This window comes from Oncorhynchus clarkii, chromosome 5, assembly GCF_045791955.1.
Source record: "Oncorhynchus clarkii lewisi isolate Uvic-CL-2024 chromosome 5, UVic_Ocla_1.0, whole genome shotgun sequence".
Classification (NCBI taxonomy): domain Eukaryota; kingdom Metazoa; phylum Chordata; class Actinopteri; order Salmoniformes; family Salmonidae; genus Oncorhynchus; species Oncorhynchus clarkii.
In genome coordinates this window covers 71,783,503-71,855,591 of record NC_092151.1, presented here as the reverse complement: position 1 = coordinate 71,855,591, position 72,089 = coordinate 71,783,503, and the positions used below count along the sequence as shown (strand labels likewise).

General features: G+C 43.8%; 2 protein-coding genes across 8 annotated transcripts; one reads left to right on the top strand and one right to left on the bottom strand.

Annotated features, from left to right (window-relative positions):
• Positions 1-17,246: 17,246 nt before the first annotated feature.
• On the bottom strand, positions 17,247-60,529 carry LOC139409339 (ubiquitin carboxyl-terminal hydrolase 24-like). Of its 6 annotated transcripts, none has more exons than XR_011634395.1 (57): positions 60,139-60,529; positions 51,017-51,185; positions 50,809-50,876; positions 50,449-50,592; positions 50,229-50,351; positions 50,114-50,149; positions 49,930-49,995; positions 49,565-49,630; positions 49,399-49,473; positions 49,016-49,174; positions 48,789-48,903; positions 47,496-47,707; positions 47,147-47,404; positions 44,276-44,383; positions 39,969-40,118; positions 39,648-39,779; positions 39,454-39,565; positions 39,069-39,145; positions 38,755-38,895; positions 38,607-38,660; positions 38,291-38,473; positions 37,913-38,122; positions 37,613-37,786; positions 37,436-37,521; positions 37,239-37,347; positions 36,969-37,124; positions 36,688-36,881; positions 36,152-36,374; positions 33,620-33,782; positions 33,326-33,487; positions 33,177-33,247; positions 32,935-33,095; positions 32,617-32,678; positions 32,336-32,527; positions 31,929-32,188; positions 30,040-30,285; positions 29,827-29,925; positions 28,719-28,801; positions 28,488-28,629; positions 28,073-28,401; positions 27,823-27,944; positions 27,178-27,319; positions 26,945-27,095; positions 26,671-26,766; positions 26,339-26,556; positions 26,001-26,208; positions 25,828-25,917; positions 25,579-25,681; positions 25,370-25,488; positions 25,173-25,286; positions 25,010-25,075; positions 24,846-24,912; positions 20,742-20,820; positions 20,472-20,547; positions 19,979-20,176; positions 19,401-19,750; positions 17,247-19,245 (listed from the first exon to the last, which is right to left on the bottom strand). XR_011634395.1 is itself a non-coding variant. In XM_071154337.1 (57 exons), exons 1-57 carry the CDS (start codon positions 60,409-60,411, stop codon positions 19,688-19,690), a joined length of 7,857 nt encoding a protein of 2,618 aa, XP_071010438.1. In that variant the 5' UTR covers positions 60,412-60,529; the 3' UTR covers positions 17,247-19,687. The 6 variants fall into 6 exon arrangements, 5 of the variants coding, with proteins under 5 accessions (XP_071010438.1, XP_071010440.1, XP_071010441.1 ...); XM_071154337.1 differs by adding an exon at positions 46,928-47,026 and having other exon boundaries at positions 17,247-19,750; positions 39,969-40,121; XM_071154339.1 differs by adding an exon at positions 46,928-47,026 and having other exon boundaries at positions 17,247-19,750.
• LOC139409340 (biogenesis of lysosome-related organelles complex 1 subunit 2-like) lies at positions 60,529-65,102 on the top strand. 2 transcript variants are annotated; one of them, XM_071154344.1, is made up of 6 exons: positions 60,529-60,626; positions 60,948-61,132; positions 61,685-61,801; positions 61,964-62,083; positions 62,207-62,311; positions 62,752-65,102. In XM_071154344.1, the coding sequence occupies exons 2-6, from the start codon at positions 60,958-60,960 to the stop codon at positions 62,781-62,783; spliced, it is 549 nt and encodes a 182-aa protein (XP_071010445.1). In that variant the 5' UTR covers positions 60,529-60,626; positions 60,948-60,957; the 3' UTR covers positions 62,784-65,102. The 2 variants fall into 2 exon arrangements, with proteins under 2 accessions (XP_071010445.1, XP_071010444.1); XM_071154343.1 differs by lacking the exon at positions 60,529-60,626 and having other exon boundaries at positions 61,685-61,813.
• Positions 65,103-72,089: the final 6,987 nt, after the last annotated feature.

The following is a 72,089-nucleotide window of genomic DNA, read 5'->3' as shown; positions in this document are numbered from 1 at the left end:
AAAAGGCACAGACGCACCCCCTGATTTTCAACTGGCACCGTTGAACTGTATGTATTCTCTCCTGATTGGCTCTGTGGTGCACAGTCTGGCAGTATGACTAAAGTGCCAGAGGTATGAGGAGAGACATCCTCCTTTGTATTTATGGGAACAAATATTTCCTAACACTTTGGATCCTATTCTTGGACAGTTAGAAGACAAAATGCATCAATGCAAAAAAAAAGTATTACTAATTACTGTCCATGAGTAACCTCAACCTTGTGGGTCTATGGGTGTTTTGGCCAATAAAGTGCCAACTCAATTCTACCAGTGACGAGTCTCTCATGCCCCTATGAACGGGGACACAGGGCAATAGTTTTTCATCTAAACCAGACCTTTTTTACTGGACTACACTAACCCCTAATTGGGGCTCTTTTCTTTTCTACATAGTAGCAGTTTACTAGATAACAAGTCAAGAAGATCAAAAAGTAGATTGTTGTAAGGGTGTATTACATCCTGTGCTGGCCCCATTGTCATATCCATTCTGGATTCTGAGAGGTAAAATCAGAGCTGAATAATGCCTTTATGTATGTGAATACATTTTCCGCCAAGACAGAACTGCCAAAGGGGGTGGAGTTGCAATCTACTGCAGAAACAGCCTGCAGAGTTCTGTCATGCTATCCAGGTCTGTGCCCAAACAGTTCGAGCTTCTACTTTTAAAAATCCACCTTTCCATAAATAAGTATCTCACTGTTGCCGCTTGTTACAGACCCCCCTCAGCCCCCAGCTGCACCCTGGACACCATTTGTGAATTAATTGCCCCCCATTTATCTTCAGAGTTTGTAATGTAAGGTGACCTAAACTGGGACATGCTTAACACCCCAGCCGTCCTACAATCTAAGCTATATGCCCTCAATCTCACCCAAATTATCATGGAACCTACCAGGCACAACCCCAAATCCGTAAACTTGGGCACCCTCATAGATATCATCCTGACCAACCTGTCCTCTAAATACACCTCTGCTGTCTTCAACCAGGATCTCAGCGATCACTGCCTCATTGCCTGCGTCAGTAATGGGTCCGCGTTCAAACAACCACCCCTCATCACAGTCAAATGCTCCCTAAAACACTTCAGCGAGCAGGCCTTTCTAATCGACCTGGCCCGGGTATCCTGGAAAGATATTGACCTCATTCCGTCAGTAGAGGATGCCTGGTTATTCTTTAAAAGTGCTTTCCTCACCATCTTAAATAGGAATGCCCCATTCAAAAAATGTAGAACCAGGAACAGATATAGCCCTTGGTTCACTCCAGACCTGACTGCCCTTGACCAGCACAAAAACATCCTGTGGCGTACTGCATTAGCATCAAATAGCCCCCGCCATAAGCAACTTTTCAGGGAAGTTAGGAACCAATTTACACAGGCAGTTAGGAATGCAAAGGCTAGCTTTTTCAAACAGAAATTTACATCCTGTATCACAAACACAAAAAAGTTCTGGGACACTGTAAAGTCCATGGAGAATAAGAGCACCTCCTCCCAGCTGCCCACTGCACTGAGGCTAGGAAACACTGTCACCATCGATAAATCTACAATTTTTTGAGAATTTCAATAAACATTTTTCTAAGGCTGGGCTTGGTTTCCACCTGGCTACCCCTACCCCGGTCAACAGCTCTGAACCCCCCACAGCAACTTTCCCAAACCTCCCCCATTTCTCCTTCACCCAAATCCAGATAGCTGATGTTCTGAAAGAGCTGCAAAATCTGGACCCCTACAAATCAGCTGGGCTAGACAATCTGGACCCTCTCTTTCTAAAATGATCCGCCGCAATTGTTGCAACCCCTTTTACTAGCATGTTCAACATCTTTCGTATCGTCTGAGATCCCCAAAGATTGGAAAGCTGCCGCGGTCATGAAGAGGGAGACACTCTAGACCCAAACTGTTACAGACCTATATCTATCCTACCCTGCCTTTCTAAGGTCTTCGAAAGCCAAGTTAACAAACAGATCACCGACCATTTCGAATCCCACCGTACCTTCTCCGCTATGCAATCTGGTTTCCAAGCTGGTCATGCGTGCACCTCAGCCACGCTCAAGGTCTAAAACGATATTGTAATGGCTGTTGGAAGGAGTGGAGGACCAAGGTGCAGTGTGGTACGTGTTCATCTTTATTATTTGAACTGAACACTGATTAACAAAAATAACAAAGAGAATGAATGAAAACCGAAACAGTTCTGTCTGGTGCAGAAAGACACAAAACAGAAAACAACTACCCACAAAAACCCTGTGGGGAAAAGCAAATCACACCCTGACCAACCCAAAAATAGAGACATAAAAAGCTCTCTACGGTCAGGGCGTGACAGCATCCCCCCCCCCCCCCCAAAGGTGCGGACTCCGGCCGGAAAACCTGAACCTATAAGGGAAGGTCTGGATGGGCATTACTCCGCGGCTCTGGCTCGGCCCACTTAGGTAACGCCTCTAGAGCGGCGACCCTCACCGCCGACCCCAGACTGAAGGCCCTCGTAGAGAGCCCCGGACTGGAGGGCGCCACTGGAACGAAGGGCGCCTCTGGAACAAAGGGCGCCTCTGGAACAAAGGGCGCCTCTGGAACAAAGGGCGCCTCTGGAACGAAGGGCGCCTCTGGAACGAAGGGCGCTTCTGGAACGAAGGGCGCTTCTGGAACGAAGGGCGCTTCTGGAACGAAGGGCGCTTCTGGAACGAAGGGCGCCTCTGGAACGAAGGGCGCCTCTGGAACGAAGGGCGCCTCTGGAACGAAGGGCGCCTCTGGAACGAAGGGTTGGACTGCAGGCTCCAGACAGGAGGGCGACTCTGGCAGCTCTCGGGGGCTTCCATGCCAGCCGTGTTCGTGTTGCCAACTCCATTCTCCGGTATCCCTCCTCGCACTGTTCCAGAGAATCCCAGGCGGGCTCCGGCACTCTCCCTGGGTCGACCAACCACCTCTCTATCTCCTCCCAGGTTGTCTCATACTCCAGATAGCTCTGCTCACCTGTCCAGGAGTCCCTTTCACCACGCTGCTGGTCCATTGGTGGTGGGTAGTTCTGTAATGGGTATCATCGGAAGGAGGATGAGACCAAGGCGCAGCATTCCTTGAGTTCCACATAATCTTTATTACTGAAGTGAAACTTTAGACAAAACAAAACAAGAAAGAAAACAACGACCAAACAGCTTCCTTGTGCAAACTATCTGCACACAAACGAAGAACAAGATCCCAAAGTATGGTTCTCAATCAGAGACAACGATCGACAGCTGTCCCTGATTGAGAACCATACCCTGCCAAAACAAAGAAATACAAACACATAGAAAAAGAACATAGAATGCCCACCCAAATCACACCCTGACCAACTCAAAAATAGAGACATAAAAAGCTCTCTACGGTCAGGGCGTGACAGATATCATAATCGCCATCGACAAAAGACAATACTGTGCAGCCGTATCCATCGACCTGGCCAAGGCTTTCAACTCTGTCAATCACAGCATTCTTATTGGCAGACTGAACAGCCGTGGTTTCTCAAATGACTGTCTCACCTGGTTCATCAACTACTTCTGAGATAGAGTTCAGTGTGTCAAATGGGAGGGCCTGTTGTCCGGACCTCTGGCAGTCTCTATATGGGGATGCCACAGGGTTCAATTCTCGGGCCGACTCTCTTCTCTGTATACATCAATGATGTAGCTCTTGCGGCTGGTGATTCTCTGATCCACCTCTACGCAAACGACACCATTCTGTATACTTCTGGCCCTTCTTTGGACACTGTGTTAACTAACCTCCAAACAAGCTTCAATGCCATACAACTCTCCTTCCGTGGCCTCCAACTGCAAGTAAAACTAAATGCATGCTCTTCAACCGATCGCTGCCCGCATCTGCCCACCCGCATAGCATCACTACTCTGGACGGTTCTGACTTAGAATATGTGGACAACTACAAATACCTAGGGGTTAGACTGTTAACTCTCCTTCCAGACTCATATTAAGCATATCCAATCCAAAATTAAATCTAGAATCAGATTCCTACTTCGCAACTCCTTCACTAATGCTGCCAAACATACCCTCGCAAAACTGACGATCCTTGACTTTGGCGATGTCATTTACAAAATAGCCTCCAACACTCTACTCAGCAAATTGGATGCAGTCTATCACAGTGCCACCCGTTTCATCAACAAAGCCCCATATACTACCCACAACCTGTATGCTCTTGTTGCCTGGCCTTCGTTTCATATTCGTCGTCAAACCCACTGGCTCCAGGTCATCTACGTATAAGTCCTTGCTAGGTAAAGCCCCACCTTATCTCAGCTCACTGGTCACCATAGCAGCACCCACCCATAGCAGCAGGGGTATATTTCACTGGTCACCCCCAAAGCCAATTCCTCCTTTTGCTGCCATTCCTTCCAGTTCTCTGCTGCCAATGACTGGAATGAATTGCAAAAATCACTGAAGCTGGAGACTCATGTCTCCCTCACTCTCTTTAAGCATCAGCTGTCAGAGCAGCTTACAGATCATTGCACCTGTACGTAGCCCATCTGTAAATAGCACATCCAACTACCTCATCCCCATATGGTTATTTATTTGATTTATATATATTTTTCTTCCCCTTTGCACCACAGTATATCTACTTGCACATTCGTCTTCTGCACATCTCACTCTAGCGTTTATTGGCGAAATTGTAATTATTTCGCCACTACGGCCTATTTATTGCCTTACTACCCTAATCTTACTTCATTTGCACACACTGTATGTACATTTGTTTATTCCATGTGTAACTCTGTGTTGTTGTTTATTCCATGTGTAACTGTGTTGTTGTTTATTCCATGTGTAACTCTGTGTTGTTGTTTATTCCATGTGTAACTCTGTGTTGTTGTTTGTGTCACACTGCTTTATTTATCTTGGCCAGGTCGCAGTTGTAAATGAGAACTTGTTCTCAACTGGCCTACCTGGTTGAATAAAGGTGAAATAAAAAACTTTTAAAAATACTGTACGTGGGAATGTCTTATGTCCCTCCTACATGTAGTGATGGTACATGGAATATTCCTCAACTGCATATATCATAAATTGCTATTGCAAATAGAAGTATTATGTTCAACAACTGACATTTTCAGATATTATTTTGACAAACACACTTTGGTGCTTACAATTCATTCTCTATTGTCATAGATTTGGTGGGCACTGTCATCTGTGATCTTTGTGATATGACTTTCTTTAAGCACGTACTGATGAAACTGTCACTTAATATTTCTTTCTTAAAGTCTACAAACGCTCTACAGTCGTGGCCAAACGTTTTGAGAATGACACAAATATTAATTTCTACAAAGTTTGCTGCTTCAGTGTCTTTAGATATTTTTGTCAGATGTTACTATGGAATACTGAAGTATAATTACAAGCATTTCATAAGTGGCAAAGGCTTTTTATTGACAATTACATGAAGTTGATGCAAAGAGTCAATATTTGCAGTGTTGACCCTTTTTCAAGACCTCTGCAATCCACCCTGGCATGCTGTCAATTAACTTCTGGGCCACATCCTGACTGATAGCAGCTCATTCTTGCATAATCAATGCTTGGAGTTTGTCAGAATTTGTGGGTTTTTGTTTGTCCACCAGCCTCTTGAGGATTGACCACAAATTCTCAATGGGATTAAGGTCTGGGGAGTTTCCTGGCCATGGACCCAAAATGTCGCTGTTTTGTTCCCCGAGCCACTTAGTTATCACTTTTGCCTTTCAGGCAAGGTGCTCCATCATGCTGGAAAAGACATTGTTCATCACCAAACTGTTCCTGGATGGTTGGGAGAAGTTGCTCTCAGAGGATGTGTTGGTACCATTCTTTATTCATGGCTGTGTTCTTAGGCAAAATTGTGAGTGAGCCCACTCCCTTGGCTGAGAAGCAACCCCACACATGAATGGTCTCAGGTCTCTTGGCATGACACAGGACTGATGGTAGCACTCACCTTGTCTTCTCCGGACAAGCTTTATTCCGGATGCCCCAAACAATTGGAAAGGGGATTCATCAGAGAAAATGACAGTACCCCTGTCCTCAATATTAGTCTGTCCCTGATGTTTTTCCTGGAGAGAAGTGGCTTCTTTGCTGCCCTTCTAGACACCAGGCCATCCTCCAAAAGTCTTCGCCTCACTGTGCGTGCAGATGCACTCACACCTTGCCTGCTGCCATTCCTGAGCAAGCTCTGTACTGGTGGTGCCCCGATCCCACAGCTGAATCAACTTTAGGAGACGGTCCTGGCGCTTGCTGGACTTTCTTGGGCGCCCTGAAGCCTTCTTCACAACAATTGAACTGCTCTCCTTGAAGTTCTTGATGATCAGATAAATGGTTGATTTCGGTGCAATCTTGCTGGCAGCAATATCCTTGCCTGTGAAGCCCTTTTTGTGAAAAGCAATGATGATGACACGTGTTTCCTTGCAGGTAACCAAGATTGACAGAGGAAGAACAATGATTCCAAGCACCACCCTCCTTTTGAAGCTTCCAGTCTGTTATTCAAACTCAATCAGCATGACAGAGTGATCTCCAGCCTTGTCCTCGTCAACACTCACACCTGTGTTAACGAGAGAATCACTGACATGATGTCAGCTGGTCCTTTTGTGGCAGGGCTGAAATGCAGTAGAAATGTTTTGGGGGGATTCAGTTAATTTGCATGGCAAAGAGGGACTTTGCAATTAATTGCAATTAAATCTGATCACTCTTCATAACATTCTGGAGTATATGCAAATTGCCATCATACAAACTGAGGCAGCAGACTTTGTGAAAATGTATATTTGTGTAATTCTCAAAACTGGCCATTACATTTATTCACTCTGTGATAGGGTTGGATCCTATATGTTACTTTTATTGTCCTGTAAATAGTTCAGTGCCTATAATTTAGGCTGTTTGTAGAATGGGGCATAAAGGAAATTACCTCTACTAATAAATGACTACTAGATTATAGTGACAAGGAAAACAGCATACAACTTTGGCCCGTGTATTCATTTGCCTCTAACTAATCATAATTACATTATTTTTACATAAAAAAAGAGAATACTTCAAAATGAGAAGATCCTGCCTTGGAAAAGATGACTGGCAGGACATAAAGTGGAAAGGAGGGGAAATAACTCACCATGCAGCAGGACACCTTCAGCTGTGGGGTCTTTGTAATGCAGGTTTGATAGTTATATTTTCAATAATGAATGGTTAGCTGTTATGTGACAATTAGCTAAAAAAGCTCTATTTTATTTTTCGGTGTAGATGGCCAAGGAAGTTGCACAGAACTTCCCCAACATCCCCTCCCAAATTGATATAGAAACTTCAAAAACACATGGAGCAACTGGGAAAAGAAATGACTGAGGATATACTAAACATGTCTGGTAATGACATTTAATTCAAAGTAAATGTAAATTCTTTATTTTGATGTAGCTGTGTGGGACAGCCATATGTTCAGTTCATGCCTCTGATTTCAGAGTTCAACAAAGCCAACAACTGCTTCATGTGTGCCACTGATAAAGAACCTGGATGTGGCCCAAAGACTGACTGGGTTAGTAACTTTATTTAACATGTTTATAATCTTTTGACAACAGTGACGGCATGTAAGACAATTTATGATATAACACAATGGATGGCTAATTCGTCATACTACATTGATATTTTACATGATTTATGCTACACTTTGTTTTGTTTTGATTTAATGTTTTGCATGCCAACTGAGGCTCCATGTGCTGTGCCTAGGAACGAAGACAAAAGAGCTCAACAGAGTAAAGAACACAAACGAGAAGTGCAGTCTTTGTTGTTGAAAATGTATGCTATACCCCATCCACACTGAAGAGGCTCTGACATGTACATCAACCAGGGATAAAGAGAAAGTTAACACGGTGAAATGTTTCATACTTAATTGAAGTTAAGTGTCTGTTGACATGTTGGAAAAGATTAAAGGTCTACAATTTGTTTAATTTGTCAATATTATATTTTTATTCATTGATTTACTGGCCACCATTACTGTGGTTACATGTTCAGTATATGTATTGACCAACAAACCCACTGCAGCCTACCTCACTAGCTCACTCTCCATCCCTGCTTTGGACAAGTAATAGCATGACTCTCGTACTTTGCCCTTTTCCTTTATGGTTGATATTAACAACAAAAGGAGATCTGTCTCTCTCCTATTGTGTACCACTGTTAAATACTGTGGGGGGAAACAAACTGGGAAAATAAGTACTGAGAACTACCAATTATTATAGATAAATATGAAAGAAAAGGGTAAACACAACACTGGACTGAACCCCCTAATTGTCAAACTAATAATAATGTACAACAATATAGAAGATACCTGACTCGAGGTTATGCAATATGGGTGTATATCCACTGTATGCTTCTTAGGTGTGTAATTGACATGACCAAGGAGCTATTGCAAATTTGTAACTATGAAAAATGTATGTTACACCGCATGATTTTACAGTACACAAACAAGAGTGTGCAATATAGAAGGGTAGTCAGCGGACATTAGGAGCTATTGAAATTCTACATTTTGAAAAATTATTTTAAAATCTTATGAGATGAAAATGGACAAACTAAAGGGTGTGCAATATAGAAGGGTAGTCAGTGGACATTCTGAACCTTGTTTGAAGTCACTAAGTCACATGACCAAGGAGCGATTGAAATTCAACATTTTGAAAAATTAATGGAAAACCATGAGATGAAAATGGACAAACTAAAGGGTGTGCAATATGTAGGCCCACTGTGTTGGACATTCTGAACCTTGTTTGAAGTCACCAGGTCACATGACCAAGGAGCTATTGAAATTCTACATTTTGAAAAATTTGTGTAAAACCATGTGAGATAAAAAAATGGACAAACTAAAGGGTGTGCAATGTGTGTCTATGCCATCGGGTTAGCAACAACCAAATTCGAAAGTGTTTGGAGTAATGGTTAAAGAGCTATTGACATTTGAAAAATGTGATTTGTCACTATGTTGACGGTCCCTAACTGCTGTTGGTGGACGTAAGGAAAACTACAGGCGAATATTCGTCGAATATCCAACTTGAAACTGTCTTTACATCGGTGCTGAAAACTGTCCCTAAAACAACAGTTTATGTTGATTACTTTTTTCAAATCCAATGTATTTTCCACGTGTATTCCACTACACAATAAACTGTAAAATTATGTTGAAACAACATTGATTTAATCCGTTTGTGCCTGTGGGATGACACAGCCAGCGTCATCTGGGTTCTTTGCAGCGTCCTCTAGTTCAGACAACATCCAAACATATTTCTGACAAACACTGACGACATTCAGATCCTTCTCTTCTCTTCTCCGCCACTGCCCTGCCCTGCCCTGCCTACCCCTTCCTCTCTCTGTTCCCTCCTTTCCTCCTCCTGAATAACTGTCAGAAACTGACTTCCTCTGACCACGCGCAGAACGGGGCTGTGTGACTACCCTGCCCACACAGCAAAACAAATTCAATATGTCGACCGCGATGTTCCGTTATAACGGATTTAACGGCTCTCTGGCAAAGCCAGCGGGATGAGTTTTAAGTTGTAGCTTGCTCGGTTGTTTGAAACATTTTGATTCTTGAGATTCTTCATTTTTGTTTAGATAATCAGATCCCCGCACGCCACATGGAAAGCAAAAAGGAAGTGCAACAAGCTGAGGAAAAATTGAGTAAAAAGAACACGGAGAGGTTTAGAAACTAAATAATCACCTTTATCCCTGGCTCGGCACTGGAGAAGCCTCTTCAGAAGGTACAGTAGTGAGATTGTATTTGCCCTCTGACAGTTCAGTCAACACGTGATCATCTGATAACTCTCAACCCTTTGTCTTTGAACTCTCTTTCCTGCAGATTGTGAATAATGGTGTGATGGTGTTGGAGGAGGAGTGTGGAGGTGTGTGTGAGCCAAGCCAGGGGGTAGCACCATGCAGGCAGGAGGAGAGAAAGCGGCCATCTCCCCAGGGTGTGCTTCTATCTCTAGGCCCGGTGATGATGGTAGGAGGGGGCCTCATTCTAGATGTGTGTGTGTGTGTTTACTACCAAAATAATATGTTAACTAAATTGTAGATGGTGTCCTGACTTACTGTGTGTGTGTGTGTGTGTGTGTGTGTGTGTAGGTAGTAGGGGGTTTCCTGACTTTCCTGACTCTGCAAGGTCCAGGGCTCTGGATGGGGGTGCTGATGGCTGTTACCGGGGCAACACTGACCATCGCTGGGCTCTGTATTTTAATGACAACGCTACAGGTGTCGGATGTACCTGGACACTTCCTGTTACACCCCCGCACAGGAACGCGCTATAGTCCACACCAGGCCCTAGCCATCCAGAGGTACAAACACACCAGGGTTTCTGTTAGCCTGTAATAGCAGGCTTTTGGACGATAGAAAAATAGAAACGCTGATTAATAAAATTTGCACCGGCCAACTGTCTGGGAGAAGAAGAAAAATATCCCATTGCGAAATAATGCCTTTTAGCCTATTCATTTATGTAAATACCAGTCGATGTAAATACATTTGACTTATCAAGCTTATCGGTCAATAGGTCCATTTGCATTATAAATTGGGTGGTTTGAGCCCTGAATGCTGATTGGCTGATACCATGGGTATGACAAAAAATTACTTTTTACTGTTCTAATTAAGTTGGTAACCAGTTTATAATAGCAATAAGGAGTGTGATAAATGGCCGATATACCACAGCTAAGGGCTGTATCTAGGCACTCTGTGTTGCATCCTGCATAAGAACAGCCCTTAGCCGTGGTATATTGGCCATATACTACACGCCTCTGGCCTTATTGCTTAATTATACCATGGCATTGTTGAATACTTGTTTTTGATTGGCTTGAAGGGCATTCTAGAGTGTATTATTTCCCTATAAGGCACAGTATAATTACACCTTACAGTTCATGTAATTCATACATGTTCTATGCATGTTCTACTAGGGTAGCCTAGTGGTTAGAGCGTTGGACTAGTAACTGGAAGGTTGCAAGTTCAAACCCCTGACAAGGTACAAATCTGTCGTTCTGCCCCTGAACAGGCAGTTAACCCACTGTTCCTAGGCCTTCATTGAAAATAATAATTTGTTCTTAAACTGACTTGCCTAGTTAAATAAAGGTAAAAATAATAATAATGTTTGAGCTGCTTTTTAAAGCAAAAGTCGAATTGAAAACATTGTCATTATTGAATTCAATTTTCATAATGGCAAGCTAGGACTGATGGTTTGGTTAGCTAAACTAACAAGTCTGGTTGTTTAGTTACCACAGCAACTACTGTAGCGATCTAGTAAACTTGACAGCTACTTCAGTGGATGATGAACACATTTCTACCAGCAAATGAACACGTTTTTAGCGGCAAATGTGTTAAACTATAGCCAGGGATAATCAACTCGGGGCTTTATGCGTTCTCTGGAAAATAATGCAACTCCGTGAAAGGTTAGTTTCTATAGAACGCATAGACACTTGTTGATTATCCCGTACTAATTTAGTGGAATTAAATTATCGCGTCTGTACAGTATATTCGTTATGTATTTTATGTATCACACGCTTACTTAAGCTAGAGGCAGTATGCATTATGAAAACATATACTTAATTGTTTGAAACCTGAACGTTTTACTACATATTATGAGGTATGTCTTACCTTGCTTCAAAGTAGCCTAGCAAAAAGCAGACCATATACGTGGAGGCAATTATTTAAACATTCTTTCATTGTCCAATAGCCAAAGGCACAATCCTAGTAATATAGCCACCCATGCTAGTTGTTGCATATTAGATCTCCCCAATTTAAACATTTGAAACTGATATTTTAATCTGTCACATTAAACCGCTCGTATGTGCGGTGCGCTTTTGACAATGGTGTTGTTCCGCTAATTGAATTATGGAACAAACATTCGCACATAGCCTACCGCCTTGTGCGCACTCCTGCGGTTTTAATGTGAATAAATAATAGTTTATCAACGTTTTAAGCTAAATGTTCTAATAGGTTGCATCAGACTCATTGGTCACTTATTCTAATATCGTCAAAGTGCGCATCATAATTCGGTAAGAAGGTCCACACACAATTGCATCCTGGAATTATGAATTAGCATAATATAGATGTTATTTTTGTCATTCTGAGCACCGTGGGTGGACACCCTAATCAGGTTATGTACACAATGCATATAGGTCTGGTAAATGTCTCAAATGTCTGGAAAAGTAAAATGCTGCCCGTCAAATGTCAGGCATCACATTTTCCTTACGGAAATCCTGACACACACACTCCCCTAGCCTCGCCTGCTCTGCTCTGTTGTAACTGTCAGTACGTTTAAACAAGGTTAGTTCTGCTCAGTGTCCAACCTTAGGGAAATCCTGACACACACACTCCCCTAGCCTCGCCTGCTCTGCTCTGTTGTAACTGTCAGTACGTTTAAACAAGGCTAGTTCTGCTCAGTGTCCAACTTTAGGGAAATCCTGACACACACACTCCCCTAGCCTCGCCTGCTCTGCTCTGTTGTAACTGTCAGTACGTTTAAACAAGGTTAGTTCTGCTCAGTGTCCAACCTTAGGGAAATCCTGACACACACACTCCCCTAGCCTCGCCTGCTCTGCTCTGTTGTAACTGTCAGTACGTTTAAACAAGGTTAGTTCTGATCAGTGTCCAACCTTAGGGAAATCCTGACACACACACTCCGCTAGTCTCGCCTGCTCTGCTCTGTTGTAACTGTCAGTACGTTTAAACAAGGTTAGTTCTGCTCAGTGTCCAACCTTAGGGAAATCCTGACACACACACTCCCCTAGTCTCGCCTGCTCTGCTCTGTTGTAACTGTCAGTACGTTTAAACAAGGTTAGTTCTGCTCAGTGTCCAACCTTAGGGAAATCCTGACACACACACTCCCCTAGTCTCGCCTGCTCTGCTCTGTTGTAACTGTCAGTACGTTTAAACAAGGTTAGTTCTGCTCAGTGTCCAACCTTAGGGAAATCCTGACACACACACTCCCCTAGTCTCGCCTGCTCTGCTCTGTTGTAACTGTCAGTATGTTTAAACAAGGTTAGTTCTGCTCAGTGTCCAACTCAGACACGAACACATACATGCATGACCGCTCACACACACATACACACAGAGAGAGATAAAGAGAGCAGAGTAGCAGCCAGGAACACTGAGCCATCCGGTTATTATTACTGAAGCAGATGTTGACCAGAGGAGCTTAACACTAATAAACTGTATCTTTCAAGCTATTCAGTGGGTACATAGAGGGGTTAGCTGACAATTTCCCGAAAACAATGCGCATGCCTTAAAGGGGCAGAAGAGGTGTTGTGATTCTGGGTGGCCAGATGGCTAGCAACAATGACAAGAAACTATCATGTGGGGAATCGTGGCTTGTTTCATCTAGTTTCATCTTGTTCTTGATTCCATGTCTTGTTTTGAGGTGTTTTGATTGATTTCATGCCAATACTAATATGGCTAAAATTCGCTATCTAGCTAACCAACAACTGTAACGATGTATTTGAGAGACAACAAGTGGTCATTGTACACATTTATTGCAAAATATAATTTCCAAAATATCGTTTACATGTTGTCAACATTCTAAGCCAACCCCTTCTGTTTTGCCCCATAGTTTTGCACGCGTGGTTCTTTTTGCTAAACAACCAACCTGTCTATACGATGGCTCAGTCACTCACATTGCTTTTTTCAGCCTGGTTAGTTCAGAGATAACATAAAAACTAACTAGATAATCCCACCGTTTGGCTTCAGCCTCAAGCTTTATTACATCACTGAGCAGGATGGACAGGAGACAATAAAATGAATCCGGGAGACAAGGAATGGTTGCTATTAAAGCGCAGTATGGATTTGGTTGACTCCCTGTACAGTAAATGGAGATCTGCTATACAGTGCATTCGGGAAGTATTCAGACCCCTTGACTTTTTCCACATGTTGTTGTTACAGCCTTATTCTGAAATGGATTAAATAGGTTTTTTCCTCATCAATCTACACACAATACGCCATAATGACAAAGTGAAAACAGGTTTTTAGACATTTTTGCAAATGTATTAAAAATCAAAAACAGAAATACCTTATTTACATAAATATTCAGACCTTTTGCTCTGAGACTCGAAATTGAGCTCAGGTGCATCCTGTTTCCATTGGTCATCCTTGACATGTTTCTACAACTTGATTGGAGTCCACCTGTGGTAAATTCAATTGATTGGACATGATTTGGAAAGGCACACACCTATCTATATAAGGTCCCACAGTTGACAGTGCATGTCAGAGCAAAAACCAAGTTAGGAGGTTGAAGGAATTGTCCATAGAGCTCCGAGACATGATTGTGTCGATGCACAGATCTGGGGAAGGGTACCAAAACATTTCTGCAGCATTGAAGGTCCCCAAGAACACAGTTGCCGCCATCATTCCTAAATGGAAGAGTGACTTTAGAGTGATGAATCTTGCGACGGACGAATCTGGGTTTGGCGGACGCCAGGAGAGTGTCACCTGCTCGAATGCATAGTGCCAACTGTAAAGTTTGGTGGAGGAGGAATAACGGTCTGGGGCTGTTTTTCATTGTTCGGGCCAGGCCCCTTAGTTCCCGTGAAGGGAAACCTTAACGCTACAGGATACAATGATATTCTAGACGATTCTGTGATTCCAACTTTGTGGAAACAGTTTTGGGACGACCCTTTCCTGTTTCAGCATTACAATGCCCCCATGCACAAAGCGAGGTACTTACATAAATGGTTTGTCAAGATCGGTGTGGAAGAACTGCACAGAGCCCTGACATCAACCTCATCAAACACCTTTGGGATGAATTGGAATGCCAACATGCGAGCCAGGCCTAATCGCCCAACATCGGTGTCCGACCTCACTAATGCTCGTGCAAGCAAGTCCCCGCAGCAATGTTCCAACATCTAGTAGAAAGCCTTCCGAGAAGAGTGGAGGCTGTTATAGCAGCAAAGGGGGACCATCTCCATATTAATGCCCATGATTTTGGAATGAGATGTTCGTCGAGCATGTGTCTACATACTTTTGGTCATGTAGTGTACTTTGTCCAAATAATCCTTCCCTCTCTCTCACTCTAGGAGGTTGGACCGGATACGCAGAGAGATGTCTGAGGACTCTGTGCAAGTGCCCCCCTCTCCACCCCTCCCCTTGCCCCCCACCCCGCCTCCCTGGGACCTGGAGGCACCCCCCTCCTACGATTCTGTCATGAAGAGCCGGGGTCCCTCTGACCTCTGAGGGCTGAGGAGACTACTGTACTGTTCTGTAACTTTGGACAATTCCCTTTGTGCCATTACAGTGAACTAAATCAAGCACACCCGTGCTGGGAGAGACGTTGTTCTGGAATGGAGGGGCTGTAAGGGGTTGGTGGCCTCAGCGTTGTTTACATGTTAACATGACAGGTTTACATATTTGTTTGAAGAATGAGGAGTGTGTTTATAATGCTACTATTAAGACTACTATAGTGTGATACACTGCACTCCTATAAAGACATATATAACAAATATATATATATATTTTTTTACTTTCCACCACCTGAAGTTGTTGATGTCACTTTTCAAGTCCGCTCGACGCCCATATATTTGTAGTGGAACACTGAGCTACACCAGGCAGCGAGGCCAGCTGCCAGCATCTTCCCAGCACTAAGCATTCACTATCCAGAAGCACTCAGCCTTTATTACCAGTCCAAATGGATAACCCAGCCTTTAAAACCACTGTCTGACTTTTTTGCTGCTTTGGACTCCATTAGCTGTTTGTGCTGTGACTGCTTGGGGAGGTTGTGTCATTCTCCAGTGTGTGAGTGCGGGTGTGTCTCTGTGGTCATGCATGCACCACGGATTCTTTCTATTCACACAGCTGACATCAGGATAGACAGATGATCTCAACTAGAAGTGCCTTGTTGTCACAGCACACGGTTATCCACAGCATTATTCTCGCTCTCTCTGCCCCACTGCTGCAGGGTTCCATTCTATCCACTGTTGCACTTCCTGTTTGACTGGGATGTCATGATCAACTTTAGTAAATTAATAGCCAAAGATCTCAGAGTGGTTCTTGTCTCAGTTGGACTAAGAACAGTGTGTTATTACTCCGTTTCTTTGTTCTGTTCTAACCTCACTTACACTTGAAGTAAATGCTTTCTCAAGGAGAGAGAGATGAAGATGTGCAGGAGAAGAGAGGAAAATAGGACAGAGAGTTGAGGAGCTGAGCTGTGGGCACGGTGACACACTTGCCAACATACACACACAAAACCCCCTGCTCTACAGTCGTCTGCAGGCTGTGAGAACCAGCAGAGTGGAACTCAGTCTACCCTCTCTCCCCCTCTTCCTTTTCTCCTCTCCCTCACCTTCAGTGTTTGACCCAGAGACAACAGTCTAACTTAGAACTAACACATACATTAGTATAGCTTAGCTAACTCTAATAGATCAAATCTTAGCTAATACAGCACCTGTGTTTAACCCTGGGTTAACTAAGCTGCATCTTAAGGCTGTCCCTGATAGTGGGTTACGGTTAGATGTCAGGTTTAGGGTAGCAGTATGGCGGAAGGGAAGCCATACCAGTATGGCGGGGCTGTGTGTCATTAGTTGGTCTGTTTGTTATGACTCAGGATTGAGCCTATTCCAGTGCTACCCTAAGGTAAGGACATACAGGTGTGCGTTTAGGCAAAGGTAAAACAATAACTTACCTCGAGGAGGCAGCAAACACAAGTTTTCAAGTCTCAGGTAAGGTTACCCATCAAGCAAACACTGATAAAAGAGAGAAAGTGTTGAATAGGATGGAGGTTTGTACAACTGTGATGTAGTAGCAGCGTGTGTGGTCTTTGTCTCCACTGTCTTTTCCAGAGACATAACAAACACAAAATGAGTGTGCACAGGGTAAACAAATCGCATAATCAAATCTTAGCGTGTGTTTCTGTGTCAGGTGGTGTTGATCTCTCAGAGCCCAGAGGAGAGGAACTGAAGACAGCATTGATGCTGCTGCAGGGGAGAACACCATGTACTGTATACACACTCGTAATATACTAATATGTAGTATTACTAGGAAGTAATGTGATCATGACTGTATATTGACGATGTGATGGAGCTTCAGGGAGAGATAATCTTCTAGACTGATTTTTCTCCCTTTTCTCAGCCTTCACTCTGTGTTCCACTGATGACAAGGTCAGCATCCGTGGCCCTGCCCTCTCTGAGTGCCTGACCAACCAGATTACTGACTTTTCTGTGCTTCTGGTCCTCCATTCCTCCCACAACTATTCCATACTGCAACTAGCTGGACCTGAAATAAAGTGATTTTATATTTTACTGTGATCACTCCTGCTACACACAAAGACCACAAAGTGTACAAAAGGCTGTGCATTCCAGTTTATTTTATATCAAATTTCCCCATAATCAAACTCTGATGTACAAATGAAAACTGGGATTCAACATGCAGGGTTCTGCCTCAGCAGACTGGCCTTCAGCCGGAGTAATGCTCAAAGCAGACAAACTGACATAATAAAATCCTGGATCCATGTCATTCCTTCCCTCCTTCCTCACCCCTCCCTTATCACGCAGATAAAAATAAATTATTGATTAGTTGGTACTGTTGAGAAGGACAACAGGCGCTGCTGAGGGTCAAACAACATTCTGCACTGTGAGTGGGGAGTGCTGTGTCACTGGCACACCTGACCACTCTGACATCTGACACAGTCTTCTGAGACCAGGACAATACGCAGCATGGTCACACATTCACACACAGTTCATTATAGCAAGTCATCTGTGGACAGGTATGGGATTGGGGTGAGAGGAGGGACAAGGGCCCGAGGTGTGAGGAGGGATGAGAGGTGAGGGGAGTTGGGAGATGAAGGCACTTGAATTCTCCCAGGGGTTGGGTTAGGTCAAGAGGTTAGTGGTCAGAGTGGGGTTGTTTGATGTCAGAGCAATGACTATATATGTATGTGAATGGACAAAGCAATCGATCACATGACACTATTCATTCCTATGTGAAGATTCAATAGTGCATTTGAAGCCAAGGAAGTCGTTAAGATGGTGTCTCATGTGGGAGATTTATGTAGACATAACATGTGCAGTTTGAGTTACATTGCAGGCTAGCTCAGTGCTGCCCCCTCTCATTGACTCAAATTGAAGGCAGAACAGGGTATTGCAGGCTACTATACAATTTTTAAATAAATCGGTTCAAGGACATACATCTAGTGTAATAGAAGCAATTATTGGTACTATGATTGTCTTCCATTTTTTATTACATGAAGATTGCCATATTCCCATTCACTATAATGGGGATCCTGTTTTCAGCTAACAATGCCTGCAGTACCGTGGTCAGCCTTGAACTTTGTGGTGTCAATAAGAGGGGTTTAGGTGTCAGAGGTCATGCGCCCCAATGGCAAAGATAAACAAAGGCAAAGAGAAACCCAGTTTGCAAACAAGCTCCTGAATAATGATAATGTAATGATCAAGCACAGAGGGTACGCTGTGTGTGTGTGTGTGTATAAGAGGGAGAGTGTATTTCATTGGCACCCAAAATTAAACTTGCTTCTGATCTCTCCTCTGGTTGGCACGTTGACCCTCTGCTGTCTTGTGTGTGTCTGTGTCAAAGGGCAGCTGTGGTGGCATAAGGCATGAGTACAGTGATGTCAACTGATAAACAAATGGAAAAAATATTTAAAAAATAAAATCCAGCACTGTGAGTCACTGTTCATCAGCTGGACGGGGAGGAGAGCACAGATTGGTTCCTTGGCTTGGTTCCGTTTGTGTTCTAGAACCCTCCATAGACTGCATTACCATAAATATCACTGTGGTTAGTGGAGTAACAGACACAGCCATAGGAGCATGTGTTCTCTATGGAGGAGGTATCAGCTGTGTCTGTGTGTGTAAAGCACTGACAACTCAGTTTGATGTGATAAAAAGAGGTGTGAGGAGGGTGGTTAAGCTGGTCTAGCAGACCTAATCACTGCTTCTCTACTTCACTATAGACTGGGGTGGACTATAAAGTGCATACTTAAAAACCCCGGTTAGACGTGTGTGTCTGAGTTCCTCCAGAGCAGGTTATACCTTATACCACAGCCTCACACATACACAACTCTACAGAGTGGAGCACAGGACACTTTAAAATATCTTACATTTGAAATTACAGCTATGGAACAGCTCTTTACAATAATGAATGTCTATTTAGTTACGTAGGCAAATATGAGCAACAACTTAAAAAACAAACAACCCCGTCCCTTCCTTGTGAGACAACACTGGCTACATCTGAAGACACCCTACTGCCTATATATAGTGCACTATATATGTCACTGAACCTTTGGTCAAAAGTAGTGGACTATAAGCAACAGGGTGACGTCAGTGGAGGCTGGTGGGAGGAGCTATAGGAGGACCGGCTCATTGTAATGGCTGGAAAGGAATCTATGGAACGGTATCAAACATATGGAAATCACGTTTGACTCCGTTCCATTTCAGCAATTACAATAAGCCTGTCCTCCTATAGCTCCTCCCACCAGTCTCCACTAGGTGATATTTCAGACTCCCAGTAAGAGAACAAACTGCTTTGTAATCCATTAGTCAGGTCTCAACTCTCCTCCAGCTCTGATTCCATTAGTCTGGTCTGGCAGAAAGACACATGATTATTCACGCATCTTTTGCTGCCCCAGCAACCAGGAGAATAAGTGTTCTGATTGGCTGTAGCGGGCCCCTCCCTCCATATTCTGACCAATCAGAGGTGAAAAGCAGTCTTTGATTGGCTGTATGGAGCCGTGCGGTCTTGCCATTATAGGGATTGTGTCTTATAGGAGGATCTAAGGGTCAACATCCTCCAGATCACTCTTTGAATCACCAAGCATCATGGGAGACTCAGAACCCTGAGATAAAGAGAGAGGGGAGAGAAGGATTACATGAGTCGTGGCATTTCAGAGTAAAGAGATATGTAGATATAGTTTTTTTGAAATCGATTCATAGGAAACTCTCCAGCCTAGATTTAAAGCCCCGTTCTGAGAAGTGGTAATATCTCTATTCTTGGGCTGTTACTGTTCTCTTTATACATTCTACCTCTGAAGTTTTCCATAAACACACTGTCAGACTGTGTGTACCTGTCGAAGGCTGCGGTCGGCGTTCTCGTTGGCTGGACTACCGTCAGAGCCGTTGCTGCTGCCAGATGGCTCCTTCTCGTTGAGCAGTGCTGTGGCGTAGGCCAGCGTGTCCTGGGCTGAGATGGTGCGCTGGAATGTTTTGGCTGTGGACGTCTCATTGGACACGTTGCTCTGAGGAGTCCAGTAGTGTTCTGACATCTGACAGAGAAACACACTGTTACTCTAACGCATACTCTACTTTCCCACACACACACAAACGTGCCTCACGCATGTACACTCACACCACAGGAGGTTGGTGGCACCTTAATTGGGGAGGACGAGCTCGTGGTTATGACTGAAGTAAGTGCAATGGTATCCTATACATCACTCATAGTTCAGGTGTTTGATGCCATTCCATTTGCTCTGTTCCAGGCATTATGATCTGTCCTCCCCTCAGCAGCCTCCTGTGACTCACACTGCTGGATTGTGTGTGTTATTTGTGCTTGCTGCTTACCTTTTTCTGCAGCCATTGCACTGCCCAGCTCCAGTGACCAGACAGATCTTTAAAATAGTCCTTCGCAGGAACACACCTGGAGACACACACGTACACGTTATGTGAAACCAGGAAGTGTGAAATGAGAGGTTTTCACAGAACTGAAAAATGTGCAATACTTTGATGTATTTGCCACAACGGTCAAATCTACCCCCATTCAATATGTTCAGCCTGAGACACAATTGTGGCGACATGAACATATTTCTCAAAACGGTCTCTGGAGAAACTCACTTCTGTGCCAGGGTAACCAGGAACTTGACACACTGATAGCAGCGGCTGCTGTCCACATTGTTACTCTGGTGCATCAATGCTGCAAACAAGAGAACAGAGTCACACATGTTAACTGGAAATGACACCACAACAAGGTTCCAGTTTAACAAAGTTTACTATACTTTATGAACACACTATAAGGTAGCCATTCCGCTCAAGGCTAGGTCCATCAACAACAAGACTCCCTGCGCAGGCGCACTCTTAACTGAGTGATAGCCCTGTAATAACAGAAATATAGGCATACTTAAAACATGAACTTAACAATCTCCCCCTTTTCTTTAAAGACAAATAAAAAACATCAACAACATAATTAAATGTCCAAGTATTATTCAAGCTGCCACGTTCCATTACTGAGAGCCTGTAAGACCGGATGCTCCTTTTTTAGTCAGACAGTCAGCCAGCTGTTCCTTTGTGGTCGACCACAGAATCCACTGGATTCTCTGTGCTTGAATAAGTTCCTTGATGCTGCTAATCCCAAGACGAAGTCTTTTCTCTGTGACAGACTTGGTTGACTTCACAGCATCCACTAAAGAGTAGTTGTCAGTGACACAAACTACAGGTAGAATGTGCCGTTTTGTCTCACCAGTGGAAAGCTCTGAGAACAGAATTGCAAGAAAGATAGCATTGTCAATTCCATCCGCAAGAGTAAGTGTTTCTCCAGCAAGTGTGTTTCAGACAGCCCTTCTGATCCTTTTTGACTGCCGACAGATAGGTGAGAATCTTCCTCCTTCACCCATTAACACGATTAGATGTCCACCTTGTGTGCCTCCATCTGTAAGGTTCCCTAGCGAAGCATCACTGAAGACAACTAGTTTCAGAGAGTCATCTTTTCCAACATGCTGAAACTTTAAAGTCACTTGTTGTGATTTCAGTTTACAAACAACTTTGTTTGCCTCATGAATGGTTTGTACAGTGGCGTGTTTTGTGATAGATGCCAAGTTGCAACCATCAAACATTACATCAGGTCTACTATGTCTAGCAACCCATAAAATTTGTCCTATCTTTGACCTCAATTGATCAGCTTCAATTCCACAGAGGGGAATTCCTTTGTACGGCTCTTGAAGAATCCAGGTGAATGGGTTGAAGATTCTTGATATAGCTCTCCTGTTGCATCAGTATTTTTCCATCAACTGTAATAAACTCTATGCCAACATAACAAAAATGATCATGCTCCTCACGGCCGACCTAGAAAACAGCTCTGAGGTGTGGAATCACAGTTGAAGCAAAGGTCTGTGAGCCACCCCAGATAAAGTCATCAACATGACAGGCAAGTACTCCAGTCACATTGCAGTCTTGATCAAGCCAATAGAAGACTGCAGGATCCACTTGTGAAATGTTTCCACCTGTATTCAGCATTGTTGCCTTGACTTTGTTGTACCAGTAGAGTGATGCATCTGCCAGTCCATACACACACTTTAGTTTCCACAGTGTTCCTTCACTTTTAGCTTCAGGTGGAGGTCGGATATGAATGTGAATGTCCCTTGACAGGTCTGTTCCCTGCAAAAATGCAGATTTGATGTCTATGGAATTAAGTTTCCATTTTTTTCTGGCAGATCACTGACATCAGCAATCTGAGTGAGTGAGGAGCATGTCGGTGAATCTTTTGGGAGTTCTTTAGCAGCCAGCTCCTCAAAACCTCTAGCCACTAGACGTGCTTTAGGCACTATTCCAGTTAAGGATTCTTTAAGGGTACACACCCACCTTGTTGAGACGCATTTTTGGCCAATGTCTTGGACTTCCTCAAACACTCAATTTTTCCTCCAATTACTGAGCTCATCTAGCTTAGCGGAGTCAAATGACACATCCTTTGTTTGAAGTACATCATCATTTTGAATGTCATTCTGTTTCTCGATTTTCCATTGGTTCAATTCTGATATTATCTACAAGTGACAGGTCAGCTGACCCTGCTATACCAGAAAGTGTAGCTGGTTCAGATTACTGCAAGTTGTACCAGTTCTGGTGTTTTCCTTTGGCGTTTTCTGCTCGTCCAATGACGGTTGCTGTATGTGGAATACCACTTTCTCTGTCCATGTATTTAACAGTTTGTCCAGTTTTCAGATTGGAACAACCATGTTCTCTTAACACATGTGGCTGTTGTTGAATGTTTTCCTCATTTGAACGCTCAACAGTATTATATGTGGCATGGTTGAAGGTCTCTGCTCCATTTCCTGTGTCAGTTTCAGTGTCCATATCATTGGATGCGACATCTGGTAGGTTTGTGTCTGTTACGGTGTCCTTTTTGTCATTTTCATTAGGAGACTGATTCTCAGCAACAGCCCCTCTATCTTGTTGATCATTTACTTTCCACAATCTTGAGTGATGCACCCTGACAATGATGCCTCCGTGCCTCACAAATACCATCACACCATCTTGGCCAATGACTACTCCCGGTCCTTTCCACTCTTGACAGTCAACTCGTTTGTAGTACACTTTGTTTCCAGTTTCGTCCTTCTCATCATCATCATTATTCGCTGAACTGCTGAGTAACTTCTGAAGTCTGACAACTGTAGCATGTCCAAACTGTTTGTGAAGCTTGAACAATACTTTGTGTTTTTCTTTTGTGTTCATGTGCTCTGTGTCCATCAGAATCTCATTTTTACATGGACATGTGTGATGTCTTCGTCTAAAATGTTTACACAATAGTGGCCTGAGGTAGTAATAAGTTCAAGAGTCACTGGTTGTTTAAACACCACTGCCTTTTTTTATGTCTAGTACAGCCTCTGCCTTCTTGAGGGAAGCTTTGCTTAATAGTAAGGGGATATCTGTAGGACCACCTCTGTTTCAATGTGACACTTTGTCTGACCAATTTTTGCTGGTATCTTAACTCTCTTGGTAGAATGGACAATTCTCCCATCTCCAAATTTGAAAGCTCTGTTGCTTGGTGTGTCAATCATATTGTGTACTTCTTTCATATTTAGTTCACTGACATCGCTATCAAGCCATTTTGCACCACACACTGTCCGTGTACATGCAGTATCAATCACAGCAGATCCTAAGGATTCAACTATACAAATCTCTGTATCAGAAGCAGATTAATTTGAAAACAGTGTAATGTTACACTGATCTATCTTTGTGTTTACATTTTCCTATGTTAGTTTAACTTGTTCATTTTTATGAGGACAGTCTTTAACCCAATGGTAAGTGCTTTGACAAATAGCACATTTTGATCTCCTTCCATATTTGTCCAGTGGATTTGTGCCGGGAAATGGCGCCCTCTTCTGGTTGTCTTGAGAACGTGACTTGTTGGCGCCTTTTCTCTGCTGCTCAGTGTAATATGCTGCGTCACTCACTTGCATTCCATCTGTTATTGGCGCACAGACGTCTTTTCACCAAAAATAATTTTAAGTGCTGACTTCATTGACGCAAAAGTCAGCACAGTTTCTCCCTACCATCTAGACAGGCAGTATCTAGCCAACTTGAAAGCTAACACTGCATCCGGGAGAACCATGTCGTACTTGCGCATCATATTGTACCTCTGTTCGAAATCAATGATGTAGTCCGTCATTGCAACCGAAATATCTCTCGTAACACTGTCAAAGTTTGAATATGCGTCGTAGGCACGGTCTTTCTCTTCTTTAAGAAATACAGAATCCAGTGCTCTGATCAAAGTTCCCATACCGTCATCCTTGTTCAAATCCTCAACGGATATTTCCAGTACTGTATCTCTCGCTCTTCCCTCGAGCGATAATACCACCGCAAGTGCTTGCTTTTTCACGTCAGATGAGTAACCCGTGTCGATTCCAAGTTCATTTTACCAACTTTCGTACGACCTCGTCGAAGTGAGGTGGCACATTGTAGTTATTAGCCATCGTCTGCTACCAATGTTAACTCGAAATGACACCACGACAAGGTTCCAGTTTAACAAAGTTTACTATACTTTATGAACACACTATATATAAGGTAGCCATTCCGCTCAAGGCTAGGTCCATCAACAACAAGACTCCCTGCGCAGGCGCACTCTTGACTGAGTGATAGCCCCATAATAACAGAAATATAGGCATACTTAAAACATGAACTTAACACACACACACACAAACGCCCAGTGAAGAGTGGAAGGTAGCCTACCTAGCAGACCTTTCTCTGACTCAAAGGCGTACTTCAGTCTCTGAGTCTGAAGAGGATCCTCCACCACCTGAGAACACATACACATTACACATGCAGTCTGGAGCTGGCATTATTCACTGTTTCCAAGGACACGCAGAAAGGTTTGATTGCCAGCTGTCACTCACCAGCAGCTCCTGCAGTAGCTGGAACACGTTCTTCAGCTCATGGGGTGGAGCGGTCTCCAACTGAGTCTACACACACATGAATGGTATTGGATGCATTTTGTGCTGGGATTTTTTGTTATCTGTGATAATGGATTTGTTTAGTGCTGGGAGTTGTAGTTCTTACCTTGAGCAGCTGTAGTACTCCCAGGGAGAAGGGTTCATTACAGAAGGAGCAGTACGTCACCATCTCTATCAGCACAGTCAGAGGGCCGGACAACTCCCGCACCGCAAACATCACCTACACACACGGAAAAAGTTACAAATACAACCTCTTCCATATAGATGTGTCAATGTGTGTGTGTGCATGAGACTGTATGTTACCTCCAGCAGGTAAGGCTGTCCCTCGTGGGTGAAGAGCGAGGCCATGATGTCAGTGTCGAGCTGGAGGAGGGTGGAGGAGGCAGGGACACTGCTCACATTCAGCTTACAGACACCTTGATCTGAGAAACACACACAATCACGCCAGGTTACACACATCAGCGTATTATGGAAGCATCCTAACTGTAGTAATGTGTGTTTGTGTGTGTTACCATGTGTGTGCTGTGTGTTGAGGTCTGAGTGGAGAGTCATCAGGGCCAGAGTGGAGTGCAGGTGCAGGAACTCTCTGGCCTGGGCTGGACTCCACCTCCGATTCTAGAGCGAGAGAACGAAAGAGAGATAGAGAGGACGTAAGATAGAGGGAGTGGGAAAAAGGTTATGAGCTTCCAGAACCATCAACAACAACATCCTGTCATATTCATTTCTCTGCAGATGAGCAGGAATTGAGTGTGTGTGTGTACCTGGTTGTTCTGTCTGTTGGGTCCGAGGAGGAAGATGAGCATCCTGCGATACGCTGAGTGTTTCAACAACAACTGGCACGGACCAGAGCCCTGGGAGAAAGAGATACTGGATTTCAGAGTGGATCTGTCTATGTGTGCATGTAATGTGTTCACATGGTGCTTGTGTGTGTTACCCTCTGAGCAAAGTTGCTGAAGAGGCTGAAGTATTGGTTGCAGTGTTTGACGTTCTCAGGAACGTCTTTGTCCAATAGGGAAAGGAGCGCATCGGTCAGGCTGTCCAATCCAGAGTCAGCGAAGTGGAGAGCACTCTCTAAGGTTTTCTCCAAGATGGCTGCCACTACGACCCTCACCTCCCTCACCCCACACTCCAACAGACACACCCTGGGGCGAGGAGAGAAAGAGAAGATCAGTTGGATTGATGAGTAGTAATGTAAGTACTATAAGCAGTAGTGTTATGTTAGTACTGCAGTGGTTCCGTGTGGAGTGTAGTAGTATTATAGTTTGTACTGACTTGGTGATCTCTCGTCCCTCAGGTCCCACCAGGTACTGAGCCATCCAGTGACAGGCTTCACTGCTTTTAGACAGCAGCACCTCCACCGTAGCCATCCACTCCTCTGTGTCCACCCGCAGCTTCTTCTTGGTGTGGAGGTAGGTGTGGAACAGAAAGTGGACCGCCAACTGGAGACTCTCTCTGGCCATGGCCTGGTAGGCTGGGTGCTTCAGCTTTGTCTGCAATACAACACACATTGCTTATAAGAACAGTTTGGAGAGGCAGGCACAACCTTGAATTATGCTGACACGTCTCTGTTTATCCTACACACACAAACAGTCACAAACACGTACCGCGTTGACGGAGGCCAGTGACAGAGTGAAGTTGAAGTAGTCGCTGTTGTACACATCTCTGTTCTTCATAAACTTCAGGTTCTCATCTCTCACCATCTACACACACACAAAGACAGAGAGACAGAGATAGATAGAGAGAGAAAGAAGTTTGTCTGTGTACCACAAAAGAGTCTGTTACCTTTCTTAGCCAAAGCCTAAGCATGAACACAGTGTGCTATTAAAGTAAGGTTATTGATTAAAAAAAAAACGTGGTCTACAGAACCAGTGTATTTACCTGGTAGATCCTAGCAGGCATCTTCTCCACAAACAGTCCTTTCTTCTCTCCCTTCCGTACGAGGCGGGTCAGGACAGAGAGACGGTCATTGTTGGCCCTGGGGGGCCGAGGGGACGACTGGGGACTGACATCTGGGCTAGAGGGTGCCGAACTACATGGAGAGAGAGGGTTAAAGTGCGAGTTGTGTGGGTGTATATTTAGACTGTGTGTGTGTGTGTGTGTGTGAGACTCACAGTGTGAGGTCTTCTGCCTCTTGCCTCATGGCACTGACTCTGCTCTTCTTAGGGAGAACAGGAGAGTTCTGGTCACTGATCCTCTGGTAGAACAACATATAGGCGTTCCAATACCGCCGCCGCACGTCAGGGTAGGGGTTAGCTACACACACACAGATACAGACCAACACACACACCTAGAATGGGATGTTTGATCTTTCATGTCATTAAAGCACTACGCAGAACTTGCTCCGCCATTTACTGGTTGCTAACACTAATAGTTTGCCAAATTTCAGTTTATGTTACAAAATAAGCTAGTATAGTGTAGAGAATCATTGTACCATCTAAACCCCTGTGAAAAATATTCTTGTTCCAGCTGGTGTACAAAACCGAAAGTAAAAGACACTTAAGGGAAGCATAGAAATACTGCACATAGAACAGATACCGCTTCTTAGACTTGCTTTCAAGTGGAATGATTGATCTATAACTCCCATTTCTATGTGAATTTGGTCAGGTAGCCAAAAAAGTTACATATTACCACTAATGTACAGAAGGAACTGGAAGAGAGGGGGACCAAGGACACTACCCGAGGGACATCACAACTTTTGCTGCTGAGAATGTTTTGTTGACATCCACTACTTGGTCTACCTGTTAAATAGGACTTACACTGGTCGTAGACTTTAGGCCGGTACTCTCCTCCAAAGCACTCGTACTCCAGAGTCTCGTCATTCATATCAAACTCCTCGACCACGTTGTCATTAAACTTATACCACCTTCCCCTAGCACTGCTGAGGACAGTAGATGAAAGGAGGGAGAGCAGAGAAGGAGAGGACAGGATGATAAGTTGATAATTTGTGTTAAAAGTACAAGTACCTGTCTTAAACGTGAGATATACATGTGTGTGTGTGTCTCTTACCGTCTGTCCTTGATGAAGGAGTAGTAGTGTCCAGCGTGTGCCTGTCCACTGTGGACTACAACTCCCACCAGTTCGTAGTTCTCTGAGATGGTCACCTTCTTCCTGGGTGAGCCCCCTGCCTCGCCCCGGCCATCTCCCCCCTCCGCTCCCCCATCCTGACGAGCCATGCCAGACACTGTGTAGGGCTCCATGTTCAGCACCCAGGGAAACCTGATCTGCTCGTCGTATTTGATGGAGCGTCCGCTCTCCCAGTCGAAGCCGAAGCGCATCAGATGGATACAGAGAACACTGGGCAGGGACTTTATGCAGGTCCGCTTCACTGTGGTACGCTGGAGAGATGCGCACACTGCGTTAACATAAATGTACACAAAAACCCTGGACAGCGACTTAATAAACACCCTCTTTATACACACACCTTCTCCTTGCACTTTTCGCAGTAGTAGGCGTTGGTTCCTTCTAGCACCTCCCCCCTGACAAACTGGTCCAATGAGATCTCCAGACTCTGACAGGAAGTCACACCCAGGTTCAGCGCCATAAACGTCTCCTCTCGCTCATACCTATGATCAGGGATCACAGGTTATAGTTAGGAGTTTATACGTGATGGCTGCCTTTGTTTGTGTGTGTGTGTGTGTGTGTGTGAGCTCACCGGTGAGGGCAGTCTTTGCAGATCTTCTGATCAGAGAAGATTCCCTGGAAAGTATTCTTGAAGATCTGCTCACGGCCGATTTTCTGAAAAATAAGACAGACCCAACATCTCTAGCATTATAAAGGTGTGTGTTGTGTTACATTGTAGTACACACATGTTAAGTTGATGGAGAGTGTGTGTTACACACACATGTTAAGTTGATGGAGAGTGTGTGTTACACACATGTGTTAAGTTGATGGAGAGTGTGTGTTACACACATGTGTTAAGTTGATGGAGAGTGTGTGTTACACACATGTGTTAAGTTGATGGAGAGTGTGTGTTACACACATGTGTTAAGTTGATGGAGAGTGTGTGTTACACACATGTGTTAAGTTGATGGAGAGTGTGTGTTACACACATTTGTTAAGTTGATGGAGAGTGTGTGTTACACACATGTGTTAAGTTGATGGAGAGTGTGTGTTACACACATGTGTTAAGTTGATGGAGAGTGTGTGTTACACACATGTGTTAAGTTGATGGAGAGTGTGTGTTACATTACATTTGACATTTTAGTCAAACTGGTGAGACAAGACATCACAATCGTATCAAGTACATTTTTCCTCCACAAAGTATTTATACGCAAAGACGGTGCCAGTGGGACAAGACGGTGCCAGTGGGACAAGACGGTGCCAGTGGGACAAGACGGTGCCAGTGGGACAAGACGGTGCCAGTGGGACAAGACGGTGCTAGTGGGACAAGACGGTGCCAGTGGGACAAGACGGTGCTAGTGGGACAAGACGGTGCTAGTGGGACAAGACGGTGCCAGTGGGACAAGACGGTGCCAGTGGGACAAGACGGTGCCAGTGGGACAAGACGGTGCCAGTGGGACAAGACGGTGCCAGTGGGACAAGACGGTGCCAGTGGGACAAGACGGTGCCAGTGGGACAAGACGGTGCTAGTGGGACAAGACGGTGCTAGTGGGACAAGACGGTGCTAGTGGGACAAGACGGTGCTAGTGGGACAAGACGGTGCCAGTGGGACAAGACGGTGCCAGTGGGACAAGACGGTGCTAGTGGGACAAGACGGTGCCAGTGGGACAAGACAAGTGCCTTTTGTTATTGTGTGTTACCTTTAGGTGCTCGTCCAACTGGTCCACCAGTGAAGTGAAGAACTCATAGGCATCCTGCTGCTCCCGTACATACAGCTCCTTATTCCACATCTTAAAGATCTACAGAAACACATACACCTGTTATTTCTGACCGAAACGTGGGTAGTCAGTTGGGTATGTGCAGTGTATCAGAATAAGTATGTGTGTGTGTAGTGTGTGCGCATGTTTAGATACCTTCCAGAAGTTCTCAGGGACATAGTACTGCAGCTTGCTCTCCATCAGGTGTCCGAACAGAGACTGGACCTGACAGAAAACACTCTCGTCTGGCTGCTCTGTGTCGTCCTCTATAGACAGAAAGGCCTCAGCCAGGCCAGGCTGCATGTACAGCTGCTGGAACACAGCATTCATATAGCAGGTGGCTCCACCGTTCTTTAACCCCACGAACCCCGACACAGAGCGACTGTCCACCGGCGGGAGGAACTGGGAGAGGGGCACGGAGCGAACAGAAGAGAGAGACACGTTGAAGGTAGACTGTATATCAAGAAGACCTATTAGCCTTTCTTATATCGTCACGCACCTGTAACACCTCAGTTCTATCACGCACCTGTAACACCTCAGTTCTATCACGCACCTGTAACACCTCAGTTCCATCACGCACCTGTAACACCTCAGTTCCATCACGCACCTGTAACACCTCAGTTCCATCACGCACCTGTAACACCTCAGTTCCATCACGCTCCTGTAACACCTCAGTTCTATCACGCACCTGTAACACCTCAGTTCTATCACGCACCTGTAACACCTCAGTTCTATCACGCACCTGTAACACCTCAGTTCTATCACGCACCTGTAATACCTCAGTTCCATCACGCACCTGTAACACCTCAGTTCCATCACGCACCTGTAACACCTCAGTTCCATCACGTACCTGTAACACCTCAGTTCTATCACGCACCTGTAACACCTCAGTTCTATCACGCACCTGTAACACCTCAGTTCTATCACGCACCTGTAACACCTCAGTTCTATCACGCACCTGTAACACCTCAGTTCTATCACGCACCTGTAACACCTCAGTTCTATCACGCACCTGTAACACCTCAGTTCTATCACGCACCTGTAACACCTCAGTTCTATCACGCACCTGTAACACCTCAGTTCTATCACGCACCTGTAACACCTCAGTTCCATCACGCACCTGTAACACCTCAGTTCCATCACGCACCTGTAACACCTCAGTTCCATCACGCACCTGTAACACCTCAGTACTATCACGCACCTGTAACACCTCAGTTCTATCACGCACCTGTAACACCTCAGTTCTATCACGCACCTGTAACACCTCAGTTCTATCACGCACCTGTAACACCTCAGTTCCATCACGCACCTGTAACACCTCAGTTCCATCACGCACCTGTAACACCTCAGTTCCATCACGCTCCTGTAACACCTCAGTTCTATCACGCACCTGTAACACCTCAGTTCTATCACGCACCTGTAACACCTCAGTTCTATCACGCACCTGTAACACCTCAGTTCCATCACGCACCTGTAACACCTCAGTTCCATCACGCACCTGTAACACCTCAGTTCCATCACGCACCTGTAACACCTCAGTTCCATCACGTACCTGTAACACCTCAGTTCTATCACGCACCTGTAACACCTCAGTTCTATCACGCACCTGTAACACCTCAGTTCTATCACGCACCTGTAACACCTCAGTTCTATCACGCACCTGTAACACCTCAGTTCTATCACGCACCTGTAACACCTCAGTTCTATCACGCACCTGTAACACCTCAGTTCTATCACGCACCTGTAACACCTCAGTTCTATCACGCACCTGTAACACCTCAGTTCTATCACGCACCTGTAACACCTCAGTTCCATCACGCACCTGTAACACCTCAGTACTATCACGCACCTGTAACACCTCAGTTCTATCACGCACCTGTAACACCTCAGTTCTATCACGCACCTGTAACACCTCAGTTCTATCACGCACCTGTAACACCTCAGTTCCATCACGCACCTGTAACACCTCAGTACTATCACGCAATTCTCCATTCACCTCTGTTTCTTTGTTGTGTGTGTGTTTCAAGCATGTGTGAGAGACTCACGTCAAACTCCTTGCTGAGCGAGGGGTCTGACTGGTGGTGCATGGACAGCAGTTCTCTGGTGATAAGCTGTAGGTTGGCCACAGAGCTGTCTGCTAGCATCACCAGCACCTCGTAGGCTGCCAGTCTGCTGCTGGCCGTGCTGCACTTGGGGTGGAAGTCGTGGCTGGGGGGGGAGCTAGAGGCGGGGTCAGACGTGTTCAGGATGATGCGGGACGCTCGGAACAGGAAGTCATCCAACAGCTGCTGGATCAGAGAAGGACCTGCGGAGGTACGAACAAACACAGACAGACAGACAGACAGACAGACAGACAGACAGACAGACATCAGAATACACACCGTCTACGAGCTCCAGATGGCCGTACGACCTCCCGATCAAAATCTCAAAAAATGCTTATGTGTGTTCTCACCCAGGTGTTCCTTCTCGGTGCCACAAAGTGACAGAAGTGTTTTGATGAGGCGGAGGTGTCCAGCCTGCAGGATGTTGTCAGCCTCGCTAGTCTCCATCTCAGAGCTCCAGCTGGGCTCAAAGTTATCCAACCAGCTGATCTCATCTTCCAACATGGCTGCCGCACTCACTGACAACACCTCCATCTCTGAACCTGAGGGAGGGGGACAGGAACATTCCTCATGGGTCAATGACAGTGTTGGAAAACTGTTGGTGCGTGTGTGTGTGTGTGTGTAAACTCACTGGTCAGGTCATCCAGTAGTTGACATCGCAGTTCAAAGTATTCAGTACACTGAGACAGCAACCTGGACAGATAGAACAATATTATACACTCAGATACAGACAGATAGACAGGCACACACTGAACAAAATGGGCCCTGGCGCTATACATCAAAATACATTTAGAACCAACTATGCTATATGACGCTACATATCAGCTTCCAATTATATTTTCAATTTAGTCAATCTATCATTGGTCACAGATATGTTTGACAGCAGATGGCGGCAAATTAACTTCCTACTGCCTCCCAGCAGCAACGACAACAACACGTGTGTGTATACCTCTGGTTGACTCCTCTCATGACAGACGTGGGGCTCCAGAGGGGCAGCTGGGAGGTGAGGACGACTCGCAGCAGGAACACGTTGGGCTTGATGATCTCAGGGAACGCAGACGTGTCTGATTGGCTCAGAGTGTACAGCTGGTCACACGCCACGCGCCGGATCTGACATAGAGACACGGGGTATAAGACACACACTCAGTCTCAACCCCCCCCCCACACACACACACACCACACCCTAGCTACCTCTCCACTGGCTGATCCCAGCAGGATGTCGATGATGAAGTCGCTGACACAGGGGAGGTTGTAGAATGACCCTGGATAGAGACAAACACTGTTAGCATTCGGTCTTCACAAGATAGTGTGTGTGTGTGTGTGTGTGTAACACGTGTTACCTAGCTGCTGTGTCCGTAGCTGTAGGCAGGTGACCAGTAGAGACAGGGCCTCTCTAGCAATGATGCAGTCTTTAATAGAAACACTCTGCTGCTTCACACATATCCCAGCATGCAACGCTGTGGGCGGCGCCTCGCCCTCACTGCTGGAGCTGCAGTTACTTCCTGTAGAAAGAGAGACAGACATCAGTAGAAGGCAAAACAATCAGAACACCAGAGAAACAGGCTGTCGGTGCCATTATTATCCATTATTATCCATCAGTTTCTTGTGTGTGTGTGTGTGTGTGTGTGTCTCACCAGTGCTGCTGACACGGCTGCGGACCACGAGGGGGAGGAGTGAGCTGTGTTCAGGTCTGATTGGCTGAGGACTGCCGACGAGATCCAATCGGCCGGCGGCTGCCGCCCAGGTTAGACGCATGAAGCACGCCACCGTCGAGGTGAAGTCCCCCACCTCCATCGTCTACAGAGGAGAGACAGGGTTAGAGGTGTGCATGTGTGATTATTAGGTATGCATTAGAGGTAGGTGTGTGTGTGTATGTATGTGTGTGTGTGTGTATTAGGTGTGTGTTAGGTGGCATTATAGGTGTGTGTATTAGGTGTGTATTAGGAATGCATTAGAGGTGTGTGTGTGTATTAGGTATGCATTATAGGTGTATGCGTGTATTAGGTATGCATTATAGGTGTATGCATGTGTTAGGTATGCATTAGAGGTGTATGCGTCTGTTAGGTATGCATTAGGTGTGTGTTAGGTTTGCATTAGAGGAGTGTGTGTGTGTGTGTGTATTAGGTACGCAATGTGTGTGTGTACTAGGTGTGTGTCTGGTATGCATTAGAGGTGTGTGTGTGTATTAGGTATGCATTATAGGTGTATGCGTGTATTAGGTATGCATTATAGGTGTATGCATGTGTTAGGTATGCATTAGAGGTGTATGCGTCTGTTAGGTATGCATTAGGTGTGTGTTAGGTTTGCATTAGAGGAGTGTGTGTGTGTGTGTGTATTAGGTACGCAATGTGTGTGTGTACTAGGTGTGTGTCTGGTATGCATTAGAGGTGTGTGTGTGTATTAGGTGTGTGCTAGGTATGCATTAGAGGTGTGTGTGTGTGTGTGTTTTAGGTGTATGTTAGGTATGCATTAGAGGTGTGTGTGTGTGTGTGTATTAGGTGTGTGTTAGGTATGCATTAGAGGTGTGTGTGTGTGTTAGGTATGCATTAGAGGTGTGTGTATTAGGTGTGTGTTAGGTATGCATTAGAGGTGTGTGTTAGGTATGCATTAGAGGTGTGTGTATTAGGTGTGTGTTAGGTATGCATTAGAGGTGTGTGTATTAGGTGTGTTTTAGGTATGCATTAGAGGTGTGTATGTATTAGGTGTGTTTTAGGTATGCATTAGAGGTGTGTGTGTGTGTATTAGGTGTGTGTGTGTGTGTGTTAGGTATGCATTAGAGGTGTGTGTATTAGGTGTGTGTTAGGTATGCATTAGAGGTGTGTGTATTAGGTGTGTGTTAGGTATGCATTAGAGGTGTGTGTATTAGGTGTGTTTTAGGTATGCATTAGAGGTGTGTGTGTATGTATTAGGTGTGTGTTAGGTATGCATTAGTGGTGTGTGTGTGTGTGTGTATTAGGTGTGTGTTAGGTATGCATTAGAGGTGTGTGTGTGTATGTATTAGGTGTGTGTTAGGTATGCATTAGAGGTGTGTGTGTGTGTGTTAGGTATACATTAGAGGTGTGTGTGTGTGTGTATTAGGTGTGTGTTAGGTATGCATTAGAGGTGTGTGTGTGTATTAGGTGTGTGTTAGGTATACATTAGAGGTGTGTGTGTGTATTAGGTGTGTGTTAGGTATACATTAGAGGTGTGTGTGTGTGTGTGTTAGGTATGCATTAGAGTAGTGTGTGTGTGTGTTTATTAGGTACGCAATGTGTGTGTGTACTAGGTGTGTGTCTGGTATGCATTAGAGGTGTGTGTGTGTATTAGGTGTGTGCTAGGTATGCATTAGAGGTGTGTGTGTGTGTTTTAGGTGTATGTTAGGTATGCATTAGAGGTGTGTGTATTAGGTGTGTGTTAGGTATGCATTAGAGGTGTGTGTATTAGGTGTGTGTTAGGTATGCATTAGAGGTGTGTGTATTAGGTGTGTGTTAGGTATGCATTAGAGGTGTGTGTATTAGGTGTGTGTTAGGTATGCATTAGAGGTGTGTGTATTAGGTGTGTGTTAGGTATGCATTAGAGGTGTGTGTATTAGGTGTGTGTTAGGTATGCATTAGAGGTGTGTGTATTAGGTGTGTTTTAGGTATGTAATTAGAGGTGTGTATGTATTAGGTGTGTTTTAGGTATGTAATTAGAGGTGTGTATGTATTAGGTGTGTGTTAGGTATGCATTAGAGGTGTGTGTGTGTGTATTAGGTGTGTGTGTTAGGTATGCATTAGAGGTGTGTGTGTATGTATTAGGTGTGTGTTAGGTATGCATTAGAGGTGTGTGTGTGTATGTATTAGGTGTGTGTTAGGTATGCATTAGAGGTGTGTGTGTGTGTGTATTAGGTGTGTGTTAGGTATGCATTAGAGGTGTGTGTGTTAGGTATGCATTAGAGGTGTGTGTTTATGTATTAGGTGTGTGTTAGGTATGCATTAGAGGTGTGTGTGTGTGTGTGTTAGGTATACATTAGAGGTGTGTGTGTGTGTATTAGGTGTGTGTTAGGTATGCATTAGAGGTGTGTGTGTGTATTAGGTGTGTGTTAGGTATGCATTAGAGTTGTGTGTGTATGTAATAGGTGTGTGTTAGGTATACATTAGAGGTGTGTGTGCGTGTGTTAGGTATACATTAGAGGTGTGTGTGTGTACCTGTATAGCTACACGTGCAGCAGGGATGATCTCCTCTACTCTGATGGAGGAGCGTTCAGACAGAGACATCTGTCTATAGGAGCTCTTCTCAGGCGTTCCACACAGCGACAGCTGTCTCCCTGGTCGCCCTGCGTTACGGAATGGCCGACTAGATAGCGTGTCACCCTCTCGGATGACATCATCATCCAGCAACGACGGCATACTTTGGCCAACCAATAAGAACCTGCAGGGAAAAGGAAGATCCAATCACATTCAACCTCTAACAATGTATATTTATTTGTGGATGTGTGGTCTTGTATTGCTGTCCTCGTGGATCACAGAAATCCCCAGAAGTCTCCACAATGATAGCAAAACAAGGAAAACCTCTCCCTCATTTCCTCATGTGCCCATGAGGGCAAAAGCTATTTTAGGCTTAGGGGTTAAGTTTAGGAGTTAGGGGTTAATGTTAGGGAAAATAGGATTTTGAATGGAAATAAATGTTAGCTCCCCACAAGGCTAGAAAAACACATGTGCTGTGTGTGTGTGTGTATGTATACCTGGCCAGTTGTAGACAGATGGAGTAGACTCCCTGTCTGGTCTCATAGTCCACCTCGGAGGGAATAGAGTCCCGCTGCATCACGTTCACCACCAAACTGAGACCTCCAGCTTTCAGGAAGTTCTCACAGAAAGACTTGACACTGGTCTTAGCCATCTCATCATCTGAGGTCGGCATCAACTTAGAACTCAACACCTAATGAGAGAGAAAGAGAGATTTCAAAAGGAAGAAATGTGTGAAGTGTGTCCATGCACAAATGTGTGTGTGTGTGTGTGCGCACACCTCCAGGTTGTAGAGGACTCTGAAGGTGGACATCCCGGGAGCAGAGGATCTGAAGAGTGATTCCAAGATGGAGGCAGCACTGGGCTGGTGCTGTTGCTTAGAACCCAGAGACGGAGACCGAGAGCCTGACCCCTGACCCAGGGTGAACAATGTCTTCTACAGGAGACACACACACGTTATCACACTGGCTCAGGTCAGAGCAGTTGAACTCTCCTCATCATAATTTCAACCTAAGCACAGCGCACATATATATATATATATAATATGTACCTGGTGACTCCAGACACTGGACTCTTTGGGAACAAAGTTATCTAGAGCGTCCTGAACCTCTGGGTCTGTTGGGATCAGCAGCAGCAGCTTACGTACACGCAGAGTTATCCTGGAATACACATACACAGAACGTTATACATTTTTGACCATTCGGGAGTCAGGTCCAGATCCTTGAAGTATCTGAGTGAGTAACTCACCGTGGTTCGTCCAGGTTGGCCAGCTGGTAGAGCATCTCAAACACATTACACACCAATGCCATGACAACACCTGGAAGGGACTTCTCCTACACAAACATACACCGTTAGCACATAATCCAACTCAAACATGAACTCAATGTGTTTGCATATACATAGGCGCGTATGTGTGTGCTGTACCTGTTCCATAGCATAAGCTGAGTTGAAGACAGCGGAGCTGGAGGAGGAAGCAGAGACAGAGGACTCTGAGCTGCCACCAGAGGGTGTCCCTGTGCCAGAGCTCTTCACTGTCAGAGACTGCTCATCACTGAACCCCAGCTGGGACAGCAGCTTCTGGTCCCGGTTCATAGTCAACTACAGACAGAGAGAGAGAGTTACACAAAACACACACATTTAGTTACATATGATACACAGTCACACACACACACACACACCCCACACCCATCTTTTGGCTTACAGAGACACAAATAATACACTCACCACGCTGTCGTTGGCAAAGATCTGAACGTTGTCGACTGGACAGTTGAGATGCTCAGCAATCTTCCAGCGGATGCTGCCTATAGTCTCGTTACTGTGGGCCTCCAAGGTGAAGGTGTCTTTGGTGGACTCATAGGTGACATGTAGAGAGACAGGGTGGCCATTGAACGACGCTCCGTGAGGTAGAATGGTACGAGGCACAGAATAGAGGTCCTACACATAGAAACAGAGTCATCTTTTCATGTGTCCATCTCGTTCTTTCACCCCCCTTCTCATCACTCAAATGCAAATAGTTTGTAACTACGGGTGAATACGTTGAGGGTGAAAACCAGTTGAAATTGCTTGCTCAGTGTGATGTCAGAGCCAGAGAGAGGGGATTACCTCGATAGTGATGACATAACGCTCAGCCAATAGCAGCAGCCTCTCAATGATCACCAGCTTGGTGGACCTGGAAGGTGATTGGACAGACGTGGCTACAGTCGGCATGGTGGTGGCGGTCAGCATCTTGGTTGCCCTGGTAACAGCATGAGTCAACGTGGGCCCTCCTAGAGCTGAACTGGCTGCCTGAGAGAGAAAGAACAAGGCAAGGAGACTTCATTTCATCAAGTCAGTAAGCTTTATTAGCATAGTATGTAATTATCTTATATAATAAGTTAAACACATTCCATCTGATAGTTGTGATGAATGAAGAACTCACCTCCAGTCGTTTGTAACAATCAGCAATGAACTTCTTGTGTAAAGACACAGAATCCTACACAGACACAAAGAGTGAATACCAGAGACTGTAGTCCTGCTACACATAAACCCCCCCCCCCCCCCCCCCCCCAACACACACACACACACACCTTCTTCATTTTGGGGTTGAGGTTGGTGTAGCTGTATGTGATGATTAGCTGTATGGCCTCGTTAGCGATCTCCTCATCAGGCGTTTCCATGGCGATACGCCAGATAAAGTCCATCCCAGCCAGGTCTAGCCGCTCCACACACTACACACACACACACAAACAGGGCTAGAGTTTGTAAGTCCCACACATGATGCCACTAAATGTAGTCATGTGATAACATTTCATAAAATCCTTGAAAGTAACAAAAAATCTTATAGTTAACAGGTTACTAGTTATATCTTCTCCATTGGCAACCCTAGTGTGGAATGACTCACCAGTTGAGTCCCCTGGCGTTTCAAGCGATGGTCACACAAGTTGACATTCTCAAAGAAGGTCTTAAACAGATTAAAGCCTGAAATATCCCAAATAAAAAACACTGGTTAAAGCCACTATGTAAGCTCTACAGTGCATTCGGAAAGTAATCAGACATTTTGTTACGTTAGCCTTATTCTAAAATTGATTAAATTAGATATTTTTTTCTCTTCAATCTACACACAATACCCCATATTTTAGAATAAGGCTGTAACATACCAAAATGTGGAAAAGGTCAAGGGGTCTGAATACTTTCCGAAGGCACTGTATATAATATTAAAAGAGTGGGCCATCAAAAATGCTAACAAAATAATATATCAAATGTGTGTGTGATTATCTGTGTTTCACCATTCATAGTAATCTCGTAGGGCTCCAGTTTGAGGATCTTCTCTTTAAAGAGCTGCTGCTGAACATCACTCTCCAGATCATGCTGGCCCTTAGTGAACCACTCAAAACACATCTACACACACACAGTTAAAGTTAGTGTATACATATAGATGGAGTAGACTATGTAATATAGAGTATGTAACACGTGTGTGTACCTCTCTGTCCAGCTCGCAGACTTCGGGTCCAGAGACCAGGCAGTCCCATAGTTCTTTGGCTCTGTTCCAGACCAGGTAGAGGCTGGCCTCCTGGAGGAAGAAGGCCAGGAACCTCAGGTGGCCATCTAGATACTGGAGGGGGAGGGAGAGTGAGTCAGGAACCAGCAAAGACTTCATGTGTTTATCTCACAGATATCAAAATCCTCAATCCATCATCTCAACCACATAAACTTCTACCAAAGCAAATCAGACAGACAGACAGACAGACAGACAGACAGACAGACAGACAGACAGACAGGAGAGAGACAGACAGAACTGTACCTCCTGGTAGGTGTATCGTCCGTCCACTAGTGTGTGTCCGGTAAGTCCGTTGTTCCCAGCTGCAGACACCGCTAGTCGATGGCAGACCACCAGAGATCCTGTAATCAGTTTGACGATCTCAAAGTTCTTCTTCAAGTCCTGGATGATGCTCTGCTGGGGGAGCACATGTGCTATGAAGATGTGTCTGTGGCTTTGAATGTCTGTAATAGAGCCCGACCGATTTATCAGTTGACCGATACTGTCGGCCGATGTTAGCCTTTTACCGATGTATTTGCATCAGCGTTTAATCCATTGAAAAGGACCGATATAAGATGTGGAGAAAACACTGTTCTTCATAGAAGTTGACGTTTTGTGCATTTCATTATTTGTACTGAAGATGTCGCTCTTTAAATAGCCATAAGCCTATATTGCCTTGGCACGCTACACTAAAAGCCAATTTATGCTTGATCCTGAAATGTATGGAGGGTGCGACACAACTACGGAGCCTCTGGAGACATACGGAGGCCAAATCCAGCTCTGTACCCCTTCGCCATGTGCCTCAAGTTTTGTAACCATGAAGGGCTCCGTATGACTCCGCATTGACATGATTGGTTGATGGTAGTTGTTGATGGTAGTTGAAGGTGGGAGGTCTTCAATAAACAGAAAATCACTTCCTTAACAACTTCCTCCACAACAGCTCTGTGCTGCTCCGTGAAGCGCAAGAAGTATGAATGCCCTGACTTCTGCAGAGGCCGTATCACTGTAAATGCTGCAGGGCCAATGCAGACGTCGGATTGACCATGGAGCACCTTTTAAGACGGGCCTGTTGCGGAGTGTGTGAGTGGTGGGGAGGGGGCGGAGGGGTGTGTGTATGTTGAGACTGAGCGCCGCAGCAGGCAGGAGTCACATGAGCAGCACGCGCGCATGTCATGACAACTTTTTACCAGTTGTAGGTAGGCTATTTGGATTGTCATTATGGAGACACCTATTTCCAACCCTTTTTATATAAAACATCTTAATGTGCTAGAACTGAAATAAGGCGACAACGCACAGGAAAACTACTTTAGTCACGTTAGCTGACAATAATTATTATTTTGATGGAAAACTGCATTTTGCTTCTTACGCCGTTACGTCAACCTTATGGAAAAAGGGTTTATTGGCCAAATGTGGCAAACTCTTCTCTTGCTGCAGGAAAAAGCAGGGAAAAACATTTTGGGCTAGTTTTCAGGCTTTGTGGGCAGGTTTTGAATACCGGGCAACCCGGGAGAAGAGTGAACTATTGTGAACTAACTACTGTTTCTTAAAGGTGCTCCATGGTCAATCCGACATCTGCATTGGCCCTGCAGCATTTACAGTGATACGGCCTCTGCAGAAGTCAGGGCATTCATACTTCTACAGCACATTAGATAAATTTGATCGGAAGTGGTTTAAACTGCACTCTAATGTCGACTTTGCTTATGGAAAGCCATTACAAGTGAAGGGTTTTATGCATGCTCCGTTCTTGGGTCTCGAGTGCTACACAATGAAACTGACATTGAATGTGGAGAGTGATAAATCTGATACATTCATTTCTATGCCATGTTTTAATTTATTATTTTGACTTAACTAGACAAGTCAGTTAAGAACAAATTATTATTTACAATGACGGCTTACTCCTGCCAAATCGTAACCTGGACAACGCTGGGCCAATTGTGCGCCGCCCTATGGGACTACCAATCACGGCCGGTTGTGATACAGCCTGGAATCGAACCAGGGTCTGTAGCGATGCCTCTAGCACTGAGATGCAGTGACTTAGGCCGCTGCACAACTAGGGAGGCTACGTTGAAATGACGATATCACTGGAGTCGTTGCAAACCAATGTGCCACTTTGTGTAGCCCACCTGGAGCTGGCAAACTGACTTAATAAATAGCCTTTAACTTATTGTTGTTGTAGCCTTGTGTTATTATGCAATTATTAATTGCCATGTTTAGTTAATGAAATTGGAAGATATCAATTGTGATCATGGGTCACAATTCTATCACAACTGCAGATCAGCTGTTGTTACAATGCATTAGATTGAAGGTAAATCAGTCAGATTAGGCTAAAAGGTAAACATAAAAAATTAAAATATTTTTAAAAACAAAATGGCTGTTGAGAAGCCTTTTCAGTTCATATTCATATTATTAATATACGATTTAGTGATTGAAGACCCCAACCTCGGTAGCCTCCTCCAGCAGGCTATTGGGCAACAGAAGCACTTCTTACCTCAAAATCACCTCACTATTCATCAGGTCATCAGGTCATCAGGGGCTATAGGCTACCTGCAATTAGCATAACTAAACCAAGTTGAACCCTGATTTTAGTAGGCATAGCCTATGGCAAGTCAATCTTGTAAATAGGCCATATATAATCGTTTGTAGTCTTAACATCTCGCCCATAATAACAGCACAATTGTCAGAAAATAGCCAAACATTATTTTGAAAATTGTTTTTTGAACAGAGATTTTGAGATCCTCTGTCAAACTTTCATCCCTCAAACTCTCCGGTTGGATTTATCTATTGTTATGGACATGCACATAAGGGATTTTTTTACAATTATAAACTGGGTGGTTCGAGCCCCGAATGCTGATTGGCTGAAAGCCATGGTATATCAGACCGTATACCATGGGTATGACAAAACATTTATTTGTACCCCTCTAATTACATTGGTAACCAGTTTATAATAGCAATAAGGCACCTTGGGTGTTTGTGGTTATGGCCAATATACCACGGCTAAGGGCTGTGTCCTAGCACTTTGTGGTGCGTCGTGCATAAGAGCAGCCCTTAGCCGTGGTATATTGTTCATATACCACACCCCCTCGGGCCTTATTGCTTAATCATAGCAGTCAAACAAGTTAAATCAACATCCATTGATGGAAAACATCTGGCGAGTTTAATAAGGGCAAATCTTCTTCTCTCTTGCGGCATATTCAAATTCCATTATTAGTCACGTTAGCTGACAATAATTATTTTGATGGAAAACTGCATTTTGCTTCTTACGCCGTTACGTCAACCTTATGGAAACAGGGTTTATTGGCCAAATGTGGAAAACTCCTCTCTTGCTGCAGGAAAAAGCAGGAACATTTTTTGGGGGCTAGTTTTCAGGCTTTGTGGGCAGGTTTTAAGTAGTCATTGGGTTAGAAATTGTAGCTATACCTGGCAACCTGGGAGGAGAGTGAACAATTGTGAACTAACTACTGTTTCTATGGTGAGTGCGGAGCAAAGTGGCAAAAATGCACACGGCCATATACTGTAACGTAGAGTGTCATGAAACAACAATTGATGCTTTGCCCAAATGTAAAGTAAGTGTGGTTACAGCCCTTTAGTGAAGCCAGTGAAATCTGGGGTGTTATATTTTCTCATTGCGAAGGTTATTCCTCAACCACTGTCATTCAAATGTTTTCAGAGACCCAGAAAAAAATACCTTTACAGGAAACAAAGTAGAACTTCGTAGCTACGTTTTGATGTATGGGTTTATTGCCACTTGATAGGGACTGGTCCAAATTCACGTTTCGCCAATCATCACCCCCATTTCCATGACGTGTGCTAGCTAGCTAACTAGCTGTGCGAGAGAGTAGTTGACGCCTTTCACGGAGGGTTAGTGCTATCCAGAATCCTTGGGACCCTAACCCAAACCGTAGCGTAACCATTTGTAGGGAACGTCCCACAGATTCCAGATAGCACTAAGGCAATACTTGGTGCGAGGCAGCGCTGTGCCAGCGGGTAATTTTGTGATTTAGGTTTTTCCTTAAAGTGACAACTACCAGAATTTAGTGGCTAAAGCCCTACAATCGAAGAAAACATAGCGAAATACTAATACATTGAAAATGTGTCCCATGTCGTTGTTTTCTAGCTGGCTAGTATGAGGCAGCACATTCTTCAGAGCCAAATCAAATCTTTAGCTGGAATCCGTGCAGTTTATCCAATTTTTACTAGAGTAATACACTATTTGTCCATAAATAAAACATCTAATCTTTCTCAGTGCTCCTAAATTCTGTGGGCCTTACCTTCATTTTCTTTCCTCAAATGTAAGAAATCAACTTTGAATATCTTTGTAGGGCTGCTTTAAGCACAATCCATATAGACTTTATTTTTTATTTCAGATATATATCAGTTATCTGTGAAAATTTCCATAAAAACAAAAAACAAATCGGAATACAAAAATCACATATCAGTCCGGCTCTAGTCTGTTAGTTTTAAATGCATTACGTTAATGTGCTGTATTCATGTTTTTTAATGCTGTTGACATCTTGGACAAGTGCTCTGATGCGAGACAGGGGGTGAGGGGTAATGTGTGTGTGAGTGTGTACCTTGTCCTGTTTCTGGTAGGTCTGTTTGATGAAGGAGCGTGTGATCTCATGGAGCTGCCGCAGAGCTGGAACCACCCAGACCGCCTGGGGACTGCCCTGTTGAGAAGACTACATGCACCCACACAGGTTAGACACTAGATGAGTAGCACCCTCAGCACCCCCCCCCACCGGGCATCTACTACCCCACAATGTTTGCCACCCCCACCTTTGTTTAGAAATCACCATCACACACTAATTCATTTGTTAGAGCTTACAATGTATCAATATCTATCGTAAAACATTTGCTATGACATAACCAATGAATATAAGCAGTTGTCACAAAATATATATTTAAAACTACATGGACACCCCTTTAAATTAGTGCATTTGGTTATTTCAGCCACACCCATTGCTGACGGGTGTATAAAATCGAGCACACAGCCATGCAATCTCCATAGACAAATATTGTAGAATGGCCCATACTGAAGTGCTCAGTGAATTTCAACGTGGCACTGTCATAGGATGCCACTTTCCCAACAAGTCAGTTCGTCAAATTTCTGCCTTGCGGCCCCGGTCAACTGCTGTTATTGTGAAGTAGAAATGTTTAGGAGCAACAATGGCTCAGCCACGAAGTGGTAGGCCACATAAGCTCACAGAACAGGACCGCCGAATGCTGAAGCGAGTAAAAATCGTCTGTCCTCGGTTGCAACACTCACTACCGAGTTCCAAACTGCCTCTGGAAGCACTGTCAGTCGGGAGCCTCATGAAAATGGGTTTCCATGGTCAAGCAGCCGCACACAAGCCTAAGATCACCATGTGCAATCCCAAGCGTCAGCTGGCGTGGTGTAATGCTCGCCACTATTGGACTGGAGCTGGAGAACACAACCTGCTCCAATGCATAGTCCCAATTGTAAAGTTTGGTGGAGGAGGAATAATGATCTGGGGCTATTTTTCATGGTTCAGGCCCCTTAGTTCCGGTGAAGGAAAATCTTAAAGCTAAAGCATACAATGACATTCTAGACAATTATGTGTTTCCAACTTTGTGGCAACAGTTTGTGGAAGGCCATTTCCTGTTTCAGCATGACAATTCCTCCGTGCACAAAGCAAGGTCCATACAGAAATGGGTTGTCGAGATCGGTGTGGAAGAACTTGATGGGCTTGCACACAGCCCTGACCTCAACCCCATCGAACACCTTTGGGATGAATTGGACCACCGACTGGGAGTCAGGCCTAATCGCACAACATCAGTGCCCGACTTCAGTAACGCTCATGGCTGAATGGAAGCAAGTCCCCGGAGCAATGTTCCAACATCTAGTGTAAAGTCTCCCAGAAGAGTGGAGGCTGTTATAGCAGCAAAGGGGGACCATCTCCATATTAATGCCCATGATTTTGGAATGAGATGTTCGACGAGCAGGTGTCCACATACTATTGGTCATGTAGTGTAGGAGTGTTCCAGCATGTCAGAATAGTTTTTCTGTGGGAGAGAATGAACTCAGAAGCTGTAGATGATTAAGAGGGGAAATCAATGTCCTCAGAGCTGAGGAAGGACTGAGTCAGAGTTGACCAACACTTGACACACACAAAACAAATACAAGTCTCTGCACACTGAAAGACATGGAGACATGTCCACACGGGCACAAACATACTGCATATTCACACAGCCAGGCACGTGCACACACATATAATACTATAACCCTTGAAACAATCACAATGGCAAACATTGAATAGCCTTTTTCTGATGCAAATGCTACCCCAACGTGAAGACTGTCTGCTAGAACTCATGACGTATTGACTTTAGAATCAACAAGATGTGCTGTCGGGCCAGAACTTCTCTGCAGGCTTCACTAAACACATTCCAATTTGAATAAAACAAAGGCATTCCTTCCTCCTCTCCTTTGTGACTGCTGTAATATAGAGCAGATGAAGGAAGGAGAAGAGGAGGAGGATAAAGCAAGGTGTCTAATAGTACAGGGACATTGTCTTTCTCCGTCTCCCCCCCTACAGGCTGTTGTTGTCCAGTTTGTTGTGTTCTGTGATGCTGCGTTCATGCACACCCTGCCTGGTAAGCATGATGTGACAGAGGAACTGACAAGCTTGAGAACAAGGGAATGAACTGTGTGTGTGACTACGGTGTAAAGGAAAACAACGACTGGAGAATGTGAAACAACATTAATGCCCATGATTTTGCAATGAGATGTTCAACGAGCAGGTGTCCACATATTTTCGGAAGGTAGAAAGAAAGTTATTTGAGCAAAACATGAACCAACTATTCATAATGTCGGAATGGATTTTCTGACTGATGCAAGGTACGCTTGGATCGGTTTGAGGTTCTATGGACCGATGCACTCAGATCTTAAACATTTGTGTATCGGTGAGCCGTTACATTCCTACTATACATGCACATCACTTATCCAATAACTCACCCCTCACACCTTGACTCACACACATACCCCTTACAACCTCAATGAAGACTGGCCCAACCCACAGAGAATTAGACACCCACTGTAGTACTGGAACAGCTCTTTAAAATCAACAATACAGCAATCATTCAGTTACAAATCAACCCCCCCCCCCATCCAGCCCTCCTCCAGGATTGGTGTGTGAGAGCAGTGAGAAGATTGTAGGTAAATGCTGATTGGTCATTATAGTTTTAAGGAGAGGGGCTTCTCTTACTTTGGCCAATGAGTTTTCTTTGGCTTTCTTCTTGCCCCAGGAGCCAGTAAGAAATGAGGTCTGAATGTCGCTGGTTTTACCCTCCTCCTCAGTCTGAGTCTATAAACATAAACTGGCTTATTCAGGTTGTGTGTGTGTTCAATTGATATTAGACTTGAACTCGAAAGCTGTGAGTGACATAGCGCTTCAACCTTGAGAGAAAGTGTGTGTGTTTCTCACCTTCTTGATGTCCTCTATACATTTGATGATGTAGCAGCGTTTGACAGTCTCCTTCACAGCGTACGCGTCAGTGAGGATGGCCAGGTGTTCCTCAGACGCCTGCTGTACCAGGGAGGTGGGCAGGGTTGGCAGGTGGGCTAACTCCCACAGCACCTCCAGCACCTTCCCTGTGGTGGCCTCAGAGCGGGCCTCTCTACCGATCCTCCCAATCAGACTGAGCAGCTTCTGCCTCACACGGTCACTCTCTACCTCCCAGCTCTGGAACACACACACACACACACATTACTAACACATACAAACACACACAATTTACTGTCCCACAGAAACGTTCCTAAGCACACATACAGACCTTCTGTATAAGGACAAACAGGTGGCTGAGCTGCTCGAAGTTGAACTTGACGGCAGCCGCAGCCATGATGGTGTGGATGTTCTCAATCACCGTGGACGACTGTCCTGCCTGTATCATCCAGATCTTGGAGAGCTCGTCCAGAGACAGTTTACTGCCCAGCAACTCAATGATGCCTTTTATTCGATCACAATACTGGGCCTGGTCTATGTTACCTGGAATACACACTCCACAGTTATATTACTGGTCTATGTTACCTGGAATACACACTCCACAGTTATATTACTGGTCTATGTTACCTGGAATACACACACCACAGTTATATTACTGGTCTATGTTACCTGGAATACACACTCCACAGTTATATTACTGGTCTATGTTACCTGGAATACACACTCCACAGTTATATTACTGGTCTATGTTACCTGGAATACACACTCCACAGTTATATTACTGGTCTATGTTACCTGGAATACACACTCCACAGTTATATTACTGGTCTATGTTACCTGGAATACACACTCCACAGTTATATTACTGGTCTATGTTACCTGGAATACACACTCCACAGTTATATTACTGGTCTATGTTACCTGGAATACACACTCCACAGTTATATTACTGGTCTATGTTACCTGGAATACACACTCCACAGTTATATTACTGGTCTATGTTACCTGGAATACACACTCCACAGTTATATTACTGGTCTATGTTACCTGGAATACACACTCCACAGTTATATTACTGGTCTATGTTACCTGGAATACACACTCCACAGTTATATTACTGGTCTATGTTACCTGGAATACACACTCCACAGTTATATTACTGGTCTATGTTACCTGGAATACACACTCCACAGTTATATTACTGGTCTATGTTACCTGGAATACACACTCCACAGTTATATTACTGGTCTATGTTACCTGGAATACACACTCCACAGTTATATTACTGGTCTATGTTACCTGGAATACACACTCCACAGTTATATTACTGGTCTATGTTACCTGGAATACACACTCCACAGTTATATTACTGGTCTATGTTACCTGGAATACACACTCCACAGTTATATTACTGGTCTATGTTACCTGGAATACACACTCCACAGTTATATTACTGGTCAATGTTACCTGGAATACACACTCCACAGTTATATTACTGGTCTATGTTACCTGGAATACACACTCCACAGTTATATTACTGGTCTATGTTACCTGGAATCACTAGTCAAGATAATAGAATAACATAAATAGTAATATGTTGTTCCATTGTTAACATCGTCTTTACCCTCCAGTGCTATTGAGAGGACAGAGTTTTCCACCAGCCAGTCCAGCAGTCTGTCTGTGTCAATGGCATTCTTCACCGTCTTAGACACAGTACTCTCCTCGATCAGCTTAGTTACCTAGACACAAACACATTTTATATAACAAGAAACATCCACATGCAGAGTAACATAATAATAAGGAGAGCGGTTTGACCTCTAACTCTTGACATTGTAACCCCTGACCTCTCACCTCTTTGAGGGAGTTCATTTTGGTGGAAAAGTGAGGAGTCTTCAACATGCGTAGCAGAGTGTCCAGGCGTAGGTCGTCCACAACAGTTACCAGGGCAGTCTGGAACCTCATACACAGCAGTTTGATGGCCGACAGCAGCTCTGGGATGCTCACCAGCCTCTACAGGAGGCGAGGGGAATATAAATGATGAGCCATCACCTTACACTGCATTCATAGGAAACTCTGAACAGTCAGTCTGGGAAACAAAGATTCGCTTCAGACATGGAAGCGCATAATGAACGATTTTGGACGTTGGACACTTATATTTCTAAAGTTTCCGGGAGCTTTCCAGGGTATGTAGAACAGGGCATTGTGGGTATATAGAGCAGGGGGTATTGTGGTACCTTGTCTTTGAGATCTTTCTCCTCAAGGTTCTGAACGTAGGTGATCATCTTATGGATAACAGGATCCAACATGGGCTACATACACAAACGTAATTATTAGCCTCATTAACTAATCAACAATGCTGAGGATGTAACATTTGACGCATGGTGGAGGAAAAGATGTTACCTGCACAAGGCTGGAGTTGAGGTATTCTGCACACACAGCTAGGGGCTGGACCAGAGCAGACACACACTGCAGAGACACACACAGTTACAAACACACATAGTCTCAAAAACCAGAGTGGTCGTCTCCCACGGGCGAGGGGGTGGGGGGCTTGGGCAGCTGCATTCTCCGGTGCCAGAGAGAGATTAACATGCTAATGGTGGAGATCATCTGGGCTGTGAGAGGGATCAAATATGTGTGTGGTTCCGGTTAGGATCCTCAAAAGGAGCGATTCACACAAGGAGGCCTAAGAGTAGGCACACAACGGAGCATTTATCTGAGCGAGGCTTCAGGACTGTGTGTGTGTGTGTGTGTGTGTGTGTCCTTACCCCAATCTCTATCTCCTCGGTATTGAGTTTAGCCTGGATAGCAGTGAACCCTCCCATCTCTCCAAACTAGAGAGAGAGCAAGAAAAAAAGGACATGAAGAGAGAAACACAGTCACATCACTAAATACAGCAACAACACTGAACTATCACCGATATGTGTGTGTGCGTGTGTAGGTGGGGCTTACCAGATTGACCAAGTCTACCAGCCAGCCATGAGGCTCCTGTAGAAACAAAGGCACACATACATAGGTGATCAGTCAGTCATGTTTTTGTCCTAGAGCAACAACCATGTGACCTCACCTTCTGGTAGTTGTTGCTAGGCGACACAGCGAACATGGCTTCCTCTCCAAACACCTCGCTCCAGTTCCTCTGACACGCCTTCATACGGTTCTTAAAGTGGTACTCATTGTCTGGGTTGAAGGCCTGCACACAGAGACAGAGAGGTTATCCTTTGTAAGGGTGGTGTGATGTGATGGAGTAGCATGTGTGTACTATATGTAACAGGTGTTTGTATACCCACCATAGCCAGTACTCCCATTAGCCCAACAGGTATGGGTTCCTGTTTGACCCTCTCAGCCACCAGTTCCACCAGTAACATCAACATGTTATAGATCCCCTCATGGATCTCTGTCCCCCACTTATGGACAGCACTACTGGTCAGGAGCTACAAGAAGGGAGAGAGCGAGGGCAGGAGGAAGTAGAGTCAGTGAAAGCGGCAAAATTACACTAAACAGTCCTGTTAAAAAAAGTATTCCTTTCTTGAAACTGGTGTTATAAACAGGTTATACAGCGCTCACTCATAAGTGTTATATTTATACACACACCTCGTCTTCTTAAAGGTTCATGCATGCACACACACACACACACACACACGACTCACCTTCTTAAAGGCCTCGTGCATACACCGGTCCATAAACCGCTTACAGTTCTCATCTGCATCTGCCAGACCTGAGAGAGAGAGTGTGAGCGGAGGAGAAAGCGAGAGAGACTGTAGTTATTGTTTAACAACTGGGTGCAAAATAATAATGTGTGAAAAGCATTCAACAGGGACAACATGACACAAAACCCACACAATCACTCTCTCTTACCGTGTTTGGCTAAGCAGGTGGCTGCGACCAGACATCTGCCCAGTGACTCCTCTCTCTTGTAGGGGATGGACCAGTGGTCAGTGAACACTCGGCTCTCCAGTTCATACAGGTTAGTGGTGGGGAACTCCATACTGCCCCCAGAACAGTTCCCATTCTCATCATTACTCCTCTGAAACACAAACACTTTATAGTTCTACTGTACTTATGATGCTTTATGACAGTGTTAACAGGATGATGGAGAGGAGGGTGTGTGTGTGTTTTGCCCATTCAGTAATGCATACCAATATATGATGGATGGAAGGAGAGAGAGAGAAGCGTCAGGTTTCAGCGCTCCTCCTTCATAGAAAGAAGTGGAGCGTTAAAGTCTGGATGGAGATGAGCTTTTCTCTAAGACGCAAAGGTCAACAGGCAAACATTCCACGGTTGGGAAGCACCTACCAATCAGAAACCTCCGAACAGCACAGTCCAATCAGATACCTCTGAGGTTAAGACAGTATGGACAACTGTTGACCTACCACTTACAGAATAACTGTGGATTAACAAGTGGCCAGTTTCCCCAGACTGAGTCAACTCCAGGATCACTAAGCATGTTTATAGGAGAATCTCCATAGAATGATGTTTTAGTCTAGAAATAAACTGATCTGGGTTAATAGATAGAAAAACAGCTCCAGGTAGTAACTAGCTGCTGCTGATCCAATAGACAGTTAGCACTGTCAGTGTTAGCACTGTTTCCTGTCAGCATTAGGCATATTAACACAGTAATGATAACAGGACTAGTGTTGTTTTCCTGCATGAGGAGAAGGGGAGGACTGGAGCTCTGGGCTTCTCTCAGGGGGACAGGGTGTGGTGTCTGTGTCTTTCCGGTGTGTGTGTTTTTATGTGTGTGTGTGTGTGTGTGTGTGTGTGTGTGTGTGTTGCACAGGGCAGCTAAGTAACTGAGCCCCTAGTATGTCTGGCATATGAGACTGCAGGGCTGTGTGTGTGTGTGTGTGTAGAGCTATAATTAGGATGGGAACGCAGGGCCACAGACCTGTGACATGCATCCTAAGGCACAAACAGCAGAGACACATAACAAGCTGGAGAGGATGGAGGACAAAGAATGGGATAGAGGGAGGGAGGGTGTCTGGTACAATGGTCTGAATGTGAAATATTATTTTAACCTGGATGGACACGTTTAATTTAAAAACAAAACAAGGCTGCTTTGATGTCACAGTGCACTGTTCCTGGAAAATGGGGTACATTTAAAAACATTTCGCAACACTGTGCCCTACTGAATGCAACCCCGGTGTCGTGTTCCTTCTTAGGGACCGCTTGTCTTCAGCACCTCAACATCCCACTAAATCAACAACACCAGACACACCCTGGTGAGCAACGTCACCCTACACACCATTTCCCACAGCAATGAAGACATCTGACATGATCTACTGTGTGTAGCGAACAGAGACGTACCCACCAGAACCCTAGAGAGATACACACCTGGTGGCCGCTACACATTAGGCTTCCTCTCCACCTCGTCCTTCAACAATCCTCCCCTAGATTAATCTGTACTACAGTGGCTTCCTCTCCTATCCTTCTTTTCAATAGTCTACTGAGCCATTAACTCCTTCATTAGCACTTATCTGAGCGAACTGGAATTGTGAGAGCCAATACCATTCACCTTCACCAGTCCAGTTTGGAAATGCAGTTTTGCAAATACATTTTATCTCCAGGTGTGCATTCTCTATGCACGGCATTTACTGAGTGAAAACAGACAACTGTTGACTTGCTGTTGAAGCACCCACCCCCTCCCTCTATTCTGTACATGATTGACAGCTGTCCTCCAGCTGTCCTCCATCTGAGTTCATCACACGACAAGTGTCAAACAACCAATCAAATGAAGTCATAATTGATGAACCAGTGATATTGTATATGATACTGAATCAATGCACTAGATGCAAAACTCTAGTGATCCATTGAGATTCAGAAATGCATGGTGATGTGTTGAATCAGCATGTATCTTAACTAGATAGCTGCTTATTGAACAGTGCTTACATAGATAGCTAGTTGTCTTTGCAGGCATTGTAATGTTAATGTTTAGAAAATAGCTAGCGGGAAACACTTGATGCTAGCTGGCTAAGACTGCACCTATGCTGATGCTTTTCCAGAATATACCGACCCTACGGCCTGAACATTGCCAAGCATCACTTGCGGTACGGTTTCGGAAGCATATGGACTTTACCTTTCATATAAAATAAATAATTTTCTAAAAACTAAAAAAGGTTCAATCGCTACACACTTTTATAGGATTAGTATTTCCACACGGCCATATTTCCATGTTACAGACAGGAGACAGACAGGAGACAGAGTGGAGACAGAGTGGAGACAGGAGACAGACAGGAGACAGAGTGGAGACAGACAGGAGCCAGACAGGAGACAGAGAGGAGACAGAGTGGAGACAGAGTGGAGACAGACAGGAGACAGACAGGAGACAGAGTGGAGACAGACAGGAGACAGAGTGGAGACAGAGTGGAGACAGAGTGGAGACAGACAGGAGACAGACAGGAGACAGAGTGGAGACAGAGTGGAGACAGAGTGGAGACAGAGTGGAGACAGACAGGAGACAGGAGACAGACAGGAGACAGAGTGGAGACAGAGTGGAGACAGGAGACAGACAGAGTGGAGACAGACAGGAGACAGAGTGGAGACAGAGTGGAGACAGAGTGGAGACAGACAGGAGACAGGAGACAGACAGGAGACAGAGTGGAGACAGAGTGGAGACAGACAGGAGACAGACAGGAGACAGAGTGGAGACAGAGTGGAGACAGAGTGGAGACAGACAGGAGACAGAGTGGAGACAGACAGGAGACAGAGTGGAGACAGACAGGAGACAGAGTGGAGACAGACAGGAGACAGACAGGAGACAGACAGGAGACAGACAGGAGACAGAGTGGAGACAGACAGGAGACAGACAGGAGACAGAGTGGAGACAGAGTGGAGACAGACAGGAGACAGAGTGGAGACAGACAGGAGACAGAGTGGAGACAGAGTGGAGACAGACAGGAGACAGAGTGGACTACCTGTGCCAATTAGATACAGGGACTTCAGAAAGTCTTCACTCCCCTTGACTTTTTACACATTTTCTTGTGTTACAGCCTGAATTTAAAATGAATTCAATTGAGATATTTGGTCACTGGCCTACACCCAATAGCCCATAACATCAAAGTGGAGTTGTTTAAGAAATGTTTACAAAATAATAAAGAATGAAAAGCTGAAATGTCTTGAGTCAACCCCTTTGTTATAACATGCCTAAATAAGTTCAAATGAAAAACAATTGCTTAACATGTCACATAATAAGTTGTATGGACTCACTGTGCGTGCAATAATAGTGTTTAATAACATTACTTTTGAATGAATACCTCATCTCTGTACCCCACACAGTCAAGCAGTGAATTTCAAACAGATTCAACCACAAAGATCAGGAAGGTTTTCTAACGCCTCGCAAAAAAGAACACGTATTGGTAGATGGGTAAAAAAAAGCAGACATTGAATTGAGCATGGTGAAGTTACTAATTACACTTTGGATGATGTATCAATACACCCAATCACTACAAAGACGTCTTTCCTAGCTCAGTTACCGGAGAGGAAAGAAACCGCTCAGAGATTACACAACAAGGCCAATGGTGACTTTACAACAGTTAGTTTAATGACTGTAATATGAGAAAACTGAGGATGGATTAACAACATTGTAGTTACTCCACAATAGTAACCTTATGACAGAGTAAAAAGAAGGAAGCCTGTACAGAATAAAAATATTTAATTTATTTAACCTTTATTTAACTAAGAAAGTCAGTTAAGAACAAATTATTATTTACATTGACTGCCTACGAATTCTGTTTGCAATAAAGGCACTAAAGTAAAACTGTAGAAAATGTGGCAAAGAAATTGACTTTTTGTCCTGAATACAAAGTGCTATGTTTGGGGCAAATCCAACAGAACACGTCACTGAGTACCACTCTTGGGTATGCTTTTCATCGGCAAGGACTAGGGAGTATATTTTAAGAATAAATGGAAACGGGCTAGGTCTAAGCACAGGCAAATTCCTAGAGGAAAACCTGGTTCAGTCTGCTTTCCAACAGACACTAAAATTCCCCTTTCAGCAGGACAATAACCTAAAACACAAAGCCAAATATACACTGGAGTTGTTTACCAAGATGACATTGGATGTTCCTAAGTCGCCTAGTTACAGTTTTGACTTAAATCGAATCTATGGCAAGATTTTAAAATAGCTGTCTAGCAATGATCAACAACCAACTTGACAGAGCTTGAAAAATGTTGTACAATCCAGGTGTGCAAAGCTCTTAAAGACTTACCCAGAAAGACTGATATCTGTAGTCGCTGCCAAAGGTGATTCTAACATGTGACTCAGGGTTGTGAATACTTACGTAAATTAGATATTTCTGTATTTCATTTTCAATAAATTAGCAAACATTTCTAAAAACGTGTAGAAAAGAAAATATGAATACATTTTGAATTCAGGCTGTAACAAAAGAAAATGTGGAATAAGTCAAGAGTATAAATACTTTCTGAAGGCCCTGTATCTGCATCTCTGAAACAAAAAGGAAGCCACAAACCTGTTGTCACTGAAATATACTGTCGGCTGCAACTGTGTTAAAATCGGTGAAAACAGTGCACAGTAAGTGTGTATTTCGAAATAATTTTGATGTGATATGAAAGTAGAGGGATTTATGTCTCTAGAACCATAATTGAGAATCTATTCATGTTTAGATGGAGTATTTGTCTGTTTTGGCTTCCAGAGAAATGTCCCCTTTAAACAGAACATGGTCTAAGGAGTAACACTAGTAACACTTTAATCCAATATTGGGTTAATCCCATTCCTGCATTGAGGTAAGTTTCCAACCCATATCTTGCGCCAGCTCCACCGTTTCTAAAGGCCAATTTATGTTTGCAGTCCGGAGGCTCCAGGAGGGTGTGACGCAATTGCGGAGCATCTAGAGGCTTGCGAAGGCCAAAATGAGCTCAAAATGATGCCGTGCGCCTCCCAAATTTTGTAACAATGAGGGGGTTCTGTATAGCTCCGCATTGACATGATTGGTAGACGGTAGGCGGGGGCGGTATATCCTATATAACACAAACTCACTTCCTTGACAGCAAACATGGAGAACTTTGACAACAAGATATCATAACAAGTTCACAAATAACAAAAGATATTTATGATACCTCATGTAGGGATTTCAAAGACATGAAAATGAGTGAACTCCTGGAAAGAGATCGGGAGGTAACGGGAATAGTTGTGGTAAAGAGGTCAATGGAATGTAGACCGTGGGGATAGAACATTTACCAAATCTGATCTAACAAAGTGGATATTTGTCAAATTCGTCATGATTGATGCATTACAGGCCCACAATATGATCACTGAATTCAGATTTGGATATATTTGGCTGTTATCGCTGCATAACATTTAGAAGTTGTCTCTTTTCAGGTTTAGAAAAAGTGACTGCTAAATGATGACTCCCATTTGTATAAGCTGGTAGCATAGCTAGCATACATTAAATCGGTGTGGTAGTCAAAGTAGTTTTTAACTGTAATGCAGTTGATTGCTGACATGAACATGTATTGAGGTTGACATCCATACAAGCATTATATTCTGATTTGTACCTCGACAGTGTGAAATACACATAAATAATAGCCTAAATGTAGGCTAATTTTACTGGGGGGGCAATGGGGAGACTTGGGATGGAGAGGCAGGTGGGGAAACAGTGCTGTCTTTTTACTTCATGCTATCTTGGCTGAGCTCCTATTTTAACCACCGGGAAAGGGACTCCAACATCTCAGAAGAGGTAAGGTCTTGTCTTTTCATCTAGCCAGTTGCTTGTAATTAGCTGGATGGTTGTAGAGATTAGCCCTGAATCACTACGAGTGGTGCGGTGCAGACCAATTTATTGGATGTGTATGACAGCTCCCCGTAGCGCAAGAAGTATGACTGTTCTGACTTCTGTGGAGGACCCATCACAGTAAATACTGTACCAATAAAATGTATTTATAAAGCACTTTTTACATTAGCAGATGTCATAAAGTCCTGTACAGAAACACAGCCTAAAACCCCAAACAGCAAGCAATGCAGATGTAGAAGCACGGCGGCTAGGAAAACTCCCTAGAAAGGCAGGACCCTAGGATGAAACCTAGAGGAATCAGGCTCTGAGGGGTGGCCAGTCCTCTTCTGGCTGTGCAGGGTGGAGATGGTACATGGCCATTGTATGGCCACTGCAGACATGGGATAAACCACGCATTTAAAGCGGGAATTACAACGTTTTAAATACTTTGCAGATATGAAACAATCAGTCAATCATAACATCAGTCAAAAATATTTATTTTATGCTTCAAAACAAACTTTATAAGAGGTTTAAAAAATAGGTTTGATTTTACTCAAACTTCCATGATGTACAGTAAGGCATTGTTGTTAATATAATTCACCAATACATTTCTTGGTAGTCCAAAAAATATTGCTATCAGGTTGTAAATCACAGCTGGCCTGGTACATCGTTTGCTGCCTCCACCCATTGGAGATGCACGGTTTCAATTAATCAATATTTTGAACAAAAACGGACGACTGTAACTAAGGCTGGGAATGTCAATACAATCAAAATAACAAGGGCAATAATCACAAGTCATTCATATAGTGGCTAATAGGCTAGCGCATGTGTCAAAAACACGGATCGCGGGCCGAATAGGACAAAAAAGTGAGTATAAATGAGTCAACCGTTTCTACTTTCTAAAATTACAGCCTAATGCGCTCGCATCAGTGAATTCAACTTCAATTGCGCTGCTTTAGTGTGTCCCGTTTATAGCCCGTAGTACTATACTAAGCTAGTGTTGAGAATCATTGAACCATCTAAATATATTTTCCATAACCAAAAATAGAACAGATCTACCGCCTTTTAGACTTCCTTTCAAGTAGAATGTTAGATCTATAACTCACATTTCTATGTGAATTTGGTTGGGTCGTTACATATTGACACTACGTTTAAATGTTACAACAACCTATAGGTACATTTGCTATTTTGAGTTATGAAATACTTTTTGATTATGCACATCTGCAAGCAAAGCAGCAAAGGCTGGACGAATATGATTTCTTTCTTCTTTTGTATTAATATGTTAAAATGCTACACATTTTTTTCTAATAAAACAATGACCAGTTTGGGTTGGGTTGTTTTATTTTTTTTTGTCAAATATGGCCCATGCGCTGATTGAGTTTGACACCACTGGGCTACCGTATTCATTTATGTAGCAGCTACTTATTTATCAAGCTAAAAACCCAGAGCCTAACGTTAGCTAGTTAGCTTCTGGGAGGATGTCATGTCATTGGAGGAGTGGGTGAGTGCGACTTTTTTCCCCTCATATCGTTTTTCGGTGGCTATAGCTAGAGCTGCAGGTGTAATTTGGTTAGATAGCAAGAAATGTGAATCACTTTGCTAGCTAGTTATGCTGAACTTGAACAACTTATCCACAGTTAGCATATCAAATGTATTTGTCATCGATCAAATGGGTGCGAAGGCAAGTTCCCATTCATTTGTCAAAAAGTGGGTTGGGACAAGCATGCATTGGTAGGCACGCTGCAGAAGAACGAGCAGGCTACTATTCCCCATCGTTAATCAGTGCAATTTTGAGGGACAACTAGCTGAAAAAGTTTGAGGGTTTATCCAATGTTCCCTCATTAGATTTGACCTCATATCGCTCTAGCTAGCATTAGTTTTGATCTTGTTGTTGTTGTTTATGTGCATAGGCAACTGAGGGAGAGATCCTACCTTTTTCATGGTTTGTTCCCAAGAGGACTCCTGTGTTATTTACATATTTGCAGAAATTCATTCAGGTGTATTTTGTGGCTTTTGGCAAATGCGTTCTAATGATCTATAATCGTGCTGTTGTAACTTCGTGTAAAGACGCCAGTTCAAAGTGAATGATGGCAGGCCTGTGTGGCAAATGGTTTATTTGCATATGGGCCTACTTGTAGCTCTGATTGGCTATGATGCACCGGTCTGCGTAAACTCTGGTCCTGGACAAGATATGTTTTTAGGTTTTATTTATTAATTAATTCATTGTACAAATGCACAGCCGCATTCCCATTCTATATTGCTATAGAATTTTCACAAACGTCTTACTATATTTGATTCCCAAACATTCTATGAATTTATGAACACTTAGATATGGTCATTTAAGTTCACTTGTCTGAAAATGTTTTTATTTTTTTTAATGTAAAAAAAGGGGTTTATATTAACATATGGTATGAGATTTAATGTTGCTAAAACGCTGTCAGTTCCACTTTAATGTAACCATGACTGTGTTCCAACACCAGTGCAACTCATTGTAAACTAGCGTAAAGGTAGGGTCGGTATCTTCTGGCAAGCTGATGTTCAGACATTTTAACTTGTGGTTCTGACGGGTATGTGAGACATCAAGTTGTCAGTGAACTACAAACCATTTAAAGAGCTTTGATTATAAAATGTTTAGCACAAAATGGCCATATCAGGTTAGCCACAGGCGGTTGCGAAATCGCACCGTCTCACTCCACTAGTACAGCTATATATCCAGCTAGCGTACAATCTGCTCAGCTGTATGCAGACGTGCATTTTCCCAAGAGTGCGGAGATCACCACATTCACTCTCTGCAGACCTTTATCGGCAACTATTGCAAAACACTAACTAGTTGTTTAAAGTAAACTAACCCGCTGGTTTGCCTAATGTAGATTCGCGCAACGACCATATCCCCTCCCCCAAGCGTTGGACTAGCTAGCTACATACAGTAACCAACAAGCTAGGCAAATCTACGTTCCTGATGTTGGCTAGTGCACCCATTTTCAATATTGATCATCAAAGTACTGAATTTGCAACTCAGCTAGCCGAGGTCTGTCGAATTTTGTAGCCCGAGATTGAGAAATTACGTCCCGCATGCCGCGGGTTTTCCCTCCCTATTTTGACAGCAAGGCATGAGTATAGCGCGCTATGGAATGCTATGAGCGAGCTCTTTCTCCCCATTTAGCCGGCATCGCTAGCTAGTAGCTTTCATGCTAACTAGCTTGGTGTTCTCGCTAACTAACGTAGCCAGGGAGCTACCATCCTCAGCCTTACCTCGCTCTCCACCACATCGTGGTAAGCGGGGGGTGGGTCGAACCCTCCAGTCCCAGTCCGCCCTGTGGTCTCCGCGTCTCCACATGGGCCCGGGGCAGGGCCACTCTCCATCGGCTCATATCCATACCCAAGCCCGGGGCTTTCGTTGGTCAGGAGCGCCACAGCCTCGTTGATGTCGTTTTTCGCCAGGCGTAGCGCCTTGCGTATAGCCACAGGATCTGGGAAACCCATGCAGAGGAGGGTCGTCATGTGTTGCTCCTCTTCTGTCTCCATAGTTAGGTTGTGTGCGTCTCAGGCTAGCTAGAAACGGGGTGTAAAACAGCACAGCCCTGTAACCGTGCACGGCGCCATGTTTACAGTCACACACAGGCTGTCACGATGGTTCACTGGACGCTTCCTGTGTAGAGCGTCACCACCCTGACCCACCCATTACAAGACCAGAGGACAGAGGAGCCCTCTTTCCCCCTTTTTAGTCCAAAACATATAACGTAAGGTTGACTAACTCTGCAAACACTTGTCAAACTAACATGATTCACACCGATTCGAAGTGTTAATAATGCAACATGAATACAGGAAAAACGGCATGGAAAACTCGAGCTCACTGACGTTACACTCGAACAATCTGAAAACAATAGAATATAAAACTATCAATCAATATGAATAGGAACACTATAGCTACATTAATCATGGTATTATTGTTTGTGTGGTGGTAAAGCACCTGTCAAGGAAAAGGGTGTGGCTCGAATTTGGAATTGTAGGGGGAGGAAAATAATCAATGTCACGTGAAGCTCTGTATCATGTGACTGTAGTAGATGCAAAATGGCGGCCACGGGAGAGGAGGCTGCTGAGATGGACTGCATCTCAAGAGTTTCCTTGGCCCATCCCACCGCCCTCAGCCTGGGAGGGAGCTCAGAACCCCGGGGAGAGCCTGGCGAGACTGCCACTGAGGGCCAGGAGGTTGTGACTACGGCGCCCAAGAAGCCCATCAACAGCAGTGAGTGGTGCTTGCTAGCTAGCCCTTGTTCATGACTCTCAGTTCCATTACACATACGTAATTTGATTTAGGGGTCTTCGCTAAGAGCACATACGCTCGGTCTGAATTGTGTTTTTGCATTTACTTTTTGATGTGATATGAAAGAGGGATTTATGTTTCGAGAAGCGTACTACAATTTAATTGATTCACGTTTAAAGATTGAGTTGGCTGTTTTGGCTTCAAGAGCAAATTTGCCCTCAAATGGACGAAAAGACCAGTCCTAACTGCAAGTTGATGCGCTGTTTTAGTTATTGAAAGGAAAAAGATTAGCAACTTAGCTATCTAACTATTTTATAGCTCTGTGACCATTTATCTATCTGCTGAGTTGAATTTGGTGTTAGTATCAACACATTAGAATGCAGTAGCCCTACTAAGGGAGTGGCAAATTCATCCTTCCTCCTTGGAGAACTTAGAGACCTGTTAGTTCAAATCTGAGGGAGTGGCCAGCAACATCAGGAGGTGGGATGTTTCTCAGAAATGAAAATGGTGTAACTACTATACGTCTGTGTGTAGGTGACGGTGGGGTGGAGACTGCAGAGGAGGCCGTAGAGCCAGCAGAGCCAGACATCAATGAACTCTGTACAGACATGTTCGATAAGATGGCTGTCTTCCTACAAGGAGAACTCACTGGTCTGAATATCTGTCTGTCTCCATTTGTTGTCTATACAGGCCTATATTGTCACATACTATATATATATACTGTCTTGTCTTCAGGATAACAACACCTGTCATAAGAATCTCCTGTTGTGGAGAAAATGTCATTCTCATGCTCCCCTGTTGTCCTATTCCCAGGCACCTGTGAGGACTACCATCTACTGGAGAACATGAACAAGCTGACAAGTCTGAAGTACATGGAGATGAAAGACATCAGCATCAACATCAGCAGGAACCTGCAGGACCTCAATCATAAGTGTATGTTTATTAGTCCTTCAGATGTGACAGGGACGAAATTCTCGTAGGTCTTTACGAAAACAAAGTATAACCTTAATTTAGCTGACTTTTAATTGTGTGTGACTCTTATTGTGTGTGTTGCAGACGCCAGTCTGCAGCCCTACTTAGAACAGATAAATCAAATAGAGGAACAAGTGTCTTCTCTGGAGCAGGCTGCTTACAAACTGGACACCTACTCCAAGAAGCTGGGTAACACACACACACACACACGGCTGTGGAGAGACAGGCCATATCGTCATATTGCAGGTCTATATTTATACCAGGGCTGTAAGGGGAGAAGAGACTACTGAGTTCCAGTGTGTAACCTTCACCAGACTGACTGAAGTGGTCGATATAAATGCATATCTGTATTTTCATTCTGAGTTTCTAGGACATCTTTATTAGTCTCTATTGCAGATGTACTAATAATAGCCATGATCCAGTGTTCAGCTCAACATTAATGTTAGGGATTTGATTTAGGACAGCCTGAGAGCACCCTCTGCTATTTGAGTTTACCTCTCCACCCTGAGCTCCAACAGCAGAGAGCGCTAGCACACTGTCCCAAATCAACAGCTAAAAATACACTTCTCCTGTGTGTGACTAACTGCAGGAAGGTGAGTGAGTTCATCTCTTTTTCTGTCTCTCTGCAGAGGCCAAGTTCAAAAAACTGGAGAAGCGATGAGGATTATGGAAGGAGGAATAGGGGTACTGGTCCTCCTTCACCCAAGCTGTAGACCAAACCTAACATATACGATCTGAGGAAGCAGACCCACACCTCTACATCAGCCTGATATAGAGAGGAATGGGGCAGCCTGGGGTTGGTCGGAGGAATATCCCAGATGTTACACCTAGCATTATCATTTTGGTTGGATCATTTAAGTTGCATCTTAATACCAGGTGTAGATGGCGCTTTGGGTAGTTTGTGTCCATATTCCTGTTAACATTCCAGGTCACTCTGTCAGTCCTGTCAAAATTGCTATTCACTTCCTGGATTTACTGAGTTTATCCTGAATTGTCCCCTGCTGGGTGCACACTACTGTAGAATCACCACCCTCCTAACCTAGAAGTTAGTTACACAGATGACAACCAAATTCACTTTGACTGAAGGACATTAGCTTCTTTAAATGTTTTCCTGTGCTGCTGGCATCACTGAATTAACATGACAAAATTACCTTTATGTTTTGTGTGAATACTACTGTCTCTTAAAATCGTCATACATGTGATTGTAGCTTGTGTAAAATGTATAATTTAAAAACATTAACTTTGAACTGAAAATACATTTATCAAAGAAACTGATGTCATTTCACCAGCAGATGGCAGCGGTACTCCACGTTCATACTGCAATTCTGTGTGTGTGTTTGTAAGATTCGGGGTACATTTTATTAATCAGAGACAGTGTGATCTCCCAGAGAACATTATTGATTCACATGACATTTACACAGAAACATGCCCCTGAACTTAATCAACACACAGATAACCCCCCTACTTGTATTTATTTTATTTAACGAGGTAAGTCAGTTAAGAACAAATTCTTATTTACAATAGCCTATGGGTGCTGGGATTAAAAATATAGGACAAGAGACAACACTACATAAAGACCTAAGGTGACATAGCATAGCAGTAACACATGACAACATGGTTCAAACATTATTGGGCAAGAAGGTAGAGACAATACATCACTGGAAGCAGCCACAACTGTCAGTAAGTGTCCATGATTGAGTGAAGAGATGGAGATAAAATTGTCCAGTTTGAGTGATTTTTGCAGCTTGTTCTAGTAGCTAGCTGCAGATTACTGAAAAGAGGAGGAGCCCAGGGATGTGTGTGTGCTTTGGGGACCTTTAACAGCATGTGACTGGCAGGGCAGGACAGGTTGGAGTGCTACTGAGTTGGTTGTTCAGGTTTAAGCCAGGTGTGCTGCGTTAGATAACTAGCGTGTAGTTCACCCATGCTTTGTCTCCCTGGAGTAGTTCTAATCATGTTCTGTTAGATCACAGGTGTCAAACGCTCCTCCCTTGAATTAAGGTCACTAAGAAACTCCCCTCACCTGGTTGTCTAGGGCTTAAATTAGTTTTTTTTTTACATTTTAATTTTACCCCTTTTTCTCATCACTGCAGAATGCTGTGGTAGCCATGCTGGTTAAGTGTGCCTTGAATTTTTTTTTAAATCACTGACAGTGTCAGCAGCAAAGCACCATCTCACTTCCTCCATGCTTCATGGTGGGAATCACACATGCAGAGAGATCATCTGTTCATCTACTCTGCATCTCACAAAGATATGTCGGTTGGAACCAAAAATCTCAAATTTGGACTCATCAGACCAAAGGACAGATTTCCACCGGTCTAATGTCCATTGCTCGTGTTTCTTGGCCCAAGCAAGTCTCTTCTTATTGGTGTCCTTTAGTAGTGTTTTTTTTCAAGCAATTCAACCATAAAAGCCTGATTCACGCAGTCTCCTTTGAAAAGTTGATGTTGACATGTGTCTTACTTGAACTCTGTGAAGAATTTATTTGAGGTGCAGTTAACTAATGAACTTATCCTCTGCAGCAGAGGTAACTTTGGGTCTTCCTTTCCTGTAGCGGTCCTCATGAGAGCCAGTTTCATCATAACGCTTGATGTTTTTTGCGACTGCACTTGAAGCTTTCAGTTCTTGAAATTTGACTGATTGACTGACCTTCATGTCTTAAAGTAATGATGGACTGTCATTTCTCTTTGCTTATTTGATCTGTTCTTGCCATAATATGGACTTGTTATTTTGCCAAATAGGACTTGCTTCTGTATACCACCCCTACCATGTCACATCACAACTGATTAGCTCGAACACATTAAGAAGGAAAGAAATTACACAAATTAACTTTTAACAAGGCACACCTACTTTGAAGAATGTCAAATATATTTAGATTTGTTTAACACTTTTTTGGTTACTATATGTGTTATTTCATAGATTTGGTGTCTTCACTATTCTACGATGTAGACAATAGTAAAAATAAAGAAAAACTGTTGAATGAGTAGGTGTCCAAATGTTTTGACTGGGACTGTGTGCCTCATCACAGTTCTATCACAGAGATCTACGCAGACTTCACTGTATAGTTTCTGCTCTGACATGCACTGTCAACTGTGGGACCTTTATATAGACTGGTGTGTTTCTTTCTTAATCATGTCCAAACAAATGAATTGGCCACAAGGGGACTCCAATCAAGCTGTAGTGACGTATCAAGGATGATCAAAGGAAAATGGATGCACCTGAGCTCAGCTTGGAGTGTCATAGCAAAGGGGTGTAAATATATGTAAATGAGATATTTCTGTATTTCCAAAATGTCTCAACATGTTCCCACTTTGTCCTTATGGGGCATTGTGGGTAGATGGGTGAGGAAAAAATACATGTAATCCATTTAGAATTGAAGTGGTATGAATAGGAATTAGGAATAAAGTGACTAGGCAACAGAATAAATCATAAACAGTAGCAGCAGCATATGTGATGAGTCAAAGTTAGTGCAAAAATGGTCAGTGCAGGTAGTCTGGGTAGTTGTTTGGTTAACTATTTAACCGACTATTTAACAGTCTTATGGCTTATAAACTGGGGTAGAAACTGTTTAGGGTCCTGTTGGTTCCAGACTTGGTGCCTCTGTACCGCTTTCCGTGCAGTAGCAGAGAGAACAGTGTAGAGAGAACAGGGACACACCTCTGCACCATTACCACAGCTGCTCGCTGAACTTAAATATCGGACAAGCTTTCTATAGACTATACATGTTCCTTGCTTTCCTCAACTCGGTTGTCTGCGCGCCACGGGGCTGTCCCTTTAAGTGCCCATACAGTTTACGCTTTTATATGAATCTGTGTACCCATCGACAGACGAACACAGCCTGACAATCACACACTCTAGGACAGTGGCTTTCAGACCTATCCTTAGGGACCCCACACCACACTGTTGGGTAAGTGAGGAATTCTTAGAAAGCTCAGTTGTATTCTTTGTGTTTGTGTTTGTGGGTGTGTGTGTTTTCTGATTTGATATATGGTTTGATCTCTGGTCCGAGCACCATGTCTAACTGGGAAAGGATCTCACACACAGCAGGTCTTTCAGACCTACAGGCACCTGAGTCCCTCTGTGTGAGACTGGGGAGGGGTCAGATGGACTTTTGCATAGTGTTCATCTCCACCACATGCATGTTTGTGTGAAATTAAATGCTCCAAAATGTCTCATACCAAGACACCAACCAATGGTGACAAATACTGAACACCACTAACCCCAGAGTGAACAGCACGGTGCCTTGCTTGGCCTGCAGAACTTTCTAGAGTTTCTAGCAGCCATCTTCTGTCCAGATAATTAGTGCTGGTCAGTCAGTGGTCACGTCATTGTTGTGGTTGACACGTAATATGGCTGACGGAGAAACACAGAACTCTTCTTTGTCTTTGTTGGTTGTTTTCTGTTTTCAGACCTCAAACCAACATGTGATAAATGATTTAGAGCTATGTTTACCAATAACTCCCCCCTCCCCCCACACTCCCCTCCATTCTCTCTGTCCTGAGTTAGAGTTGGAAGCTACTCTGTCAGAAGTAGGCTCACAGCAGGGAGTGTGTGTGTGTGTGTGTGTGTGTGTGTGTGTGTGTGTGTGTGTGTGTGTGTGTGTGTGTGTGTGTGTGTGTGTGTGTGTGTGTGTGTGTGTGTGTGTGTGTGTGTGTGTGTGCCACAAAACAACCACCTTCATGGGGTGACTCCTAACTTCATAAAGATGTTTTGGAACCGAAGCAGAGTTTGTGTGTGTGTGCGCATCATGCAGGCGGGCATGTGTGTGTGTGCGTCGTGCAGGTGGGCGTGTGTGTGTGTGTGTGGTTCTGGACATTCTTGTGCACTCTGACAACAGGGCTAGACTGGACAGCTATACTGTAATGTTGCTGTTGCTGGTCCAGCCATAAAAGAGAGAAAGAGATGATATCTGTGTAAAAGGTAAAGAGAGAGACAGAGACCAACTGTATTGACCTCCATGCCTCCTCTCTGTGTCTCTGACCCCCACAGCATGGTGGCTTCATACAGGAACAAATAGGTTGAGATTTAGGTCTGTGGCGGTCATTACATTTTGTCAGCTGGTAGAGTAAAAGGTAGAGTAAAAGCCACATGACAGCCTGCTTGGAGTTTGCCAAAGGGCACCTAAAGGACTCTCAGACCATGAGAAACAAGCTTATCTGGTTTGATGAAACCAAGATTGAACTCTTTGGCCTGAATGCCAAGCATCTGGAGGAAACCTGGCACCATCCCTAAGGTGAAGCATGGTGGTGGCAGCATCATGCTTTGTGGATGTTTTTCAGTGGCATGGACTGGGAGACTAGTCAGGATCGAGGGAAAGATGAACAGAGCAAAGTACAGAGAGATCCTTGATGAAAACCTGCTCCAGGCTGCTCAGGATCTCAGACTGGGGCGAAGGTTCACCTTCCAACAGAACAATGACCCTAAGCACACAGCCAAGACAACGCAGGAGGGGCTTCGGGACAAGTCTCTGAATGTCCTTGAGTGGCCACAGTCAGACTTGAACCTGATTGAACATCTTTGGAGAGGCCTACAAATAGTTGTGCAGCGAGGCTCACCATCCAACATGACAGATCTTGAGAGGATCTGCAGAGAAGAATGGGAGAAACTCCCCAAATACAGGTGTGCCAAGCTTGTAGGGTCATTCCCAAGAAGACTCGGGCCTGTAATCACTGCCAAAGGTGTTTCAACAAAGTACTGAGTAAAGGGTCTGAATACTTATGTAAATGTAATATTTCAGTTTTATATTTTTAATACATTTGCAAAAATGTTCAAACCTGTTCTTGCTTTGTCATTATGGGGTATTGTGTAAAGATTGATGAGGGGAAAAAACAATTGAATCAATTTTAGAATAAGGCTGCAATGTAACAAAATGTGGAAAAAGTCAAGAGGTCTGAATACTTTCCGAATACACTGTATTAGGCTATTTCATCTCATTATAAATGCAGCAATGCATTAGGCTATAAATACAAATGTTCCAATAGCAGGAAAACACCATTCTCAAAAGTGACCACTAATGTGAATGTTATGCATGTAATGCTTTTATTATAAAGGTGCATTTTTATGGTGAAAATGATCTTCCCCAACTTGAAACTCACACACTGTGTATTTATACCAGTTAGTCTCTACACCCGTTGTAAAGTGGATTGATGTGCTTCATTTTAAAGAAGTTACTTGGCCACTTCAGTTGTGATAGAAACCTTATCAAAACATATATAGGCCTATGGGCTAGGCTACATGAGGTGTGTGACTATGATTTGAAAAATGCATGCGCAATTTCTTGCCTTAAGCTGGGCATCATTCACAAGTGATAATAATTCATTCACAAGTGATAATATATCATTCACAATATAATATTGTCACCCATCACACTATTCTTGATTTAGTCTTGCCTTTACATATACTAAATAATATATGTGTGAAATTAGTATTGATTTAGAATGGACCATTATCATGTACCTTTCTTGAAACAGGGCATCGATGCACTTAAATAGTGAATGGAGGATGCTTTTCACGTGGTTCATTTTCATACCAGCCAGGTAGGCTATACTCTTGTTGTAAATATAATTAATGTGCTTAATATTAGGAAAGTTGAGAAATAAGTATAGTAGGTAAGCCTATAGAAAGCTGATGGGATCCTCTTTTAAATAGAGACCATCAAAACTCTGTTTTATCACACAATTGCATTGCCTATAGAAATGTTGCGCAACATGAGCTCATGGGCTCTCATGAAGTGTTTGATTAGATTTTCAACTACATTTACATTGATGTCAGAGTGATTAGAGGGACAATAGAGTGCCGAGGACCAGGTAGTTATCAAGTTTGGTAGGCTACTAATGGCCATCAGCAGCATCAGAGCTTGGAGAAGCCTAATTACCGTGACTAAAAGGTCACGTGGAATTTGACTGCCCTCATGACTTGGTAGGTTATACAGTCATCTTTATAGCTAGTTGCAATAGGGTTAGGTAATATCAGAAATAAGACCGCTTCTCAGCAGCTATAAATAAACACACATACACTGTATATTATATATATATTATATATATATTATTATATTATGCATGTAATGCTTTTATTATAAAGGTGCATTTTTATGGTGAAAATGATCTTCCCCAAACTTGAAACTCACACACTGTGTATTTATACCAGTTAGTCTCTACACCCGTTGTAAAGTGGATTGATGTGCTTATATCTATGCACATACAGTTGAAGTCGGAAGTTTACATACACTTAGGTTGGGGCCATTAAAACTTGTTTTCAACCACTCCACATATTTCTTGTTAACAAACTTTTGGAGAAATGTCCTCTGGTCTGATGAAACAAAAATAGAACTGTTTGGCCACAATGACCATCGTTATGTTTGGAGGAAAAAGGGGGATGCTTGCAAGCCGAAGATCACCATCCCAACCGTGAGGCACGGGGGTGGCAGCAACATGTTGTAGGGGTGCTTCGCTGCAGGAGGGACTGGTGCACTTCACAAAATAGATGGCATCATGAGGAAAGACAATTATGAGGATATATTGAAGCAACATCTCAAGACATCAGTCAGGAAGATAAAGCTTGGTCGCAAACGGGTCTTCCAAATGGACAATGACCCCAAGCATACTTCCAAAGTTGTGGCAAAATGGCTTAAGGACAACAAAGTCAAGGTATTGGAGTGGCCATCACAAAGCCCTGACCTCAACCCTATAGAAAATTTGTGGGCAGAATTGAAAAAGCGTGTGAGAGCAAGGAGGCCTTCAATCCTGACTCAGTTACTCCAGCTCTGTCAGGAGGAATGGGCCAAAATTCACCCAACTTGTTGTGGGAAGCTTGTGGAAGGCTACCCGAAACGTTTGACCCAAGTTAACAATTTAAAGGCAATGCTACCAAATACTAATTGAGTGTATGTTAGCTTCTGACTCACTGGGAATGTGATAAAATAAATAAAAGCTGAAAGAAATCATTCTCTCTACTATCATTCTGACATTTCACATTCTTAAAATAAAGTGGTGATCCTAACTGACCTAAGACAGGGAATTTTTACGAGGATTAAATGTCAGGAATTGTGAAAATCTGAGTTTAAATGTATATGGCTAAGGTGTATGTAAACTTCCGACTTCAACTGTAAATGCATCCCAATATAGCTATAAAAACACAGTATACACACAGATACAACATCCTCATGATCCCTACAGTAAATATCCTTCCCACCGAAGCATAGAGGAAAAGGAAACGGCTATAAGAAGACCGGCACAGAAGACCTTGGGTGTGTGTGTTTATTAATGTGGGTGTATTTCGTGTGTGAAAGGTTACATTAAGTGTGTGTGTGTGTGTAAACCTTGTACTGTGAAGTCCCTGGGTGTGTCGTCCGTGCCACAAGTTGACCCTCTAGTTCCCGCTGTGCGACGTCATCTCTCTTCCCTCCTTTGTTTCCCTGCTCAGGAGGAACTTTCTAAAATGGTCTTTTTGTTTAAACGTTCACAACAGCCCTATTTCCTCTGGAGTAGGGCTGTGGAGTGTGTGTGTGCATTATTGATGCTCTATAAAGTACTTCCTGAAAACAGGAACCATAAGGAAATAGGCGAGGATGAGGAAGGGTGTGAGTCTTCCTCTCTGATATTATTTATACTTTATTTATATGGTATTTATACATGTTTCATAACTTTGTGTCCCCGTGGAGGTCTGTCCAGCTTGTATTGACACACACCCATTAACAATACTATATTTAGACCCGCAGTCAGGCATTACAGGTGCAAAGCACCCAAATATTTCTGAGGTCTTAGATGCATGGTCTTACCTCTGTAAAGAGTAAACTCTGACCCAGACAACCACAAGCATTATGGGATTTATTTTCCCTGGGGGGTCTTTAGCAACCGTGAAGTTATGTTCTCACTGCGTTTCAGCAAACACAATGTATCTGTTGTTTAGAAACTATTATGGAATGGTTGCATTGACATTGTGAAAGCGATGTAGTTACCCCTATGATGTGATAGTTGTGGTTACATTGTTAAAGCGTTGTAGTTACGTAGTGAAAGAATTGTGTATGTGGAAAGGGTTCTACATGGAACCCAAAAGGGTTTTATCTGCAACCGAAAAGGGTTCTTCAAAGGGTGCTCCTATAGGGGCAACTGAACAACCCTTTTAGGTTCTAGATATGACTTTTTTTTCTTAGATTGTAGTGTGCAAGAGTTGTGTTAATCACAGTTCTGTGAGGTTGATTGCCTTTTATGAATAACTGCTCACCAGTCTCACACGCACACACACCCAACATACACAGAGCTTTCCAACAGCGGAAACACACATGCGTTTCTCCTCAGTGCTCAGCCAGGTAAATTGGAGTTTTCCAGTAAACACTGAGCCAGTAGCACAGACCTGGGCAATTATTTTCCATGGAGGGCCACATTAGAATATATTTTTGTCCTCGTGGGCCAGAATCAGATTACAGGATTATACATCATGTGTATGACTGTGTTGACAGATATATCTACTGTAAATCTACTGTAAATCACGTCCAGATATGCTACTTATTTTACTTTTAAAACATGCACAGAAATAAACCACATCCATGCTCTCCTTTTGGTAGGTATTTTCATTATTAAACATGCAATGAACTACACAGAGGGAAAAGTACACTGTGCATTCAGCACCATGGACAAAACTCTTGTTAATGGGTACAAAAACACAACAAAGAGAGAGAGCTCAACATTACATTTAAACTACTCAATCAGTGTGGGGAGTGAAGTCTCTAATGGGCATTGACTAGAGCAGTGAAGTCAGGTATAGTTTCTGACGTCGATATGCGCAGGATTACTGAGGTGAGGGTCAGTAAGAGATGATTTGTACTTTGACTTGTTATATTTCATCACTGAAAGAGGCAGTTCACATACATACGTTCCCTCAACAGTACAAACATCTTCTGAGCATGACTCCTAATCTTTGGAAAGTTATGGTCATCGAGAGACGCGTAGAACCTCGTCAGTGACATTGT

Coding starts and splice junctions, on each gene's coding strand:
- LOC139409339 (XM_071154337.1), bottom strand. CDS start 60,411: ATGGAGACAGAAGAGGAGCAACACATGACGACCCTCCTCTGCATGGGT. Junction 50,150..50,228: donor CTAGCAACAACTACCAGAAG/GTGAGGTCACAT, acceptor TTGTTTCTACAG/GAGCCTCATGGCTGGCTGGT. Junction 20,821..24,845: donor GTCAGAGAAAGGTCTGCTAG/GTAGGCTACCTT, acceptor TCTTGTTTGCAG/CATTGATGCACCAGAGTAAC.
- LOC139409340 (XM_071154343.1), top strand. CDS start 60,958: ATGGCGGCCACGGGAGAGGAGGCTGCTGAGATGGACTGCATCTCAAGA. Junction 61,133..61,684: donor CAAGAAGCCCATCAACAGCA/GTGAGTGGTGCT, acceptor GTCTGTGTGTAG/GTGACGGTGGGGTGGAGACT. Junction 62,312..62,751: donor CACCTACTCCAAGAAGCTGG/GTAACACACACA, acceptor GTCTCTCTGCAG/AGGCCAAGTTCAAAAAACTG.